General features: G+C 49.4%; 6 protein-coding genes across 14 annotated transcripts; 3 read left to right on the plus strand and 3 right to left on the minus strand.

Annotated features, from left to right (window-relative positions):
- Positions 1-11,979: 11,979 nt before the first annotated feature.
- On the plus strand, positions 11,980-15,243 carry LOC122374971. Its single transcript, XM_043354087.1, has 2 exons — positions 11,980-12,137; positions 12,593-15,243. Exon 2 carries the CDS (start codon positions 12,627-12,629, stop codon positions 14,952-14,954), a length of 2,328 nt encoding a protein of 775 aa, XP_043210022.1. The 5' UTR covers positions 11,980-12,137; positions 12,593-12,626; the 3' UTR covers positions 14,955-15,243.
- Positions 15,244-18,367: 3,124 nt separating this feature from the next.
- LOC122374972 (EIN3-binding F-box protein 1-like) lies at positions 18,368-29,030 on the minus strand. Of its 3 annotated transcripts, none has more exons than XM_043354091.1 (8): positions 29,023-29,030; positions 26,108-26,390; positions 25,186-25,398; positions 23,894-24,047; positions 23,222-23,443; positions 22,622-22,800; positions 21,393-21,606; positions 18,368-19,754 (listed from the first exon to the last, which is right to left on the minus strand). In XM_043354091.1, exons 2-8 carry the CDS (start codon positions 26,379-26,381, stop codon positions 19,415-19,417), a joined length of 1,596 nt encoding a protein of 531 aa, XP_043210026.1. In that variant the 5' UTR covers positions 26,382-26,390; positions 29,023-29,030; the 3' UTR covers positions 18,368-19,414. The 3 variants fall into 3 exon arrangements, with proteins under 3 accessions (XP_043210026.1, XP_043210025.1, XP_043210024.1); XM_043354090.1 differs by having other exon boundaries at positions 28,837-29,025; XM_043354089.1 differs by lacking the exon at positions 29,023-29,030 and adding an exon at positions 28,087-28,664.
- Positions 28,610-37,919, plus strand: LOC122374974 (RNA polymerase II-associated protein 3-like). Of its 3 annotated transcripts, none has more exons than XM_043354093.1 (2): positions 28,610-28,782; positions 36,345-37,919. In XM_043354093.1, the coding sequence occupies exon 2, from the start codon at positions 36,352-36,354 to the stop codon at positions 37,753-37,755; it is 1,404 nt and encodes a 467-aa protein (XP_043210028.1). In that variant the 5' UTR covers positions 28,610-28,782; positions 36,345-36,351; the 3' UTR covers positions 37,756-37,919. The 3 variants fall into 3 exon arrangements, with proteins under 3 accessions (XP_043210028.1, XP_043210029.1, XP_043210030.1); XM_043354094.1 differs by lacking the exon at positions 28,610-28,782 and adding an exon at positions 28,806-28,828; XM_043354095.1 differs by lacking the exon at positions 28,610-28,782 and adding an exon at positions 32,691-32,742.
- LOC122374973 (dynein regulatory complex subunit 4-like) lies at positions 37,899-41,846 on the minus strand. Its single transcript, XM_043354092.1, has 8 exons — positions 41,529-41,846; positions 40,677-40,918; positions 40,244-40,505; positions 39,748-40,008; positions 39,477-39,587; positions 39,164-39,307; positions 38,819-39,028; positions 37,899-38,280 (listed from the first exon to the last, which is right to left on the minus strand). The coding sequence occupies exons 1-8, from the start codon at positions 41,529-41,531 to the stop codon at positions 38,062-38,064; spliced, it is 1,452 nt and encodes a 483-aa protein (XP_043210027.1). The 5' UTR covers positions 41,532-41,846; the 3' UTR covers positions 37,899-38,061.
- Positions 41,847-45,599: 3,753 nt separating this feature from the next.
- On the plus strand, positions 45,600-48,928 carry LOC122374975 (dynein regulatory complex subunit 7-like). Its single transcript, XM_043354096.1, has one exon. The coding sequence runs from the start codon at positions 45,828-45,830 to the stop codon at positions 48,636-48,638; it is 2,811 nt and encodes a 936-aa protein (XP_043210031.1). The 5' UTR covers positions 45,600-45,827; the 3' UTR covers positions 48,639-48,928.
- A 260-nt stretch (positions 48,929-49,188) lies between these two features.
- LOC122374976 (COP9 signalosome complex subunit 8-like) lies at positions 49,189-54,356 on the minus strand. Of its 5 annotated transcripts, none has more exons than XM_043354102.1 (5): positions 54,295-54,356; positions 52,226-52,299; positions 51,607-51,677; positions 50,639-50,817; positions 49,189-50,197 (listed from the first exon to the last, which is right to left on the minus strand). In XM_043354102.1, the coding sequence occupies exons 2-5, from the start codon at positions 52,277-52,279 to the stop codon at positions 49,953-49,955; spliced, it is 549 nt and encodes a 182-aa protein (XP_043210037.1). In that variant the 5' UTR covers positions 52,280-52,299; positions 54,295-54,356; the 3' UTR covers positions 49,189-49,952. The 5 variants fall into 5 exon arrangements, with proteins under 5 accessions (XP_043210037.1, XP_043210034.1, XP_043210035.1 ...); XM_043354099.1 differs by lacking the exon at positions 54,295-54,356 and adding an exon at positions 53,873-53,964; XM_043354100.1 differs by lacking the exon at positions 54,295-54,356 and adding an exon at positions 53,650-53,858.
- Between the last annotated feature and the right edge of the window lie 15,314 nt (positions 54,357-69,670).

The following is a 69,670-nucleotide window of genomic DNA, read 5'->3' on the forward strand; positions in this document are numbered from 1 at the left end:
TCAGGTCAATTTTGCGACCTCCCCATTATAAGTCAATGGGAGAAAATTCAAATGCGCCTCTTTTGGACGAAAGACATTATAAACACTCCCAAACACCGAATTACAAGTGGTTTAGACACACAGAACATGAAAATGGTGTCCGTGACCCTTGTTTATGCCCTGAGGTCATCTTAGGTCACGAATGGTATCTAACAGTTTTTGGCAAATAACTTTTGATAGAGGCATGCTAGAGCGATGAAAACGCCTTAGATGTGTTCAGCTCGACGATACGGATCGACTGATATGCAACATGACCCTTTCCGGTCAGGTCATGACCTTGACCTGAGGTCAAATTTTCAAGTTGACCTTTCAAGGTCAAGTTATAGTTCATTCGATGCGTCTTGACGAGAGGAACACGATGCCGGTAAAAGTAAGCTCGTACAAGGCTTGGGTCAAAAGTTATTGCAGAAAAACTGTTTCCGAAAAAATCGGCTATTTTTGCAGTTTTTGGCCCCTGCAGGCAAAACCGTTGACGTTAGGTCAAATCTGAGGGAATTACTCAGAAAGGGTGTTAATAGGGCTATCGAATGCGCTTTTCCGCGGCGCTGTAGCTCTATTGGTTCTCGAGTTATGCGTTGGCTTCTTGGAAATTTTCGACATTCGACCTGGAAATCGGCGAAATTTTGCCTTCAATGACCTCTGGTGACCTGACCTTTGACCTGACCAAAAAATTGGCCGGAGTGATTTCGTCATTATTTTTGACGCTCTTTCGAACGCCGCCTTCCGCGTATCGCTACGTGGCCCAGGAGCCGAGTTACAAGGGGGGGTGTTCAAACACCCCCCAGCAGGGCGTGGAAATCCAGGACCCCCAGCCGGGCGCGGGTTAAGGGGGGGGGCCAAAATGGCCCCCCCAACGGGGCGCGTTGCTCGGCAGAGCCCAACGGGGCGCGGACTAACACCACCCAAGCCTTCGTGGTCCTCCGCCCCACCCCCTACCCCTGCCTTGACTGATGGATTGGTCGGCTTACTACATACGGATGAAGGGCAAATGGCCCGATCGGACCCGAACGTCTCCCTGATCCAGCTAACCGTCACCTTCGGCAGCAAATACCGTCAGAAATGGACGCATTTGTCAGCGAGCCGGCTGGCGATGACAGGTGGTTATAAGAGCAGAAATGTGAACAGTTCCAATGATATCCCCCGGGGGTTATTTTACCGTTTATATCGCAAAGACTGGTAAACCTCGTATCCAAAAACACCTATCAACAGCCAGTGATTGCATGCGACAGGTAAAAAAGATACCGGAATCCGGCTACGAGCCATACAAATAATAACGCCACCTTAAATGTATTGTCCATGGTCCTGCCATGTTAACCCGCGCCCCGCTGGGGGGGGGGGGCAGAATCTGCCCCTCCCGTTCTTCGCCAATAACTTCTAAACGCGTTACGCCAGCGACGTCAAACTTTCAGTACCTTAGTATACATCAATTTGACACGTTCCCTGAAAATTTGAGCGAAATCCGTCGGAAATTGTTGAGAAATTGACGTTTTAGTGACGTCATGTTCGCCATTTTCGCATCAAAAACGGCAAAATTTCAAACGCCGCTAACATCTTCATTTTTAAAGGAATCAACACGTAACAAAAAAAGGTTATACGTGATTCTACTTTGTCTATCAAATGGCAATCTCGGTTTTTTGAAAATATTGGATTTCTGCCCCATATTTGTTTTCTAAAAAAAACTGAATTTTGGGGAAAATAATTACCTGACCTAATTACCTGTTACCTGTTAGACAGGGGGTGGGGGTGGCAGAATCTGCCCCCCCCCCCAGCAGGGCGCGTATGGCTGAATAGCCCAGCGGGGCGCGTATGGCTGAATAGCCCAGCGGGGCGCGGGTTAATCAGTGACCAGCCTGACGACCACTCTGCTCGTCGGCGATGAAGAATGAGACGCCGTCCAACGCGACAACCGACCTGTGCCGGTGTCACCCTGACATGAAAATAGTTCACCTGTGTCACCCTGACAGTGGACACAATTAGGTAGTGTCAGTCTCACATCCAGCGCAATAAATCGGTGTCAGAACAATTCAGATTACCTGCGTCATTCCTACATAAGACAAGATTTACTTGTATCAGTTTGACACCAGACGCGGTTTGACACCAGACGCGTTTTATTTGTGTCGACCCGCGTCCTTCCTCCGCCCGTCTACACCACAGACTCCGTTCACCGAGACATTAGTGACAGCCTGCGACCGACGCGACGGCGAGCCAGTTTTGGAGCACAGGAGACGGCTGGGAGGGCATTCTGTACTCGGTTGGGAGGGAACACAAGACTCAGCTGGGATAGAACACTAAGTCGGGTAAGTACCGATTGGAACATCGGTGTGGTCTTTTGCGAAGTGACGCGCTGGAATCGAATTGACCTTAAAAAGTGGCGCTCTGCGGTACAATGCAATTGTTCGCCAAATAAAGTTTATAACAAGCTAGTATGCATATTTTTCCTGCCTTTGGTTTCTTTCCTTTTTTGACGGAGCCGGGTTTAAATTGGTTTAAATTAAGCATGCCTGTGAAACATAACCAAATTAATTTGTAGCCGGTATTCAACTAAAGCAGTTACATTTAAGATAGGTGGATGGAAACGTAAAAAGATAGCTCGATAGATAGGGGGAGAGAGAGAGAGAGAGAGAGAGAGAGAGAGAGAGAGAGAGAGAGAGAGAGAGAGAGAGAGAGAGAGAGAGAGAGAGAGAGAGAGAGAGAGAGAGAGAGAGAGAGAGAGAGAGAGAGAGAGAGAGAGAGAGAGAGAGAGAGAGAGAGGAGGGAAGAGAGCGGATTATATTGTTGGGGTTCGGTTCATTCCTATATTTTTTATCATCTGATGGTAACAATTTTAGTTCCCACGGCACGGCACGGGACCCAGCTTTTCACCAAGATAAGTTTCAGGGTGGCGTTTTTATGGCTACCGACATAGCAAAACTAATGAAACCCAGCAGGAGATTGTCGCGCACAATGACATAAGCCGTCCAGAGTTGGTCGTTGGACAATAGTCTGGATGTGGGACGATCGTATTCCTGGTGCGACACATTAGTGGGGTCGTTAAGGTATGATTATGTGCACTGCCGCCTCCAAATGCCTGTCTGCAAAATAAATAAATACTTCAGCGGCCGAGAAGAGTGCCTTATGATGTTAGCGAGTGGGCGTTGAATGATGTAGTCGCATGTCTGCAGTTGCGAATCGACACGTCAACACCGCGCGTCAGTCTCTGGGATCATCAATTTAACGGCGAGCTTATCGTCTGTTCTGACGGTGACGCCGCTGCAGAGGGGACGGGCCGCGTCGGCTGGCCTTGTTCTGCACGGAGTACCGAGCGATCGACTGTTAGCTGGGTGAGGCCGCAGACAGTTTGCATATGCTGCACGCAGGGTAGTGGTCGCTGTGGTTTAGTGGCAGGGGAGAGGAGAGGTCGCCGTCTGGCGCCCGTGACAATAGTGGTCTCCGCTGATCTGATTTCAGAACTTATAGAACAGAACAGAGAGCAGAGCATAGAGAGCAGAGCGGAGCAGAGCAGGCAGAGCGGGGCGTGTTGGCTTTGCGGCGCTAATGGCGCACTGGCGGCGCTGACCGTCTGGGCAGAGTGGGGGCTGAGGTCGCTCTCCTGCTCTCTCCCACGGCCCAGACTGTGCCCCGATCCAGACGGTAGGGCCCGGCCATGACTCAGTGAGCTGCCGCAGCTTCGGCACCTTGTTAGCGAGACGTATGTACGCCCTCCCCGGCAATTAAAACAGATCACTGCGGATCCAATGCGTTCTTATATTGCGTTACTGAGCGTAGCACTGTCCACTGTCCAGTAAGCAGGATTTGAATAGCCATCGAAAGTAAGCGCTGTAAACAATGCCGATATGATATCTATAAAATCTGGTGGCCAATAGTTGCAAACCAAAATAATCATCAAATTCTAAATCTTTTTTATTTCAATTATCATTATGGTTTGCAACTATTGGCCATCAGATTTTATAAATATGTCTAACAATACTGAACAGATGCCGATATCCTCGCCTCGCCACAACTTCATAACGTTGGTCCTAACCATACTTGTAAAAATGTAGCAATAATTTTATTTTAATATCCATATTGCGCATTGGGTCGTAAATCTATTGGACATGTGCAAAATGAAATCACCTAAATCCCTAATGAAGGCAAATTGCTTTACCGAAACCCACCTTTCCAAGCCAGCATATAACATAGAATCCAGAATCTGAACTGAACGTTGATCCAGTAAAACGGTATTTGCTTTTGTAACTATCGAAAGCTGCACACCGTCTTGCAAAGAACGAGAGCCCTTCCGGTCATGTCCAATGTCCATTGTCCAATAACGAGTACCGTCGGTTGGTCCGGGTTTAGGGATGGCCAGACTCAGGTTCCGCCCAGACTCCAGCCCTGCCACGTGGAGGGCACGTTCGCGTTTGGCCGGTCTTTTGATGCCAACTGTTAGCACTGAACAGGTGCGCCAGCTCGGGTAGCACGGGCGGCCGGCCAACCGACCCGATCACTTCCTGAGGCTGTGGAACGACAGATCACCAACTGGCCCGGTCAGTTCCCGGGCCAGGGGAGTGACGTCGGGGTAACTCACCTGACCAGATCAGAGGCCAGGGCAGCCTGACTTCGTTAGATTACTGATACCCTGCCGGCCGGGCTTGACCATTAAACTTTTGTTGTTCGTGCTTCGATGCCAAAAGAAGGGCTCAAATCGTCCGCAGTGGGTGGTCTGGTGATGGTCGCAAAAAGCTTTCTCTTTCCTTTATGTCTCTCCTTCCATTGTTCTGTCATTTCGATTTTCCGCGATATTGATTCTTTTGATCGTAGCTTACGGTTTGCGTCTTTATGCTTATTTCCAAAGCTGTTCGTTATTGTTCGATTTGCCTATCACAGAGCTCTACCCTTATCTCACTTTAGATGCATACACTCGGATGTTATCGCGATGGGACGGATCATGAGATTCCGTGGACTGCAGGCGGAAAATCGCACAACCGATCACCATCCTACTGAGCCTGTCACGTATCACATGACACAAACGTGCGCTCAGAAATACCACCGGACCAGACACACCGGCACATGCCATTGGATCCGACCTCTCACCACCCCTCCCCTCCCCAACGAACGCAGCCCAGCCCCCCCCCCCCTGGTCGGCGATATCGTCCGAACTGCAGGCGCTCGTCCATCAGCAATGGAGCTTGTCGCTAACACTCAGGCAGGTGCTATAAATACGGCAGTGGCGACTGGCGTCGCCTGCAGGCCACCCGATTACTGGGTCAGACGGCGGTCACGCCGCCGCGCCAGTCGCCTCAGTCGTGAGCGCTCCGGACTGGCCGGAATGAGACGCTATTAGCGCGGCGAGTTCATGGCAGACACAGGGAACATGACCTGGCAACTGGGGACTGTCTTCAGTTGGACAGCGTGCCGTGTGAAGGCGCCCAAACACAAGCTGCACCATGGATCACACTGCCAAGGCATGTGGTTTCTCTGATGCAGTGGGAAGGTCATCTATTAAAATCGGCTGTGGTTTGTGGCCGGAGGACTGTACCAGCGCTGTGGTTGGCTCGCTATATCCCAGTGTGAATGCCGGGCGGGGGTCGCACGCGGCGCAACTCACCTTGCGTCGGCGAAGCTGCTGCGATGTTCGGCACTGGCACTTTCACTGTGGTCGCATGCCGCTCGCACGTGGGGGTTGTCTGACGGCGGAGTCGGGCGGCGTCCTCCCGTGGCGGCGGCGCTACTCCGAGTGGCTGGAGGCGCCGACTCCAGCGGCGGCCGCCGGAGCCGTCAGCCCCGCGGCGGGTCAGGACGGGCGGGACACAGGCACAGCCGGCAGAGCTGCCAGCTGCTCCACCGGGCCGTGATGTTTGTGAAAATGCCAGGGGTGTTTTGGCTGGGTATAGAGTATGCCATCGTATCATGAGTTCAGTTCGTCGAGTGACCCTTTCAACACATGCCCCTTAGAGCCCGTTTTCGGCTTATTTGTTTTTATTAGTAGTTGGTACCTAATGTTTGAGATGACGATAGAGATAAAACTAACACAAGCTTGGCTCCTGAGTGGACCACGCAGCGATAAGCGGTAAACGGCGCTCGGAAGGCTTCGAAAATCATGAAATAAGTACTTCAGTTGTTCTTTAGTGTCAGGCCAAAGGTCACGTAAGTACCTAATCAGAGGTCGCAGAGTTTTTAATATTGAATTGGCTAATAGCTGGAATTTTTTTTTAAGAGCTTCCCAAAATATCGAATAAATCACAGAAAACCTAATTAAAACTAATTAAAGCTCTTTTAACCCTATTCCTGGCGGGCTCCGCCGGGACAAGAAACTGGCGGGGGGGGGGGGGCGATTCGGCCCCCTTCAGATCTCGAAAACTACACATCGCAGCGACAAACAGTAAACGGCATCGGATACGCACGGTCAAGATCTACAATTTTTACTCAGGTCATTTTCAGGTCAGGTCAAAGATGACGTCACAGGGGTCGAAAAAGTCAAAATGGCGGCGCTAGATATGGAGAGAGTTTTTCTCGAATAACTTTCGAATTAGTCAAGATAGGAACAAACTAAGGGCATCATCGTGATCCTCTTGTCAATCTGCATCGAATGATATATATGTTGACCTCGAAAGGTCAAGGTCAAAGGTTGACCTCAGGTCACGTGACCTCGAGGTCATCATGTATATCATTCGATGCGTCTTGACGAGCTGAACACAATGAGACCATCCACGCGTCTGTATCTTGTTCCTGTACGGAGTTATTGGCCAAAAACCTTTGGTGACCTTTGATGACGTCACATGACCTCACAGCTGCCCAACAGCAAAACAGACCTCAAGGTAGTGAAGGTTGATCGTATATGAAGTCATGTATGGTATATGGGGCCATTCCGACCCGTTTTAGTGGTAAAAACAGGGAGTTGATTTTTCCCCCATTGACTTATAATGGGGAGGTCGCGAAACTGACCTGACCTTAGGTCACCGATATCAAAATTCCGAGATATACAAATTGCACATACTGGTACCCTAACTAAAGCCTGAAGAGAAGAAATTGATCGGTCAAAAACTCTAGCTCTGGCGTGATTGCAAACTTTTCTAAGGTAGGGTCACCAAACCGCCTCTGGTGACCTGACCTGAGGTCAGATCAACTCAAAATTTTCAGACATGTTGCGTAGAAGCCTTTTAGGAAAAGTCAGAAAATTTGAGCTTCCTAGCTCAACGCGTTTGGGAGAAATAACCAAAAAACCTCAGGGGGGGGGGGGCTCCTGAGGCCCCCCCCGCCAGGAATAGGGTTAAAACCTAATTGTTCAGTCAATTCAATAAGAGCCGTTTTCACTACGGTTACTTGGTACACAATTGGTCACATTAGCTCGATTTGATCAGATAGGTACGGCTTTCATGAGATAAGGCTTTCATAAGATAAGGCTTAGTAGCTTTCGGATTTGGTAGAGCCAGTTGCTAATTATTGCCTCATTAACCCGCGACCTGGTGGGGGGGGGCTATTTTTTGCCCCCCCCCCTCCAGACTTTTCGATATATCTCCAGAACCGCTGTGCCGATCGTCACCAAACTTTCAGTGCCCTCCCGGACATCAATTTTACATATGGTGACCAAAAATTTCTCCAAAGGCTATGATAGGTTGGCCGGAAATGACGTCAGAGTGACGTTATGTTCTGCCGTTTTCGACCCAAAAAAGGGTTTCGCGGGAAGAGCTGTCAGGCCTAAAGCTTTGCAAATACAGAAAAATGATAAGGACATAAAAGCTGTAGAATTGACAGGGCTACAAAACTTTTATCTCGGATTTTTGAAATATTTGGATTTTGACCCCCAAAAATAAAAAAAAATACTTTTTTTAGATATAATGATCGAAAAATCCAAAAAGTTTTTGAATTTCGCAAAAACCGGAACATATGTGATAGACCTTACCGCCTTCCATCCACATACCAAATTTGAGATTGATACCTCTTTTTATGGCGAAGTTATAGCGAAAAAACTTCAAAATTGATGACGTCAAATTTTCAAACTCAATTTTTAGCAAGTCTAGACCCCGTAACGCAAAACAAAGACCACCATTAGACTCCCCGCGACGAGCTGCATCGAATCAATACCCATTTTATGCAAAACTATCAACTTTAAAATTTGACCTTTTTTGGCCTGACCTTGACCTGACCTTAACCTGAACTTCACCAGAAATTGACCTAAGCCGTACCTGATAGTCTTATAACCAACACCATTGAGTTGGAAATGAAAAATTGGCCATAAAACATGCATCACACAACCTTAGTAAAGTTGGGCTCATGTGACCTGACCTGTGACCCTTGGTGACCTGACCTGTGACGTGACCTGGTATTGTCAGTGACCTCTAATAGCAACATATCTACTAGGCAACTGACGCCCTATCGCTGATTCTCGACAAAATGCGTTTTCCTCGGTGTTATAGCGCATTCCCTAGAAGACCCGTGAACGGTGAAACATTTCATCTTTGACCTGACCTGTGACGTCATCGGTGACCCCGAGGTCAATGAAATTTGTTTTCCTTCGACAAATTTGACAGGCCTTTCGAACGCCGTTTGAATTTTGCGGATCCGTCCAGTAGTTTCGGAGATACGAGGGGGGAGGGGCAAAAAATAGCCCCCCCCCCACCAGGTCGCGTTATAAACAGACCCCACCAGGGCGCGGGTTAACCAAATTTTCAGTCGTGGTTTTCGAGTACAAAACATTTAAGTATACGATAGGCGTTATCACAAGTGTATTCGCGGCCATTGGGGCGACGTAAGAAAAGAAGAAACCAACTGGCCCCAAGAACTTTAAATTATCAGTTAGCATGCACCTTTTTCTTGATGTGTAGAGAATTTACCATTATTTGTTACAGAAAATTGCATTTAAAATCTTCCATTTATGCTTTTTTCATCTTTTGCACAATATGTTCTTTTACTAAGCTAGAAACACTAATTAGAAATAGTTCCCGCATCATCAAGAACAATAGGGAAGGCTTGAAGTGAAAAAATAATTTAAACGGTTTGTAATCTATGTGAGGGCACTTCTAAAATTGCCGGTAGAAATATTGAAGGCAAAAGTTCAACTTATTCACAAGACGGATGTCTATAAACCTATTTAACTTGTGACAACTCAGCCGGTATTTCGTCGCCTACAGCCCAGCTTTCCCTAGTGACCGATAGAGGCGCTGCTATCGATGTCCGCCCGTGCCGCCTAACGATTTATGATATGAAGATATTCGTTGTAAAATAGATTTGGTTGTATTTGGAAGTCTGATGCATTTGGCAGGTAACCCGTCGTGAAGACGGCTTTAATGCCAATAGTGGGGCGAACTCATTCATTCATTCATTCATTCATTCATTCATTCATTCATTCATTCATTCATTCATTCATTCATTCATTCATTGACTTTTCTAACAGCTGTAGTCCCTCAAGTGTCTGTTATCTCCTTCGATTAACGTGTCGCCCTATCAGCTGTTAGTGCTCTTAGAAATCCAGCAACGGTCGAATGCATCAATGGTTATTAGAGTTTCTGGCCGTTGGGTACCGATCAGCGGGAACACACAGTTGCTACGCATTGTCTGTAAGGAGTGGACGTTTTTGTGGGCCTGCAGACAGGTGTTCAAACAGTGCTGCCTTCCGATGGGTGGGCACACACTGGACGCGCGCTGCTCGCCGTCCCAGCCCCGAGGTGGCACCAGGACGGCAGCGTTCGACCGGTCGTCAGACAGCGTCCGTCGCTCAGTTGTGTGTGTCCTCTCCTGGCAGTGTCTTCGCCAGAGCAGCGGACGAAGGACCACACAGCTTGTGCTCCAGCATCAGACATTTCAGCCTAAGACATTCAAACTGAACTTTAGTGGGAAAGTGTTTGAAAGAGGAGTGCAAAACCATCTTGCCGTGCTTTGTAGGTGTGACTTGAAAAAATAGCATTGACAACGCACTAGTCCTTTCAATCAGAGAGAACTGATAGTTGGGGGACGAGAGAAGGTCGCAGGCCAGCGATGTGGCACCACGGACGGCTGCTGCGACGCGTTCTGCTCGTCAGCTCCGTGCTGACGCTGGGCGGCCTGCACGTGCCGGACGACAGGCTGCCGGTCGGCTGGCGGGTCGGCCGGCTCGTGCCACTCACCCTCATCACGGCAGCCGTCCTCGCCAACGGCGCCGCCATCGCCCTGTCGAATACCGTTTCCTTCATGCTGCTCTGCGTCGTGTTTGCGTCGGTCATGTGGCACACGCTGGTGGCGCTGGTGCACCTGGTACGACGACGGAGTCAGCTACATCGACTGCTGCGGCGGCTGGATCGTATGGAGGAGGCCACAGCGCTCTGTCGTGACGCCAGCGATCACCGCGCCGTCAAACTGCGCAGCGTCGGCATCACCGCGCTCACTGTCTTCACCGGCGTGGCGTGGTCGTCCGACTTCTTCACCAGCGGCCTCTGGACGCACTCCAACTACCTGTTCCCGGTGTGGCTACCGGTGCGACTGAGTTCGTCGGCCTCATTCTGGGCGGTGATTGGCGTGGAGCTGGTCATCGTGGTGATGTGCTTCACGCTCCAGATCGCGTTCGACCTGCTGCAGGTCGGTCTGATGGACGCCATCGCCCTGTTCCAGGAGCGTCTGACCAGGTACACGCGGCTCTGGCTGACGGAAGAGCGCTCCTCTCGGGGTGATGCCCAGAGCAGAGACGCTACGAAACGGCTAGGAGGGAAAGTTGCCTGGAGTAGAGATTTTATTGAGAGAGGTGAAGATGTTTCAGAAGTCCCAATGAGTTTCGACAACAAACTTAGCACAATATCCGACCCCGCTACTGATACTTTCGACTATGAAGGCGGCAAGACACAAAAGCGTCCGTTAACTACAAGGTTCAAGATGATGAAGATAGGAACTGTTGCTGAGAAAGGTTTGGATAGCCGGATCTCTATGCACTTCAGCAGCCGTGAGTCTCCAAAAGACAACACATCTGAGCCAGCGACATCTAAAGAAGATAACGGTGGCAGTATGCCACGATTGTCTTATTCTGACGACAGCCTAGAAGACGGACTCCGTCACTTGGCCAGCATGTATCGAGCACTTCAGTCGCTGGCTGACGACGCGTCGTCTTTCTGCTCGGTGCCGACCCTGTCTCAGCACGCCAGCGTCACGTTCCAGCTGCTGGTAGGTCTGTACGTCACCATCAACATGTTCGTGTCGGCCTACAGCCGCAGCCTGGTGCTGACGTTCGTCATCTTCCTGGTAACCACGGTGCTGCGTCTGGCGGCCGTGTCAGCCACCGGCAGCGCGCTGGTCGCCAGCGGCCAGAGGCTGTCCCAGGCGCTGGTGGGCGCGCCCTGGCCGCGCCACACCACCGCTGCCGCACGGTTCAGCGTCCAGATGCTGGTGGAACAGACCAGGAAGCCACTAAACTTCGACGGCTATGGCATCTTCGTCATACAGAAGACCACCATGCTGACGATGTTGAGCTTTGTGCTCACCTACTTTGTCATCATGCTGCAGATGAAGGTCTAGACGGTATCGTTAATCCTGTGGTGTGGTTTCGGTTTTGTTGTCAGTGTTTACGCTGCTTAGAAATAAAGTACTTATGATAAAGCAAATGTCAAGATGGCAAATGTCAAGATTACATGCTGTTACTCTTATCAGTCGCTGAAAGTTTTAAAGCGATCGTTCAAGCGATGTAGCTAAAGCGAGCATTGGAACTTTTTCTGAGGTAAGGTTGACGTGATCTTACCTCACTTGGTCACTTGACGTGACCTTATGACCTGACCTCGAACGACCTGGGTCTGATATCTTAACAACGTGTGCAGAAAAGATGTTAATGTGCATCTTTATTGCTAGAAATTGCAAATTTATTATGGCGATAATCATTGATAAAAAAACATCATACACCACACCAATCACAAATGGGTTATAATCGATTTAAAGTGCGCCCATGGTGAAAGTTCTCTAAAGCAAATAAACCGTGCACACTAAACAGATGATTGTAAATCGAATGCCATTCACAAATAACTAAATGTAGCTCAGATGTAGCCTACTTTGAGGCCAAATGCCTACTTATATAATACGACAAAACATTTGCCGATAATCCTAGCTTCCTAGAACAGGAAAATCCGAAGAATAACAAACGTTTTAAGTATCCAAGTCGTCTCCTAAATGTAAGGCATTTAGAGTTTTATGTTGTTTGCTATGGCTACAGTTTGTTTGAATGATAATCTTACTTTGGTAAAATAAGTCAAAAGATAAACGAGAGCTGTCAGTTATGCGAGCGGTGGTCAGGAACAATGCACAATAGCTGTAAATTTGATACGCGAAAGCATAGGGACATCCATTTACATGAGTTATAAAGATCGGTGGGCGCAACTGATAAATCAAGATGCAACTGAATCACTTATCACTTCACACATCAATACGTCATGAGATATTGCGTCCTGGTTTTCTTCGTTACATTTGTCATAAATGCTTTGGATGAGACAGAGCATGGAACATTTTCACAGCAAATCATCAGATATGGAAACAAAAGTAGCGAACCTCAGAAGGCCAACGCCTTTTCCACCAACGTGGAATACAACCGATTCGGCAACTACAGCCGCATTGCTGATTTGCTTCGCAGTCGCGGCTATGACGTGTTCGAGCCCGGAGACTCCATGCCCGTGGTGCTGTTTGGTAAAGATATCGCCGTGTCAGCTTCTCAGATTCTTCCGGAACTTATGGGTCCTACTGAGCGTGGAACTTCTAATATCATACATGCCACATGGAGGAGCAAAAAAGGTGAGACCGTTGTGCATTACTTCTATGACGAGGGAAGCCACCCGAATGTTCAACTTTTTGAACAAGCGGCACGTACTTGGGCCGCGCATACTTGCATCAGTTTTGAAAAGACAGATCAAACGAATTGCTCGGATACAGTATTTTATCCGTCATTCTGCGTCGGAAACTTTAAAGGGTGTTGGTCTTTCGTGGGGAAAAGTGGTTGGGGAGGTGAGAAGACAGGAAAAGGCAAGGCACAACGGCTCTCAGTGGACAACAACTGTGAACTTGACGCCTGTATCCATGAGTTCGGACACGGGCTTGGATTTCAACACCAGCAAAGTCGACCGGATCGAGATGCGTTTTTATCGATCAACTGGGAAAATTTCAAGGTTAGCGGTGGAAGCGGAAAAGGATGGGAGAAATCCTTGAGAAATACATGGATGCAAGGAACCATGTGCAGTGAGCGACAGGTGGCCGATATTCCCACCCCCTTCGACTACCTATCCGTGATGCAGTACGGTTCATTTTCGTTCGTCGATAACGACATTCGAGCGACGTTTGTCACCAAAAACGAACTGTACCAATGGATGCTCGACTACCACAGGGATCGGGGAATGGGACCGTCGCACTACGACTATCTTGTGATAAACACTTCCTATAAATGCATCGACGCTTGGAAGAAGGCTTGTCAAGAAAATAACCAAACTGTACCGAAATGTGAAAATTTTGGGTATCTGACGAAAAGCTGTACCTGCAAGTGTCCCACAGGATATACTGGTCCTACGTGCAAGAATTCCACCGGTCCTATATTTCCCAGACTGGAAAAGGCAGAATGCTTTATCCAGTGGAATTATCCAGGCATTATTGACATGGCTAATATGGATTTCGATTTTAGAAAGCGTTCCTATGCAAATAGGCGATTTAATTACATGCAGTTTTGTACGATAGTTGTCGATACTAAGAGAGAAGATCAGAGGCCCATCATTTGGTTAGACCCAAGCGAGCTGATGGTGAAAAGGCGAAAGTTAATCGACCTACTACATCAGACTGAGTTTGTGACCCACGTCCTTCCACAGTTTTACTTATTTGACTGTCGATTATTTTACAAGCTGTTTTGGACTAGTGACACGAACAATCGCAAACGAACCGAATGTTTCTCATCTATTTTTAACGTCGGATCCAAAGTTACGAAGGAGAAAATGCTGACCTTGCGTTCGAAGCAGCACATACTTTGGATGTACTTCAATGTGGTGTACCAGTGGTCACATCCCGCCACTGAATTTCTGGAGGCAGCAATGAAGCTAAAGCTGCAAGTGAACTTCGAGCCGATTCCTCAGCGAGAGCTGTACCGGGCCGATGATTTCGTCGAGGGCCCAGAAACGACGATGGGCCCGACGGGGCTGCCTCCCACCATCCCGCCGGAGCTGCGCTTCGAGACGACCACGCCAAACATCCTCGGCATACCCCTGCCGATGATCTTCCAGCACGAGGAGAACCCGCGCCTGGTCTTCTTCGGCTGGCTCCTGATCGGCGTCGGTGCTCTGTTCTTCATGTTCTTCCTGGGCGTCTGCGTGAGTGAGCAGCTGCAGCTGCGTGAGATCCTGCGCTCGGCAGACCGTCAGGCGGCGCTGAACGAGAGCCAGCTGCTGGCCAGCGGCTGGGTCATGCTGCGGGGTGTCGATGTCGACAGCGAGGTGAAGCAGGCGCGCGCAGATCGGCGCGCGCGGACCTCACTGGCCGCCGCACTGTTCGAGGACTCTGACTCTGACTCCGACGACGCCGGACGAAAGAAGCGGATGATGCAGGAGAAGGCCAGGAAGGCTCAGGCAAAGAAAGGAAAGAATGCTAAAGGAAAGGGAATAAAGACAAGAGTCCAGCTAATGAAGGAAAGAGCTGCTGCCGAAGATTCATCCAGCAGTTCCGAGGAAGAGCAGCCGGTCAAGAAGGTGACAAAACCAAAACCAAAACCGGTGAAGGACAAAAAGGAACCTGAAAGAAGAAAATCAATATTCACACCGCAGAAGAAAGAGGAAGAAAAGCATGGCAATAAGTTGATGCGGTTGATGGCCTCAAAAGGTAAAGATGACGATGATGATTCCTCATCATACAGTGACTCTCCAGACTGCGCTGATAAGGAAAGAAGGAAGTCACACCTCCCGAACATACATTTGGGGAAAAAGCCTCCAGAGGAGGAGCGGCCAAAGCGGTGGTTTGAGCGGTAGTGTTTGCTATTTTTCTACCCACGGCACCAGAGAGGGTTACGCCACGACCTGTCAGTAACAACTGCTTTTATATGTTATTATTTGACATGGATGAGCTCGCCGGTAAATATAATGCGCGTCGATATGATTAATATGCCGTTGTTGATCCCCCCGAAGATAAATATAATTTCCCTGCACATAAAGAAGGACATGTTGGATTATACTCATCCAGTGACGTAAGGTAAATGCATAGCGCTGCTGTAACTGATTGCGAAATATGTGCTCTGTAATACAACAAAAGCGACACGAATCAACGAATCGACTCTTTAACCCGCGCCGTGCCGGTGCTCCACGACTTCCGCGTCGGGCAGGGGGGGGGGTCTAAATACCCCCGTCTAACTCGACTCCTGGGCCATGTAGCGACATGCAGCAGGGGCCCGGGAACGATTTTCAAGTTGGGGGGGGGGGGCGAGCCTAAAATACCTGACATGATGTATATGAAACAGTGGCGTAGCTAGGGGTCTAAGGGGACACGTCCCCCCCCCTCCATCGGGTTCAAAGGGACCCTCGGGTCCGAGGGGCCCTGCGGCGCCATTTAACCGCTGAGGGCTAACGATTGCCATATTTCGACTTAGAAGGGCCCCATGGGGCTCGTTAGAGTACCTCATGGACCCCAAATAGCCACACTAATATCTCCATAAGGGCCCCACGCCGGCTTCTGAGTGCCTCTTATGACTTTTAAGGGCCCCTCGGTGGATCTCCAAAGGCCCGTTACTGGCCCCTTGAGAGTTCTTACCGGCCTATGAGGGACCACTTCTAGGGGCATTTCCCGCCTGTGATGGTCCCGCACTTATTTTTCTGAGGGCCCCATAACGGCAACTGTGGGGCCCTCATCGGGGCTCCACAGTTGCCGCAGTATGCCACAGTATTTCGACTTAGAAGGGCCCCATGGGGCTCGTTAGAGTACCTCATGGACCCCAAATAGCCACACTAATATCTCCATAAGGGCCCCACGCCGGCTTCTGAGTGCCTCTTATGACTTTTAAGGGCCCCTCGGTGGATCTCCAAAGGCCCGTTACTGGCCTCTTGAGAGTTCTTACCGGCCTATGAGGGGCCACTTCTAGGGGCATTTCCCGCCTGTGATGGTCCCGCACTTATTTTTCTGAGGGCCCCATAACGGCAACTGTGGGGCCCTCATCGGCGCCTATGAGGGCCCACGGCCATATCGGTGTCTCTGAGGGTTTCACGCCCCCAACTCTGAGTGCCTACAGTCTACACCAGTGCCTAAAAGCCCTATATTGGCGGCTCCGAGAACCCAACCAACACCTGCGCATCTAAACGCCATCCACTGGTGACTTTTGAGGGCCCCACACCGGTGGCTCTGAGAGCCCCACCGGCGTCTGACAGTACCATGCCGGTCTCTAAGGACCCCACAGGACTTCTTCTGTCGGCCAAGGGCCCCTTGCCGGTCACTGAGACTCCCTGCCGGCTTGTAGAGAGCTCGCGTCAGCAGCTCGTAAGGTCCCACACCCGTCTCTAACGGCTCCACACCAGCGTCTATGAGGGCCTACAGCAACGCCTGTAAGGACCCTCACCAGCGCCTCTGAGAGAATCACACTAGCACCTCTGAGTGCCCACACCGGCACCTGCATGACGGCCCCACACCAGTGCCTCTAAACTCTTAAGGCCCCTTACCGGCGGCTCTGAGGGCCCTGCGCCGGCGATTTTGAAGGTGCTACCGATAAACGAAGGCACCACACAAGCCCTTATAGTGTCACTGAGCTTTAATCCCATACCGGCCCTCCGAGGGCGCCACGTCAGTGCACTCATTGCCCTACTCCCCTCCCTCACACCCGGAGCGGGTAAACTGTGTTATACCTATAGCAACGATTTTACCACCGTTGTATGCACGTTATGTATTTCTCAAAGTTGACTCAAAATGGTCCATTATAAAATCTGGCCTGTTAAACTTATGGCCAAGGTCAGGCTTAAACCAAAGCGGGATGACAATAGCAGATGTTGTCAAATCGATACTGTACCAATCAGCAGAAACCATTCAGATGGCAAGGAAAATGCCGTGTGTTGATGATTAGATGTATGAAGGAAACAAGAAGGAAAGAAGTCCGGAAAAGGGAGGAAAGATCGTTTCTCGCTGCCTCAATGTTGAGGGGGCGCCGCCCCCTCGGCTCCCAAGTTGGGGGGGCAAGCGCCCCCGCTGCCCCCCCTGTTCCCGGGTCTATGACATGCAGTAAGCGGCATTCATTCGAAAAAGCATAAAAAATAATGCCGGAAACACCTCGCACATTTTTTAGGTCAGGTCAAAGGTCAGGTCACCAGAAGTCATCAAAGGTCCATTTCAACAATGTTGGAAACTGCCAACGATTAACTCGGGAACCAATAGAGCTACAGCGTCGCAGGAAAAGGCATTCGATAGTCATTTTAAAGCCCTTTCTGAATATTGCTCTCAGATTTGAACTCAGGTTGACCAGAGGGCAAAGATTAAAAAAAGCAGTTTTTACGAAAAAAGTTTTCTGTAATAACTTTGACCTAAGACTAGGACTTAGGAGGTCAAATGCAAACATTGACTTGACCTCATCTGCAGGCCAGGAGCCGACCGACCCTACCGGGCTACGTTACATTTCAGTCGTTGCGCCACACCAAGACACACATCGAAACTATCCGTTTTATGGTTCGTTTCAGTTTCGGGTTTACACTAAAGAAAAAATATTAAAAACCAAATATTACGACTTATTGAGTTGCCCTGTTCACTAGGGTTTAAAACCAGTGAACCAGTGAAACCAAACCAGTGGGCAAGGCAGCTCAATGAAGACAACTATTTTGCTTTAAACATTTTTCACCCAGTGTAGCCCGAAACCCGTGTTTTTGGCAAATTGCTAAAAGCTGAGGACATTTAGGTACATTTTCCCATTACCTTTGTCATATTATGGTGAAGCCACAAACCTCATATAACCCAAAGCCACGATTGTACAAAAAAGAAGAAGAAAAAGTAGAAGTGATGGCGCTCATACTCATGCAGTCAAGAAAGTTTCAAGTCTAGGAATTAAGCTGTATGATCGACACGACCGTTAACTTGTTTAGGGTCATGGGTACCTTGACCTGGTGACCTGCGGTCAAAATATCCGTCATTGGTACAAGCATGATCTTACGTAGGACGCGCAAACTTTCGCCGTCTAAATTCGGATGTGGTCAAGTGTTCTTCCCCTCCTTGGTGATCTGTGAAGGTAAACTTTGCATGTGCTGGGGTGGGGCCACAGGACTTTTGCGAGGCGTCCGAGACCAATTTTCACTGTTCCAGCCGTACCCTCAACGCGAGAATCACCCACCCTCTCCCCAATTTAGGCAATCGACTTTCATTCCGTAGCGCTCTCCGCAAAGCGCTGCCCTTGCGCGACCTAAAAGCAAAAAGGAGCAACGAGGAACTGCAGAAACTTTATTTTACGTAACAAAATGTCATAAAACAACTCAACAGATGCTCTTTTGAAGTCTTAATATGCGAGCGTGGCGGTGGGAGACCTCACTGTAAGCACAAAGACTGGTCATAAATGCGCCGCTCTGATATTTCATACAGCGATACGTGCCGGCCGAGGGAGGCCGTTCCGCTCCTGGGCGGGGGACGCCTGTCGCTGAGCTAACTCTCTGATCACACACACGCCGAGCACTCATCACCAGCTGCCCGGCCCGGCCACTGGCGGCGCGTCCCGCGTCAGACAGAGCGCCCGACTGTCCAATCACGGCGCCACAGCGCAACGCACACAATTCACCGCGCCGGGGGACACACAGCCGCCAGCCAGCGCGATTATAATAGACAAAGACTATCTGGATTGACCGTCAACAGAACAAACTCCCGCACCTATATACACGTGCCCACACGCACACAAAAAGGAAAGCCTATGCGCACTCCGGCACATTATGACGAACGTAAATGCATCACACCAATGAGCGCTCCCGACCAGCCACAGATAAAATCGCGTGTGAAGCGCGGAGAGCGTTTCACAAACGCACACCAACGAGAAAACAAACTCTCACACGCCCCGCGTGTTCGGAACATAGCGCATCCACAGATCACCCCGGAGGCGGGGTAGGTCTTACCGTCACAGGACTGACCGCCACACCTACCCACTGTGGCGGTTGGTGGTGGCCGGGGCGCGCCTGCCGCCGGTCTCATAGGACGGCTCGTCTCCGCACTAGGGCGGGCCTGCCCTGTGAGCGGGCGGCGCCCTGACGCGACTGTCCACCCGTGTGGGATACCACGGTAGCCGTGAGCCGTCCTCTCGCGTGTCTGTGTCCGTATATATAGTCCCTGCCGACTCACTCACTCGCGGCGCACTGCTGGCCCGCGCCGCTACATCGCTGGATACCACAGAGCCGAGCCGCTGAGCCCTGGCGGCCTCTGTGGGGTTCCTCCGCGCTGACCCAGAGGCCGCCACAGGAGTCCTTCAGCGCGCGCCGTCTCCGGCCCCTCAGACGGCCCACAGCGCGTTATTCAGCCACAGCCAGTCGATGAACACATCGGCAAAGCGCTCCTCGTCGGGTCCCTCGGACTCCGAGTCGTCACTCCAAGGGTCGTCACGCATCACGTGCGGGTAGTCGAGCGCCGCGGGGCTGCCCTGGCAGAGCACCACGGTGCCGGCGGCGGCCTGGTCGGTGCCGACCAGACCCTCCAGGTCCGTGTTGCCGACAACCAGCGAGAGTCGGCGGGTGGCCGGCAGGGCGCTCACCAGCGAGTCGTACAGGTGGCGCGTGACGCCCTGCACGTGACTGACGTCCAGTGAGGTGAGCGAGCGGCACGAGACGGCCAGTCTGCCGGCGGGGGGCGGGGGGGGGGGGGGGGGGGGCGGTCAGCGGCGGGGCACAGTACCAGAACAGGAGGGCCGTCAAAAACGGGTCACAGTAGCGAAGAGGATGGCGGCGTCATGACAAATAGAATATGGCGTGACGAAAGTGACAAAATAACAAGCTTCGGAGTATTCGCCACGATTATTGGTCTGAATAAGCAGTGGTAAAGGGGACTGTACCTAAGACTTTGCCTTTGTGCATTAGTCTCACACTTCAGTTCATTACATTTTCTGCCAATAATAAATGCAAATAATTGTAGCAGCGTTGTACCTATATCACAAAGAAATTGACATTAAGACATTGCGATATAACCATTGCAAAATATTAAGTGGTAAAAAAGATCATTAGATCTAAAACACAAGCACCTGAACTTTATTCATTTAGGTACACAACAGCTACATTTAGGTACATCAACTTGAGTCGATTAGCGGTAACATCACTTGTAATGAAGGCCCCACAATTAAAAACAAATAAAGTCGGGTGAATTAACGCACAACACTCGAGACCGACAGCTAAAGGTCGTCCATATACAAGGTTATGAATGTGGTATGTGGTAACAATCGCTAACCACGGCTGATTCACTTTCGAGGTGCCGTCCGGCTCTTCTTGGACTAAAAGCAATGAACGACCGTGGCTACCCTCGACACGCTCTTAGGCCACACTAAAAGTGAAGGTAATGTGTAGATCATCCGTCCTATGTACTTCTGCTCAAGACCAGCAGCATATGCGCACTACTGTACACACTACTTTGTCCGGGGTGATGGTCACCCCTAACTGGACGAGGCGAGCTAAACCACTGATACCACCCATGGGGTACAACCTTTCGGGGGTGACTGGTGACAGCCCACCTAGGCTATCGAGCGGTTCCGTCAAGGTAGTCGGTTCAGTCCAATGTCTACACCATACCCTATCATCCCATGGCCCTCCAATGGTCACATTAGACCAAAATAGAATGAATCCAATGAAACAAATGTGTTGATAAAATTACATTCTAATCGAATATTTTTGACAGATGATAAGCTAGGAATGTTTAGTAATTAGTTTTGCTCTACAATTATACAGGATTGCTTAAACTAAAATGCAGTCCTATTGCTCAGTTGGTTGAGCATGACTTCCGGTCCAGAGTCCGGGTTCGATTCGCCCCAGGGCTAAACGTACGAAACCAACCCTTGAGGACGAGACTCCCGTCGCTTGCCAGAACGCAAATGATTACAATGGAAGAACTTCCATGAACTTCCACTTTGGCAAATGAGGCTTTTTGAAGCTGACGACACACCAAAGGACTGAACAGCTGCGCTCTGGACACGAAAGAAGTGTACCGTTGATCTGGGCTCTCAGGAACAGCAGCGGCCAGTCGGACTCAGAGATGACCGCTGGATGTCCTGATAGGACGCCCAGAACGGGCTGCCTGGTGCGGCCAGGCGGCATTTCACTAACCCCCCACCAAATTTACAGACAACAACGAAATGTTTCCAGTGAAACGCTCCACAGTCGGTACTCATCCGCTGAGCTGAAACGCCACCCGAGGACCTCCCGGACACCCTATCAAAGCATACAGCGGCCCCACTACAGTGACTGCCGAGCTGACCCGCCCGTACTCACTCAATGAGTCCCTTCTCGGTGAATGGCGAACGGGCGCTATAGCTGCTGTAGTTCTCTCGCAGTAGCACGGTGGCCAGGCGCGGCGCGCGCGCCAGGCTGCGCAGGACGTCGTCCGAGACCTCGCTCTGATAGCTGAGGTCGAGCCAGTGCAGCTGCGGCAGTCGGTGCAGCAGCTGCAGACCGTAGGAGGGCACGCTGCGGTACGACGCCCCGCCTGAGGGACGCAAACGGAGTGTCAGATGGAGGACGGCACGCTGCGGTACGAGGCCCCGCCTGACGGGACAGAGAGACACATGTAGGGAGCGTTAGTTAGGGGTCCGTCAGACCGTATGACGGCACGCTGCGGTACGACGCGCCGCCTGACGGGACAGAGAGACACATATAGGGAGCGTTAGATAGGGGATCAGTCAGTCTGTAATACAGCATGCTGCGGTACGACGCACCACCTGATGAACACAGATACAGACACATACGGAGAGCGTCAGTGGGATCCGTCAGCCCGTAGAACGGTTGACTGTGGTACGACGCGCCGCCTGACGGACAGGTACGGATACAGAGCGTCAAATGGGGAACCTGTCTCCCGTACGACGGCACGCTGTGGTACGAGGCGCCGCCTGACGGGACAGACGCAGTGTCAGATGGGGACCCGTCAGTGGGATCCGTCAGACCGTAGGACGGCACGCTGTGGTACGAGGCCCTGCCTGACGGGACAGAGAGACACATATAGGGAGCGTTAGATAGGGGTCAGTCAGTCTGCAATACGGCATGCTGAGGTACGACGCACCGCCTGACGGACACAGATACACGGAGCGTCAGATGAGGATCCGTCAGGCCATGGGATGGCACGCTGCAGCACGCGACAGTAAACACATAAACATCAGACGTCAGAGTCAGCAGGACCGAACGGTGGCCTTCGGATTTCAAAATGAGCGACAACATCAAACATCAACAAAAGCAGCACTTTTCTCGACACAATACGCCTTTTCCCCGTTGCCCTCTGAGGCCGGCGTATAGTTAGTCGACTACAGAGTGATGTTCCACTTTTCACAGGCAATTATTTGCCTGGAGTGGTAGGCTGTGCCGCATCACACGGTTTGAGTTCACAAATTATAGCTTTGTCCCAATGCTCACAATCGACACGCTTGATTGCGTGATAAACGACACAACTTAGCGCTCCGGTCAACTGATAGCTTCTGAGGAGTGGAACATCATTCTGTAGTCGACTATACCTCTGAGGTTGAGTCGCTCCAGTTTGGTGCAGAAGGTGGCCAGGGCGCGCAGCGAGTTCTTGTTGACGTTGGCGCACGCGCCGGCCGATAGCGAGGTGAGGTTGGGCAGCAGCTCGAGGAACTCCTCCGGGTGCACCAGGTTACAGCCGGTGATGTCCAGGTGCCGCAGCTGGGGACACCTGCAGCGGGATGGACGTCAGAATACGTCAGTGGAAGAAGGTCTTTAAGCTTAAGTACAGCTCGACACTAAACTATTTCACGCTGATATGAATTGCATAATCACTCCCAGGTCAGCGTAAACTGTGAAGTCGTCAGTCATGGTGAGATGTGGCCAGCCTGTTCGTGCCCAGTGGTTAATCATGGTGAGTAGTCAGCGGCCAGCGGTCAGCAATAAGTTATCACAGGTCGATGGTGAACAATTAAGCCACGATGCAAGGCTCGGTGAAACTGTTCACAAAATGTCATCGTCAAACCTCGCCAAGAGATTCTCATCATGCCCTCCCCTCACTTCACACGCAGGACACCCAACCACAGCAGGTCTGTACTCTCCCCTCCCCTCCCCACAGGCCATCCGCCGTCCCGGCCGCGCCGGCACCCCACCTGGTGGCGATGTGTTTGATGTCGTGCGAGGTGACGCGCGTCTTGCTGAGGCAGAGCTCCTCCAGCTGCGGACACCGGTCGCCCACCAGGCAGAAGTTGTGCTCGCGGATGCGCGGGCAGGAGCGCAGCGTCACCTTGCGCACCGAGGCCGGCAGCAGGCTGAAGCAGTCGCCCGTGACGCCCGTGGAGACCAACTCCAGGGTACGCAGCTCGCCCAGGTACCTGGCGACGGGCGGACAGAAACGCACACGTCACAATCGGCACACGTAGGGCCTGCGCAATCATTGGTCAAGGTAAACTATTTTTCTCAGACTTAAAACTTGAAACGATAATGAAGCCTTTATGAAAAAAACAAATTTATCAGCAGCTTTATGTACTTCAGGCTCACTCAATGGCAAATCAACTCAGTTCTTTCAATGACTGATTATTATTTTCGTATGTATGAAACAGCGCTGACCTGATCAAATCGAAATTAATTTTGCATTACCGTGCTTGATTTGTCATAACATATACATTATACTCACAATACACAAATTAAAAAACAGTTTCAGAAAACCAGCGCAACTATCGGTCCCCGAAGGTCACACCGCTGCGCCAGACAGACGTAGGCCCGGCCAATGGGCGCCTGTTAGGCTTCTCAGTGACAGCCGGCCGGCCGGCCGTCCAACTCACTTGAGAAGCACCTCGAGGTTCTGCTCCTTGAAGTTGAACTGCGGTACGTTGATGCGCTGCAGACGGGGACAGTTGCGGCAGAGGTTCTCCAAAAACCGGAACGACATCCTCAGGCAGCTGATGTCCAGGTCGATAAGGCGTGGGCACAGCTTCCCTGGCGGGGCACAGGGTCCAGAGGGGTCAGACCAGCGGTAACGTACAGCCAACACACGCAGCTTGACAAACACCTTGATTACGGAGCGAGCGAAGCGAGCGGAGTCTTACGTGGAATAACGGAAATTTCTGAGTATGAGCGGCCGGCCGGCCGTGGTTACGATTCTGCGACGCTTATATCTCAGCAACCACTTGACCGATTTACATGCGGTAATTTTTGTAAGGTAGCTTCATTCCTTCTACCAAGTATTGGGCTATTCCCGATGCATGTGGGTGACCCCTTATGCACGTGCCACGTGCAAAACGAAGAGGTGTCACTTTTGACATTGTTGCAATATCTCGGTAACTACTTGGCCGATTGCGCTGAAAGTTGGCATGTAGGTAGGCACCCACTAGGCAATGCATATCCATGTGCCAGAGCTGGGGTGCTGCTGCACGTGCGCACGTGCAGGGGTCGATTCCAGATCTCGAGAACGGCTGGACCGATTGCGCTCAAATTTGGCACATGGTTAGGGACCGGTTAGTAGGGTGCCGTGCACAAGTCAGTTGGGACCCATTTTGCACGTGCGCACGTGCAAGGTACCGCTTCCAGATCTCGAGAACGGCTGGGCCGATTGTGCTCAAATTTGGCACATCGCTAGAGACCGGTTAGTAGGGTGCCGTGCACAAGTCAGCTGGAGGTACCTCGTCGAAATTTCGCACGTGCAAGGCTCACCCTCTCGCTCGCTCCGTTAGTCGCCCCAAAAGGCGTTATACTGGTTTCAGAAATACACACAAAATACAACATCGTCATATTTTTAGTGGTCGCAACAGAGTGCAATTGTTTTTATCGTAATGAAAGTCATTTTAAAACGTGACACTTTTAGAACGTTCTAACAGGCAGAAACTGTCCATCAAACGAAAGTACTGTATGAATATGTCAATGATAACTGTGCATTGTGCGTTTACAATGTCAGTCATCGGTTGCATGTTCAGACTCTTAATGGTGTTGTGTGTTATTCACCAATGATGAATATTCAAAGGTGTCCTTTTCTCCACAACAGACCATCCCCTGTATGCTCCCATTTCCTCGGGCCAGATCACCCGGACCACGTCCCCCAGCGGAGTCGGTCCCGCACCGAGCTCCGGTCTCGTCTCACCGATGCTGAGTATTCCATTCCTGGAGAGCCTCGCGCCGGCAGGTCCCAGTTCCAGCTTCTGCAGGTTGGGCAGCAGCTGCAGCACCAGCTTGAAGCGCTGGTCGGTCAGCGCCGGCCGGCACTGCACGTTCAGCGGCCCGAAGTAGCGGTTCAGGTTGATGTGTCGTACCGAGCGGAGACTGAGCTGGCACAGCTCCCGCCAGCGACGGCACACTGCCGACAAACGGGTCACACGGGTCACAATGCGCCCTGCGGTTACGGGTCACACAAGTCACACAACGGAGACGGATCACACTGTGGACACGGTTCACATAAATATTCAATGCAACACCCGCCCTGATTTGCACCAGGCCGAACTCACCCGCCCTGACCTTCACTCGGCCCCGCTCACTCTTCCGACCAGGGTAAGTACTCGGCCGAACTCACCTGCCCTGACTCGGACGGGCGATAGACTCACCTGCCCTGGCTGGTACCGGGCGATAGACTCACCTGCCCTGACTCGGACGGGCGATAGAATCACCTGCCCTGACTCGGACGGGCGACAGACTCACCTGCCCTGACTCGGACGGGCGACAGACTCACCTGCCCTGACTCGGACAGGCGACAGACTCACCTGCCCTGACTCGGACGGGCGACAGACTCACCTGCCCTGACTCGGACGGGCGACAGACTCACCTGCCCTGACTCGGACGGGCGACAGACTCACCTGCCCTGACTCGGACGGGCGACAGACTCACCTGCCCTGACTCGGACGGGCGACAGACTCACCTGCCCTGACTCGGACGGGCGACAGACTCACCTGCCCTGACTCGGACGGAGGACGGAGCTCACCCGCCCTAACTAGTACCAGGCAGAGCTCACCTGCCCTGACTAGTACCCGGCCGAACTCACCTGCCCTGACTCGGACGGGCGACAGACTCACCTGCCCTGACTCGAACACGCTCGGGCACGTTCAGGTGGGACAGCAGGTAGAGCAGCACCTCCTCCGGCAGTGCGTTGATGTGCGGCGTCACCACGGGCTCTGACGGCGCCACCTGCTGCTGCTGCTGCGGCTGCGCGTGGCGTTCCCGGCGGCGGCGCTCGGCGCTGGTGCGGCGCCGTTTGGCCGGGCCCGGCGTCGCGTCCGCCCGGCCGGCCGGCTCCGTCGGCCGCTGCGTCCTCTTACGCAGCCGCTGCGACCAGTCAGTAGGCTCCATGGCTGCCGTCTGCTGGGCAGGGGGACGAGCTATAGACTTCCTCAAGGACTATTACTGACCGGAGAGGTCATTCTTGCCTATGCCTCTCCGGAAGACTTTTAAAACAAAACTGATAAATATACATGATATCTACCACATAATACATGAGTAAAACATGGATAATACATGGATAAATATACAACCATCAAAATGGAAAGTAAGGGGCATCCAACTTTAACTTTAACCCTGCTAGCAGCAATGACTTGGCTGGTTGTGCTAAAAATAGGTTTCAGAGTGGATGCCAGCCACCAAATTACAATTAATGCATTCTATGAGAAATGGTTAAGATGTGAGCTCACACCTGTGTCCCTCTTCTTGACACTTTCAATGTCCTTGCTTTAATGGTAGATACTACCACAAATTTCAGTGTCATATGGCCTGTTACAGAGCCTACAGTAAAAAAAAAAAAACGACTTGTGGCTCTACTTCTTAGTCTACTTAGGCAGTTTTACATGAGACACTGCAATGATTTCTGGAGATTTCTGGTGATTGATGTATGGGACACAAAGAATGATGATGATCTGCTCTTCAAAATCAAAATATTAAATAACTTGTCAGTTTTATTAAAAAAGCTTTCCAAATTTCTGTAAATGACTCTCCTTGCATTTAAAGAACTGTAGAAAGTCCTGTGTTTAGATTGATAAATATTCCATGTGAACAACCATACTTGTAGAACAGAGCCTCCAGCTAATGTGGACCTCTCAAATGACTGGAGGTTGCTGCTGGTTTCTGGTCACCAGCCAACAGCTGGCTGGTAATTTCTGGTGGTGCTGGAATGCTGACTGGGTAATTCTGGAATCTGGAGCTTACTAGAGCTTTCTCATGTTTTCTGGTGGCACTGGCACAGACTCATGGCAACTACCAACTGCAACATAGCCTATGCCAATTCACTACACAAAGCTGATGAGATCAGAGCCCTGTCTCATAGGATGCATGCTGGTGCTGCTAATGGATACCTACTAGTGCATTAGCACTTTTTGTTTCTATGGAAACATCAACAAGCTCAGATTCTTGCAATGAAATTTGTTGATATTTCAATAGAAATGTAGCAGCTAGTAGCAGCTACTTGCTAGGTGCTAGCTAGCAGCTTAAGTAAATGCTAGCAGCAGCTACCAACATGCTGTGAAACAGGGTCCAGTTAGCTTATCATGATGAGGACCAAGACTCAAGAGCATCTGCTAATGCTTTGAAACCTAACCTGATTTTCAAAGTCAAAGTATGGAAGGAAGGTAATTATACAAAGGCTAAAGCAAAACTTTTGCACATGGAAATCACATCTTGATCTCAGCACCTAACACTGGAATAGGTGCATTACATATTTTCTGCTCCTAGCACACAGCTCAATGCACTGCGCTGCGCCGTGCAAAGGCAAAAACTGCTATGTTCTGCAGGGTCAGACTCTGACCTCACATAGTAGTTTTTGCCTTTGCATGGCAGGTGTTGGGATAAGAAAATATGCCATGTGTTCCAATGTGTGGTAGGTAGGTAGGAACTGAGATGTAATTGGCACACCTGAAAGCTGTTTTCCATGATATCAATATAGGTAGCATATTTATCACATTGGACAAACTTAGGATTAGCAAATACTGAAAGAAGCTGAAGCCTCATATAATGTGTCAATAAAAAAATGATTACTAACAAAGCATTCAATTGAACTCAAACTAACCTGAGGTTATTCTGATTCTGATTTCTCAACAGATGCTGCCAATGGCCGCGAGAAAAGTGAATTTAAGTTTCAGTTCGCATTGGCCAATACACCTGACTTGTCTAGTATTACATCAAATGAATCCAAAGAAATCCGAAAACCTTGCCTTGCCTTGAAATACAGATTTTGCACCCCTGGCACCTTATTCGAGCGTGCCGGAAATGTCCGGAACAAGTTTATTCACCAAAAACAAAACCAGTGTAATTTTCACAACTCTTCATGATTGCCTTCCTTTGATTTTTCCTGTTCAGCAGGGCACAAATGACATATCTGTGACAAGAAGTCCTAGCTAATCAAATGACGTCAAGAACAAATGATAGCTATTTCTTACAATAAATAGGCAAATATTAATCTATTTTTTAATGAAAATTGCCTCAAACGCAAACATTGGCTCAAATTCTCACCCTAAACAGACTCAATCAGCCAAAAAGGGTCAAAATCTTGAGCTGCAATAGCAGAAACAGGAATCAACATGAGCATTCGAGAGCATCGACCTATCGCAAAAGAACAGAGATGCGCCACTTATGTAGCATAGCTCATAAACAATTCTCCGGCAATTTGGAGAAAGATACCTATGTGGTAGTTTTTGCTTGTAGTTAGGAGTACCCTGACTTATTGATCGAATAATTTTTAAAAGAATTTCTTCTGCCTCTTTGGGTAAGCTCTTTGAAGTATGTGCATGCAGTCAGCCGTTCAAACAAAGGTACCTACTGGCTGTGTTAAGATATCAGTCCCACGCACAAGGGGGAAAAGCTCAAATTATTGAGCGCTCAAAATATTGAGCGTGTGACGTCAGAGGCTCCCATAGGCGTAATGCTGAGGGCTCAAAAAATTGAGCCGTTTCAGGAACACGTTTTGCAAAAGCAACTCGCAACACCTAGGGAGAAATGGCAACACCCTAAGAGAATCACTAATGATGCAAAACAGATTAGGCTTTCATATTTTTCACTGCTCAAGCTTCAATGATTGGGGGAACACCAATTTATAGGTCGAAATCTTACGGCATACCAGGATGACTTAAAAAAAAACCAATATTTATGTCGAAATAACAGTTATTTTTTGTCCATTTACGTTTTTTACTAGGGTTCTGTTGGAAAGAGCATTTTTCATACTACCCAAAATGATTGCGATTCAATTTCACATTACCCATATCGGAGAATATTTTTCATTTGGCGGCGCCGTTTGTTTATTTCGTCGCGACGTCTCCGGTCGCGTGGTTGTCGTCGTCCTTGTGTTGAGGGTAAGTTTTTATCGTTTTAGTTGTACTTAGATGTTAAAAGGTACACTGAAAAGTTTGAATATGCTGTGATTTTAAATTTGGAAACACGTAAACGTCAATCAATTCACGTTTTCCTCGACTTGCGTGCAGATAAGTAACTGTCGACGAAAGTGGCGCCATCCGATATGATGTTTTGAAGGAAGGAGACACAACATATTTACGTAAAAATTTTTGTTTTTTAGTGGTCTAAGTGCTTTAAAGAGGCTGTGAATGTTTTCTTCACACAATTTTTCATTAGTTATGATGAGGTAAAAGGTAGTTTCAGTCTTAACTTTCATATAATTGACATTAAAACATATGATAGTCCACTGCTATCAGTGATTGAGTACCTTGATATTTGGCATTTCTTATTAATTTGAATGTATTCTCTATCCATATGTCCTGATAGTAAGTGACAATACTCTGCCAATATGTTTCCATAGTTTTCACATTCATTTTCCAGTCCTTTACATAACATCACAATTTATAATCAACAAAACTCAACTCCTTCATTACTTCACAACACTGACAGCATGACAGACTGACAGTCAACTATTGTGTGGGTGAATGCTGAAACAGGATAGCCACTTTGCTGACTGGCTCGCTCATATGAAATAAGATAAAAATGATCCTTTATATCATTTCCATCTGGAGGATCGGAGTCAACGGAAAAGGAAGGCCACTTTCAAGCCTCAAGGTCTAGGCCGCCAGACGCCAGTCGGCAGTCACCACCAAATTTATAATCGATTAATTCATTATTATACTTCGAGACCCTTAGGTCACTGGATCAGCATCACATTTTCAGTTTCAATATAGTAAAGGTTTTTATTTGTATGATGTGAAATATTTTCCTGAATCAGAATTTAATTATCCCTAGGTACCTGGTAGAGGTTTTTGATTTAATGCTCATTGTTAGTGTGCAGTCAGGATTTTTTGACAGGTCCAGATAGGGAACCCTGAGCAATTTTATAGTGAAGTGGTCTCCTTATAATCACCACACATTTGGTTTATCAAAAGCATTTGCAGAATTCATTCAATGAAGAATTTTATCAATGTTGCACCCATTTCTTAGACGACCTAGGCTGCATCTTTTTTTTAGTTCCTGTTGTATGACATATTTTCCGTTTTGTTCCACTGCATAAAGAAAAAAATCGTTTGAGATCACCAAACAGCTTTTCTTTATCTGGCAGGTCTGCACAACCAAGCGGTCGCTGGCGAGGACGTCGGCCGTCTCTGTGGGTAAGGTCATCTGCTCAGCCTTTGTGGAGATCAGCAAGACGTCACTAAGATGAAGACTTCGCTGGAGCAGAAGCCGCTGACCCGTGTCCGATCGGGCAGGTCATGCTCGACGGCACGAGCCACAACTCGAACGACTCGGTGACATCAACAACATGGTGGAGCAGGTGAATGAGTTTGGCTACGTGTTGTGCGACTGCAAGAAGGGTTGTCTGCGTGTTCTGGCCGGCGGAGCGGCGACGCTGCGCAGTCTGTGCTGGCGGTGAGCAGCTGGCCGTGGTGACCGCGCGCGCCCACATGCGCCGACAACCTGTGCGGCTTCGACGGCCCGGGACAGCCCGATGCCGCCCACTATGCGACGCCGACCGCGCACTGTCCGCACGGCCACATGGAGGTGTGCCCGCGCCTTTTGCCCGCACGCCGCTACCTCGCAGCTGGTCTGCAACCACGCCGTCGCCGCCTGTAGCCCGATAACAAAACGGCTGTCTGATAATGCCGCGTGTTCTTTGTGATGTTGCTACTGTGATCGTTGCTACTGCTGGTCTGAGACTCGATGTTTCCATTCGTCTTTTACATGTTAAGGATTTGATAATGATAAGCTTAGTCCGAGCTTAGGTCGTTTATATCATTTGTTATATGGCATATTTGGGATCAAAGCAGTACGACACTGCCTCCTGCTTTTGTGATGTATGCTGGCAAGACACAGGTTCCGGTCGCAGGTCACCCGGACCCGGTTCCAATGTGGTCGGGCTGGCATGCGATAATGTGATGTTGTTTTGCTCGTCTTTGTGTTCCACACTTGATGATGTTTGTGAATCTAACCCACATTGTATAGTATTTTTGTTTGTTTGCGGCCGATGGCCTTGTAAGTTGTAACCATGGCAATACAGTTTTTCCTGCTATAATTCTCCAATATTCAAGGGTGGATGGATATCTCTGTATTCACGTATTCCCTTCTCCCAGTACAGTCAGAGAATATCAATTACAGTATTCATACGGATTATTCAAGCCTTATATAATTATTTGAGGTGTGCCGAATCCGAAAGACCGATAAAACTACTAGCGGAAAATGTGACATGATGCCATGGGTTTGTGAAAAGTTTAGGTACCACGTAGCATTCAACTTCCTGCATTTCTGTTTCAACTCAGTTTGACGTATTTCAACGAACATAACATCAAAAATGGCAGCCAGTACCGGCTTCACCTGTCACGGAGAACGCTAAAAAAATTGAGTGTAGATGCTGGCCGGCACTCAATTTTTTGAGCGCCAGCTGACTGTCTTCTGTCGTGGCGCTCAATTTATTGAGTATCGCGGTCCCGAACGACAAGTGGCGCTCAAAAAGTTGAGCGTCTTTAGGGCATTTTCTTTCCAAAAACACCGATATAAATTATCACGGCGAGTGTTCGAGAAGAAACCTTGTTGCTCTCTCTTGTCATTGATACCTTATTTGGATACGATATTTGCCGTAGTGTGACGCTAAAGGCATTGTAAAATACCATCGTTTCGCCTATTCCTTCATAATGGGGCCCGCTCAATTTTTTGAGCGCTCAATTTTTTGAGCTTTTCCCCCTTGTGCGTGGGACTGATATAGGTACTCGCCAGTCGCCTTATACCAGTAGGTGGAACTATGGTCATGAGTACCCAAATATAGGAATGTTCCCATTTTTGGGAACGGAGTTCCCAAATATGGGAACGGGCGTTCCCATTTATGAGAACGGAAGGTAATTTTTCGGCCGTTCGCCCACTAAAACTTGAACTCATGAGTGCATCACGTCTCAAAAAAGTGCACGCTAATTTAAGTATCTGCTAAGTCTCTATAAAATTATCTGTAATCTGACAGTTGAACAAGGACATTGACCGTCGAATGGTATTTTTAATGATTTTTTGAAATGACGGAATGGTGAAAACGGTTGTACTACATTTAACATGCAATTTTAAGGAAAATGAAGCGTTTTTTACATTTTGAGGTCAAGTATAATTATTTTTGCCGGGTTATGAAGTTTCATACTAGCGACACCAGATGCTGACATATGCAAGCGAACACGCGGACAGTCCCGAGGTAATATTGTTGACTTTTGGTGTCGGGGCGCACGACCGCGTCCAGTGATTTTACCGAAGAACTGTTGTAAACTCAGTTTCAGTGGTTTAAAATTATTCAGCTGTATTTTATCAGCCCGGAAAGACATATTTTATTTGGATGCTAGCTGTTTAGCGTTGTTTTATAAGGAGCGTCATGAGCGTGGTTTTTGTCTTCCGTGTTCTAAGCATGATCGTTTTGGGGAAATTTCTCTTATATAGATCGCTCTGTGTGGCTTATTTATAATTTATAAGCTGATTTCGATCATTCTTCGTGCCCATCCTCCCAGGCCTTTTGCCACTTACACTCATTAAGAAAGGAAAAAACTATATTTTCATTGGGACTAGGTGTTTTGAGGGTGTAACATATTCAGCGTTCCCATTTTTGGATACTTCCTTGTGCTCGTCAACTATCGGTGATAAACAGACAGGTGCTTGACATGTCTCCACCTTCGGCGCGGACGGTGGATATAGGTATGGGAGACCTTGTTGAACATCGCTGAGCGTTGTGAATTACGTAATCCTGCAGAGGGGGGCGTGCCCGCTGCGAGATCGACTGGAATAAAAGCGCAGAAGACCGGGCGAAACATGCGACGGTCTTGCCGGAAAGGTCATCTGATGATTGTTGCGTTAACAATAATTTGCTGCGTTGGACGTGATGCTTGTTAATGAAAAGAGCCCCTGAAAGGCGTCGGTGAAATCGTTCCCAATTTTGGGTACGCCGTTCCCATAATAAGGAACGCTTGCAGCGCCAGTGTACGAGAGCGTTCCCAAATTTGGGCTCGCGGCCCGGATGATGGACTGCTTTAGAAATAGGGGAACGATTTGAAACTACGATGGGCCTTACAATATCAAACTCTTTCCCAACAATATTGGGACAAATATCAACCGGTTCACGATCGTTTTATATTTTTTTAACGTCATTTAACGGTTCTTTTTCTTGTTTTAAATAATGCCTGCATGGCGTTCCCATATTTGGGTTTATCGTTCCCAAACATGGGAACGAAAATGCGTTCCCGAAAATGGGTACGCTTGACCATAGTTCCGCCTACTGATACGGCCTTGCAGTCGCCAGCAAGTCACGTTGGTCGACCGGTCCCAGGATGAGGACTTCGAATCAGAATCGTACATAGAAATAAAAGAATAGTAGGTCTTCATTACGTAGACATCTCTAATTTTATGTGCTTGAAACAGCATGATTCAATGGAGGGTATCCCGTATCAGTTTCCCTTGGTTTGAGCACATTCAGCTAATTGAAACGAACTGCAAAACTTGGCATCAATTGTGCTCGAGTCGAGCCTAAACTGGTCACACTGCCCACCTGTCCCAGTTCAGACATTAGTTAATTCCTATAATATAGACATCATTCTGACAATAGACATCATTTGCGCCGCTCCGATCATATAACACCGCATCTGACCGACATGAACTGGCCCGCAGTAGAGCAGCTCATCACGGAGAGAGACGTCGCCATGTTGTACCGTACTCTGTCCAGCTCCCACGCACCAGACTCACTCCGCGATCAGATCGCATACAGAGCAGTGATCTCCGAAAGAGAAACTCGCGCGTCGCTAGCTGGCGCTCTTCAGCTGCCTCGTGTACATACGGAGCTTGCTAGGCGGTCTTTCCCATATAGAGCTGTTTCAACATGGAACAAGGTGCATGCTGTGGACAGGGAGGCCAGGACATAATTTTATCGGTAGGCGCTAATGGTATTTTCGCGTCAGGACAATGTCGTACAACTTCAATTTTATTCACTTTATCATATCTCTACATCTTTAAAGTGTAACTGCTGTGTGTTTTTATGTTCTTACTGTAACTTGACACTTGACCCGAAAAGCCGTGGACATGCGGAGGTCATACGAAATAAATGATGATGATGATGATGATTCTATAGAGAAACTCGTGTTTAGTAACAATACTGTGTCATTACATAATTTTTGCAGTAATTGTGTAGATGAAGTACTAAGGCAGGTACCAACTAAGCCACCCACCTGGAGACAGCCTGTTTGGGTGGGTTTAACCGGCATTCCAGTGAATCGCCAACTAAGGCCACAGTGCTTGCCAGGCTGGGATGAGGAACTGGCAGGCTGGGATGATTGACGGCAAGCTGAGGTGCGGGACTGGTGGGCTGGGACAGTGGGACGGGTAACTGGTGGGCTGGGATGGGTTACTTGCTCTGGAAACAGCAGGCTGAGGGTGAGGAGCTGTGGCCTGGAACTGGTGGGCAAAACTGTTACTCAAAGGCCAGCGGCGTTTGATTATTATGGATGGCGCTGATAAACACCGGAAAGCTTGTTTCGCTATACCGCTACCTCAATGAAGACCAGACATATATAACCCTCGCTGGCACAGGAGGGGGCCACCCCCCTGTGCTGTGTGCTGGTGCAACCCCCCTAAGGTTTTTCGCAAATAACTTTCATAGCGATTGATTGCGACGAAACTTTCAGTACCCTCACGTTCATCAATTTAACACCTACCCTGAAAATTTAATGACCCTGACCCAAATGACCTTTGACCTTTGACCTATTTCCTGAGACCATGTTTGGCCGGAATCGCGATTCGGCGTATGTCGCCTCGCATTAGCCGCGCGTTTGCAGTCTTTTCGTGGTTTCAAGCGTTCAAATATGTGATTTGATGCTGCTCCCATGCGTTAGGGTGGGTGTTAAGGTCACCTGAAGGTCAGGTCAGGTCATTGACCTTTGATGACCTCGGTCCATTTTTTTCGAGTTTTTTCATGTTTTAGGCTAGTTTTTGGAGCTGATTTCGAATTAAGCAACCATTTGAACATTTACGAAATAGTTTTGGTGCCTTCTTAACATGTTACAAAGTTGTCAGAGCCAGAGGCGGTTGACACGTACTACGAATACCTGGCAGGACCCCTACCTACTGGTTGAACTGACCTGACCTGACCCAACATGGCCTAAATGCATAAAGACATCATCTGTGATCTAAACTAACATGATATTCGTGATCAATACCCCGAAAAACTCCACAGCAGCAACGCTTAACGACGTTCTACCAGGTCCCGATTTTCCCGACTTTTGGGTCATTGACCTGACCTGGAAGGTCAACCGATGACCTAGGACCTTAAAATCAGGTATCATCGGCTTCCTCCGCCGATGACCACTGTAGTCCGGGCGCCCAAAAACCCCCATCGGCTTCCTCTCGTCACGGGCAACACGCTCGTTCTTTTCCGCGAAGCTCTAGCTCGATCAGGGGCCAGACGCGATGGGGGGGGGGGGGGTCGTACCAACCCTTGTGCCGTCGAAGCACGCAAAATAGCCTGTGCCGGCGAGGGATCATAATTTTTAGACTAACACGCTCGGACAAACAAAGGTAACTAGTTCAAGGGCAGGCTGGATGAACACTGGAGAAGCCTGAAGTATGACATTCCATACCCATAAGAGCCCAGACTGTCCTAGTCCTGGAGCTAGATGAGAACGGGATCTCCAGGCCAAGTGGCCTTTTCCCTCCCGATCACTGTGAAGGTAAGGTAAGGTAATGTAAGGATTGGAGCGGACCTGATGGTAACGGAGTGACGAACCGCCAATGTAACAGACGTCACTTGGTCGGGGTCCGGAGAAGCTGAGGGCAGTAACGGGTGTGCTAGCACGCTTTATTCTTATTGTCTTTCTTCTTTTTCAGTTACGCCATGGATCCAATTAAACTACAGCAAGATCTCAGAAACAACCAGGAGGATGTACAGAGCTACATGCGCGACCTCCGAAACTGGACTGATCAGATAAAGAAGAAGGATAAGGAACTTACATCTCAATCTAAGCGGGCCCAGCCGACAGAGAGCTCACAATCTAAAGGCTCTGGTGACTCAAAGAGGCCTAAGGCACCGTCACCCACCGAGGGAGACGGAAAGAAACGAACCGTGAGAGTAGAGAATGAACCGTCGGAGGAGGTGCTCAGACTTAAAGAAGCGGGGAACGAATGCCTGAAGAACAAGGAATATGAAAAGGCGATCACGCACTATTCCACTGCCATGAAGCTGGATCCCAACTACCACGTTCTTCCTGCCAATCGTGGCATGGCCTATTTGAAGCTGAACTCTTTTGAAAAGGCAGAGGAAGACTGCGGGAAAGCAGTTGCGCTTGACCCCGGATATATCAAAGGCTACCTCAGGAGAGGGACAGCTCGTTTGGAGCTGGGGAAGCTCCAGTTGGCAAAAGAAGACTACCAGAAGGTTCTAAAGCTGGAGCCACACAACCCTCAGGCCAAAAGAAGCATGGAGCGGATCAAACTGGAAGAGGACAAGCAGGCGCGACTTAAAACAACTAAAAGGAAAAGTGATCTCCCCACCTCCAGTGATCCGAGTAGCAAAACGTCCAGACCACTCGATCAAACCCCACCAGTCAAAGAAAAGCCTGCGCACTTGCGATCTAAAACCCAACTGAAGAAAATACACATCGAGCAGGTGGGGAACGACGCCGAGCTTGAGAACTACATCAATGGCTCCTGCAATGTTAATTCTGAAGCTGCTTCTGAAACTGGTGGTGAAGAAGCGGGGCAGTCACCATCTGTCAATGGCGACGTGACGCAAAATGGGACCGCTGAACCGAGTGAGCCAGAGGAAAAGCAATGTCCTGCGCCAGAGGAGCCGAGTGCAGAGGCGTCCTTGCCAAAGGTGGACCAGGCGCCGGAGCCAGACCCGAAGGAAGCCCCTCCTCCCGAGGTCGTGGCTACACCGGCCATGGCCGTGCCGGCGGCGCCCAGGTCCTCGTACGAGTTCGTCCGCGACTGGAAACTGCTGAGGACGCACGGCGAGTTGCGGAGTCAGTACCTGCGGCAGATCCCGCCCGGCGACTACGCGAGCATCTTCAAACAGGCGCTGGAGGAGAGCACTCTGGTGGAGATCCTGCGGGTGGCCGAGACGCTGCCGGCCGCAGAGATCGGCTCCCACCTGCGCGGCCTGAGTCAAGTGCGGCGGGTGGACGTGCTCGTCATGTTCATGAGCTCCCAGGACAGGAAGCTGCTCCAGGGCCTGGTGAGCAGGTGTGAGGAGGACGGTCAGGATATGAGCGATGTGAAAAAGCGGGTCGGCGTGTAGGTCGTATTTGTAGCCGATCTGAATTCAGTCGATGGCTTCTCCATCTGTCGTTCGCGAGTTGTTTTTGCGTTCTGGAGTCCCGCTGTTGCCAAGAGCTGTGATCATTATATCCGTGCATACGAGTAACCTAGAACGTTGGTCAATACAGTCGTTTTTTTTATTTAGTCATCGACTTTTACTTCAAAGACACTGACATTTCACCAACGCGTGCACGTATCAACACAATTTTCTATTGGCGTCTGGAAGCGCTCACTGCGACATGCGCGCATTGCCCAGTTTCACATAATATCTCGTGTGATGTCGTTTTCACTTGTTGTGGCCGCCCGACACGAGGCCTGCCGGCCCGCGGCCCAGCTTCTTGCCCTGGCAGGGCCGCAGCGGCTCGAAGCCGATGTTGTCTCGCGGCACCCCGTACTCCTCGAGCCGAGCTGCGTACGTGGCCACAGTGTCGGCGTGCGTCTTACACATCCGCGCCAGCTCGTACTGCATGTCCTTGATGGCGTTATTTTTGGCGTCCAGCATCTCCTGCAACAGCAAAATAATGTGCTGGCGCGACACAATGGATATGCACCGACACATGGGGATAGGAATGCACGCATGGGTTAGAAGTGAAGCACATGGATAGGAACAACAGTCAGTACAAAAGTAGCTGGGAAAGGGTTCTCTACCCTATGCATTCTTGATCGAGTGTGTACGGCTGTACGCCATAGAAAAAGGGCGGCCCGCTCACATCAAGGTATTCTACGAAATTAAGCATTGAAGTTCACTTGTCGCACGAAAATGAAGCTCAAGTGTCATCTTCCCGTGTATGAGCTTTGAGTTTTTTTCATGAACTACCTAATGCTATGCTGAAAGGTCACATAACTATCCATCGCCTCGCATCGCGTTCAGATTTATCGAGATCAGAAAAAGGCCGCCGGAGGGTAGCAGTATCACTCGCATCACTTCGCTCATACAAAGAACGTTTCCCATTTCTCAGTAGAATTGTGAATGCGACGACTAAATGACCGGTGCAGGCAGCGTGTCGTGAATCTCTACCATCTCTGTTACTGTGATCGCTCACCTCCAGTTTTCTGTTGACAATGCCCAGAGCATTGGGGTCGAGGTTGGACGCGGCCAGCACTTCGTTTAGCTGAGCCTCCTTCTTCTCCAGGCTGTCGGCCAGCGTGGACAGCTTTCGCTCCAGCAGTAGACTCTTCATGCTCGCTTTCTGTTGGACTTCAGTGATCGCCGCCACGAACCTCTCGTAGATCTCGTCTCGTTCCTTCTGAACCTGTTGAAATGTAAGGATTTTTATCGATTGATGCTCCAGATTTAAGGAAAGGTAAAGCAAATGAAACGTTTGAAGGTTCATAAGCTCATCGGAAGCGTAAAGGCCTACTTAATTGATAGAATATCCTCTACGAACCTGATCGAAGCGCTGCTCGAGCACCTCGTGCTCCCATGTGAGCGCGTCGTGGTTCTTGGTCAGAAGGGAGAGCCGGGCCTTGGTCTGCTGTAAACTCTGCTTGTCCTTGGTGTAGTGAGCCATGCCTTTCTCCAGCTCGGCGACCTGGATCATAGACACGGATCAAAATCAACGGCTCAATAACATGACTACTCTTACGGATCATCGTAACACATTGACCGGTCATTGTCAGCTTAACTTTTAGATGCAACGAACGCTTTATTAGCTTTTGATAAATCTGGTGAATATTTAAGATGTGGTAGAAGTGACTCACCCTCTCCTTTGCTTTCTGAAGGGGCTGCACCAAGTTTTTGTTCTCCCTCATTACTTCGTGCATGTGTTTGTCAGTTCTCTCTTCTTTCGTTTTCAGGTCTTCCACTTGTTCCTGCACAAAAAGGCCACGGAAGGTCATCATGTATCGATTTCCCTATGCCCTTGGGTCGTTTGTTTTATTTGACGTTTTAGAGGTTGCTTTGTGATTATAATTCGTCGATGAAGTCTAGTTCGGTATAATCGGAAAAGTCAGACCATCGCCAGCTGCATACCTTCAGGGTGTTGATCAGCGCCAAGTTGTTGAGCGTTATGTCGTTGTAATAGTTTTTCATTTCGCCGAACGCCTTCTCGTGGTTGCTGATCAGCTGGTTGATCTGAGTGTTTTTCCGCTCCTCGAGCTCATGCAGCTCGGTCCGGCGCTGCAGTTCGAGCTCCATGCGCTGGGTGCGCTGGCGCTTCTCGTACTTGGCTTCCATCTCCCTCAGTCGCTGCTCAAAGTCGTTCAGTTGCTTGCTCAGTTGGTCGGTATATTTCTGCAACGTAACGCAGAGAATTGGTGAATAGCCCCGCCTAAGATAGGTACGTTTTACAATTACGTTTAGTTTTTACGCGTAACATTATGCATTGATAGGTATCGGATTTGAAGTAAGCGAGCAGAAAGGCATCTTTTATGTCGTAATCAATAAAATGACGATCAACCGAGTTGTCTGTAGGACACTTATCAAACAGCTGCGTTCTTCAGGCTGGTCTTATTGGACTGTTACCCACCAGTTTCAGGTCTCTGATGAGCTGTTGTTCGGCGATGGTGCGCTCCCGTATCAGTTTGTCCAGGTTATGTTTGTCCTTGTTGAGCTCATTCTCGCTGACCAGGTGCTCGTCCTCCGCCTGTTTGAGGTCCTCGTGGTACTCAGCCTTCAGCTCGGTCAGGTTCGTCTGGTGCTCGTACAGCAGATGTTTGATCTTCTGTTTGTAGATGCTGATCTCTGTCCGGTGGGCCACCTCGGCTTCTTCTATCTCGCGAGCGTTGTTTCTGAAAACAGTACAATATCGTAAACGGTACAAAAAGTGCGTACTAATCGTAACAACTATCGATCTGTTGCATACCACTGAATTTTGTAACGTCTATAATGTGTTTATATCGGAAATTTAATCGGATCGCTCCCGGGGAATCCGTATCAGTAGAGACATGAGCTGCACTAACCTGATTTCTGCCCTGGCGTCATCCAGCTGCTGCCTGGCGATCTCCCAGAAGGTGTTGATCTTGTCGCGCTCCAGCTGGAAGTAGTTGCGCTCCTCGCGCTCCCGGTTGAGCTCCTCCCTGAGTCGCTCCAGGTGCGCCTCCACCTGCTCCCTGGTCATGTCGGCCACGGCGACGCCATCGATGATGGCCGGACCCTTGGCCGACCCCTTCCCCTTCTTCTTGCCTCCTTTCTTTTTCGGTGCCTGAAACACATAGGTGCCGATAAATTGGCGGGACAGCCAGTATTATCCATGACTTTTTTTGCCATCTTTTTTCTCTGATTTATTTTTCAATCGCCCGATGGATCTGCGATTTCGTTAGGCAGAAGACAGCACTGCCAAGTGCTGTCGTATCCTAGGAAAACGCTTTTTTATCATTTTCCCGTCGTTTCATAACATTTTCCTGTACAATCATTTACGAAACGTTTATTCAACAAAGTGGAGTTTATGGAGCCTACCAACAATTTTACCTCATCCCTATCCCCATCCTCATGTAACGAGAGAAGCTAGATCCCTTTCTCCCCTTCTCTATTCCACCACAGTAGCATAGCAGAGATGGGAATAGGTAGGTAGGTATAGGTAATACCTAGGCAATAGGCATGGTAGTAGTAGGTACTGCATTGGTGAGGTGATCACTGGACATCGGTGTTAATGGCTCTAAGGTGAATTAGAATTGAGAATAATCCTGGATATGTCTTTGATTTTACTTGTAGCAAATTAACATTACACAATTTTGATGGGTGCTTGTAAATATTCGCTACAAATAAATGCATTGAATATGAGAACCGAACTAACAACATGGGTCGGCACTTACCATGATCGGTTATCCACGGATCTGTTCGAATAAATACTTCAAAAATATAGCTTCTTGATCTTGTCACATATTTACTATATAAAATATTGACACATTTTCTCATACACGCTAAATAAATATCGGTGTGCACAATGCATATAACTAGATTTGCCTCGGGCGTTTTGCCGCAGGCATTCCCAAACGCTGCCAAACGCCAAGCCAAACGAGCCAAACGCCAAGCCCTGGTTTGTGTACAATGGTTGTCATAGCAACACAGCTGACTGCCGGCCCCACCGCTGCCAGCTGGACGGAATGACAGGGGCGGCTGCCGCGCCCTGCTCGCAGGCGCTGTCGGGTCGACGAACTTCGTTTTATCGATAAACAACGTGATTATCTGCCAAACGCAACTCCCACAGTACGTAATCCTGCAAAGGATGAGGTGACTTTTTTAATGTTTGCGTTACTGCTGGACATTGGTATAATGAACCACAATAGGTACCACATGGCAAAAAAAGTGAAAACATCGATGGGTAGCCACTAGCCACGACCTAACCATTCCATTAGTTAGAAAAATATGCTGATTTTATATTACCTTAATTAATTTTATGGATGGCCCCAGACAAATGACTAAGTAATTGAGCCTCGGGAATGGAGTGGCGCACATTTCAGTAGTTATCAATCCTTTCGACAGATCACTCACTCCCAAATGTGCTCAAGATTACCAGCATACTGTGCCGCAGGACAGTCACACAGTATCGACAGGTGTCGAGAGTGTCGAGAGTGTCGACAGGTGTATCGGACATACAGCGCCGGCGCCTGTTGCATGCTGTGCCGCAGGGCTCAGTAGTTTCGATTCTTCTCAACAGATGGCTTTCACGCGGGGCGCCTGCGGCATGCTGTGCCGCATGACTCCAAGTAGTTGCCTTTCTTACCAACAGATGGCTTTCACTCGCGGAGCCTGCGGCATGCTGTGCCGCATGGCCCAAAGTAGTTCCCATCTTTACCAACAGATGGCCTTGACGCGCGGCGCCTGCTCCATGCTGTGCCGCATGGCGCACAGTTCAGTAGTTTCAGTTCCTCTCAACAGATGGCTTTCAGACGCGGCGCCTGAAGCATGCTGTACCGCAGGGCAGGGCTAGCGGCTCAGTAGTTTCGATTTCTCTCAAAAGATGGCTCTCACACTCGGCGCCTGCAGCATGCTGTGCCGCACGACTCACGGCCCAGTAGTTTCAATTCCTACCAACAGATGGCTCTCACACGCGGCGCCTGCAGCATGCTGTGCCGCACGATCGCTCGGCATTTCGGCGGAGCGACGCGACGAAGCGGCCCACTGGCGGATCCAGGCTTGCGTTTTGGGGGGGGCCAACTCATGCTGGAGCCAAACCTAGGGTACCCCCAAATCCTGTTTTCTCATCGGATTTAGGCCACTTATTTTTCGTCACAGCCCCGACACTATGATTTTTTTTTTTAACTAGAAAGAAAAATATATAAATGGTAGCCCACCCGACCCATGCCTTTGTATTACTTTGTAAGCACTTACCATTGCTTTTGTCGACCAGTTAACCCGCTTCGAGTCAGTGCTTGGGTCCCTTTGCGGGCCGGGAGGTGGTAAAACACCCCCTGTCTAACTCGGCTCCTAGGCCACGCACTGATTGAACTATGTTTCATTAGGTACCGTTTGTGGGAGGGGGCAAACGGGCCACTTTAGACCTCTGGGAAGGTGGCATGGCCCTAAATGCCCCCTCCCTGGATCCGCCAGTGTAAGAGACCATTGGAGCTGCAGTTGGGTACCTCAGACGTCAGGGTACGCCCTCAGATGTATAGGACTCGCATGGAGACCTCTTATGCTATAGTGGACTGAAAGGACCCAAAGGAGCCTGTCAAGGGCTCCCGGAGATAGACGTGGGCCCTCAGGAGCCCGCCAGAGCCCCCAATAAGGGATAAGTGAGGCATACCAAGTGCCTGCAATTGCATATTGCATAAGCCATAACGCCTTTACAAATCAATATATTATGTATCAGTGGCAGATCCAAGGGGGGCCACATGGGTCATGACCCCCCTTGGTGCCCGGAGGCACCACAGGCGTGTCAGGGGCACCACCGGCCTAGCAGGGGCACCACCAGCCCGCCAGGGGCACCACAGGCCTAGCAAGTAGCAAGGGCACCACGGGCCTGTGAGGGGCCCCACAGGCTTGTCAGGGGCACCCCAGGTCTGTCAGGGACACCAGAGACCTGCCAGGGGCGCCGCCGGCCTCGCAGGGGCACCATGGGCCTGTCAAAGGGGCACCAGAGACCTAGTAGGGATACCACAGGCCTTACAGGGGCACCACCGGCCTTACAGGGGCACCTTGGGCCTGTCAGGGGCATCACAGTCCTGTCAGGGCCCAGGGGCACCAGCGGCCTAGCAGGGGCACCACAGGCCTGCCAGGGGTACCACCGGTCTAGCAGGGGCACCACCGGCCTCGCAGGGGCACCATGGGCTTGTCAGGGGCCCCACCGGCCTCGCAGTGGCACCACCGGCCTCGCAGGGGCACCACCGGCCTCGCAGGCATCACGGCATCACGCAGGCCGCAGGGGCACCTTGGGCCTGTCGGGGGCATCACGGGCCTGTTGGGGGCACTTAAGGCTTGTCAGGGGCACCACAGTCCTGTCAGGTCCCAGGGGCATCAGCAGCCTAGCAGGGGCACCCTAGGCCCGCCAGAGGCTCCACAGGCCTGCCAGGGTCCAGGGGCACCACAGGCCTAGCAAGGGCACCACGGGCCTGTCAGGGGCACCTCAGGCTCCCGTGCTACCCCCCCCCCGGATCCGCCAGTGATGCCACACCACGCGAAACACCGCCAACTACCAGCTGCCGCGCCATAAACACGTGCCAACAACAGTCTTTTTGAAGGTCGACTCCGCTCGCGCAACTTTTGACTGACCCTCACTGCTACCATATTGCTTCCATATTATGCTGTGGAAACTTTACTTCACCAAGTGGCTAAAAACCTCCATCAAGGTATATTTTCTTAGAAATTTTCTGACGTTTTGGGGGGGGCCAAACAGGCCACTTTAGGCCTTTGGGGGGGGGCCATGGCCCCCGTGGCCCCCCCCTGGATCCGCCAGTGAAGCGGCCGAGGAACTTGGAGGCCGTAAGGATTATGACCGGGTATCGTAAGTGGGGAGACCTCAAGCGATATAGTAAATAGTAATCTTGGCTTCAAAGACCATGGGTGCAGTTATGTCGCCGAAAGCAAGTATGCTGGTTGATGAAATCTCTTGTTCTCGAAATCCAGCTCCAGTTGCTCTATTTTCAGGTGAGGTAAGTATAGGTCTGTTGAAGGGCTTACATCAGCTTCGAGCAGTCTTTTGGATCTCTACGCCATCGTCTACTCGTACCTTTGAGTTTGTTATATTTTGGCCCCAGCCCCCAAAATCGTCAGGGGACAGGGGTTAATCAAAATTGGTGAGTAGCGAAACAATTAACAAGCCTTTAGGTATTATTTTTAACTTCAAAACTTTTTAACATTGTTCGCAGAGCTATGTCGATCTTTGGTAGGTACCTACATTGGAAGTTCAATGCCAGAGACGGTTTGTTGCTAGAACAAGGCTTCTTAGAAAATATAATCCTGATAAATGTTGAACACTTATTATCCATCGATTGAGGGAGACGTTCACCGCCCCTTCCCCCCTCCCGGGCCCTACGGTACCCTACCTAAGTCGAAACCTGATTGTGTGGTCGGCGTGGAACTCCGTGCGTTCTTCTGTACCACGTATACATTGTTCGTGAAATTGTCGTCTGATTTTGTTTAGGTAAACAATTTTTAGAACTCCTTACAACCGATTCAATGATGTCAATTCAGACCGTTTTTGCTCAAAGTACTAACACTCTGTCCCGTCTAGGCGGTATTTTATTCAATGATTCTTCTAATTAGATATGCAAATATTAGACGTAACGATGCGAAACGAACTGGATAAGAAAGCTATCTCAAATTCGCAAAATTAGGATTGTGGTCTGTAGAGCTCATAGATAAACATTGCTATTGCTATTGGCATGACACTTATAAGCAAACAAATATTCCACCTCTTATCGTAACATCCGAACAACAGCGGTCATTGGCGAGACGCCACGTGCCGTTTGATCAATAAAACAGCATCGATTTAGCAGCGCAACCGGCGCAGCCCAGAGCCCAAAGAAGAGCCTTCAGTACGCAGTGTCGTAAACGGAAGATACTTTCAGAAGTCGCTGTTGGGGTGAACTGGACTAACGAGTAACGAGAACAAGTTTTATTTCGCAAACCACTGGAAATCATAGTCGCTGAATAAGAAGCCGGACAAGAACATGAGCGATGGTGGCGCGGAGGCACACACTGTCGCCGAGTCCGAGGAGCCTGCCACTGCCGACCACACCGATGGTGAAGCTCCGGCTCCGCAGGAAAACGGCGAGCACAATGGACCAGCAGAGAGCGAGGGGCCAAAGGAAGATAGCGAACATCCCGCTGGAGAAGATGAATACGGTGTTGTGCCGGACGTCCAAAGCAACTTGTCGGACAAGTCTGACCAAGAGTCGCACGACGATGTGCTCAGCGAAGGAGAAGAAGCCGCTGCTGGTGAGCGCGATTCGGCGAGGAAAGAGAGCATAAGAGACCGCCTGAGACGCGAGGGTCGTGAGCGTGCGAGGAGTGAGAACTACCAGTCAGAGACGCAGCTGGCGGAGTTAGACTCGACTGCATTGATTAAAAAGCCGCCGAGCGTTTCGGACATTCACATTCTTGCCAGAGATGACTATCCTGAGAGCTACACTTCAGATACGCCGAAGGAGACGAAACTCTTTCAGCATACGCAGCGATTTCTCGCGCAGTACACTCATCTGTATCCTGATCGCAAGCCGCCATTCCTCAACCCGCTCAACGACTGTCGAATGCCGAAGTGTGCGAGCACTTTTATTCGACCATCCCTGCTGCCGTACCTCGACTGCTATGACTGGCAGGGCTGCGCAAGTTTCGTCGCCGACCATCTCGACTATCGACCCCTGAAACAGCCGACAGAGACGCCCGAGGGGATGATGTCTCCGGCCACCGTGCTGCGCTATCAGACGGCCAACTGCTTCGAGATGAGCACGGTGCTGTGCTCGCTGCTGGCCGGCGCTGGGTACCGCGCCTACGTTGTGTCCGGCTACGCAGTGCGAGCAGTCTGTCTCCGCGACACGACTCGCGTCGTCTGCCCGGACATGATGCATAAGGACGAAGACGACTCGACTGTAGAGTCTGCACCAGAGAACAGGTACCAGCTGAAGCCGCAGAAAGAACTGGCCAGCAAGTATGAGCAGATGATGGAGGAGCGAGTGCGGGAAGCCGCGAGGAAAATGGAAAGGGAGAAGCTGCAGCGCGAACTGGAGGAGACAAACGAGAGGGAGAAGGAGCCGCCCGATCCTCTGTTTGGCATGCGCGTGCACGCCTGGGTGCTGGTGCTACCAGGCGAGCGGGACGTCACTGAGCCGTTCTTCATCGAATCCACCACAGGCATGGGGAAGGGAATACGGTGCGGCGACTACCTGGGCATCGAATCCCTCTGGAACCAGACTAACTACTGGATCAACCTGCAGTACTGCATCAACGGTGTGCGCGACCTCGAGTACGACCTATTCAACCCGGCGCACTGGGAGTTCCTGCTGCTACGCGACGCGCTGCGCACCCCACATCCTGACGAGCTGGAGACCGACCTGGAGGAGGCCGTGCTAGACGCCGACCGGCTCATGGAGATGCCGCTGTCCTGGGTGGAGCGTCTGCAGGTCTCTAAGGAGCGGTACGACGAACGTTTTCCGTGTGGCCGAAAGGTGATGCGCTTCTACCGTTCGAGGCTGGAGCAGTTCTCGCCGTACACGATGAAGGACGGCCTCGTTCGCCGGCTGACCGTCTACTCCGACTTCAGCTGCGATACGGTGGAAACGATAACGGAGTCGTATCTGCACCGCGCTGACCGGCTCATCAGCCGCAAAATCACGCCGGCGACTGGCTGGATAGAAGACAAATTCCAGCGAGGCCGGGACGATGCACTTCAGGAGCATCAGTACGCGGTGCTGGGCCACAACCCTGAGGACAGGCGAGTGATGCGCTACTTCCCGAAGACGCGTACAGACTGCCTGATCGCACGCACCGTTGGTGAAGGTGGCTTCATTGAGGAGGACTTCCAAGACCGCGACGACAAGCTATATCGCCGTGTCACCGAAGTCGGCGCCATCCAGAAGAAGTTCGGCCCCGCCGGCACCACGCGGAAGCCGCTAGTGAGCATCACTGAGCGGATGCACAGGAATCCCCGCGGCGACGGAGACGACGGCGTCAGCGAGAGAACGTTCGACCTGGCGGACGCCAAGATCAGTGTCGTGTTCCACGCGCGCAGAGGCCGAGTGACCGCGGAGCGACGCGAGTTCGCCAAACCCCACCCGGACGACAAGGCACGGCTGGTACCGATCCTTGAGGAGGCCGCCGCCTCCGGGTACAGCGCCGATGTCGACGAGCTCCCGCCGCGTATGCTCGACCTCTACTACATGATGAAGGCGCAGATGGACGACGAGGAGCGCGCGGTGGCCGCCGTCCGCGAGGCCGAGGACGAGATAGTCGAGCTGCTGAACGCCCGCACCCAGGAGGAGGCGGCGCTCGACCTGGAGAAGGCGCTGTTCGATAGTGACCTCGTGCCGCAAATTCGCAGCGACCGCAAAGACCTGGAGGCGTTCATCGCAGCCCAGTCCACACGCCTCGTTGAAAAGGACAAAGATCCTCTGGGGCCGTTCTTGGCCAGGCTCAACATACCCGAGTCCGAAATGAGCACACCGGTGCGTTTCAAGCTGCGTGATGAGTGCATGCAGGCGTTCCGCCAGAGGCTGGTCGACAAGGCGAACCGTCTGCAGAAACAGTTCGAGGAGGAGACTGAGGCGCTGCAAGACCGACAGCACTGGTACCAGCAGAACTACGTCGGTCTGACGGAGGAGGAGGAGCAGGAGTACCTGAGGTTCTGCCACGACACCATGTTCCGGCTGCACGTGCTGGAGCTGCTGCTGGAGAGACACAAACAGATGGCGCCGGTCAAACACCAGACCCTGGAGAGGCGGCTCAGAAGCGACCCCCGCATCACAGGCCAGAACGCAGACGGATGAGAGACGTCCCTGCAGGGAATTCGGCGTGAACTACCCCAAGTAGAGCGGCAGCAGCAGCAGCAGCAGTAACGACAATGTGGGCTCCAATGTGTGAACAGTCAACTTGTCACGAAAATGAATAGGACAGGGTAACAGCGAATGGCTCTTTGTATCGGGAGCCTCTTGTCATACTTTTGTGAGTAGCGCACCGAAAAAGACAGGCGTAACGCTGAACACGTCTTTTCTGTCTGAGGAACATCGTGTCTTCCTTAATGAAATGATCTGCAATATATATGATCGGCAAAAGCTTACCTTTTCTTTTAGTTACCTATCCTTGCAACGATCGTGATGTGACGACTTCCTGCCTTATCAACAAATAACAATTAACTTATTAAATGTGTTCGATCGATTTGTTAGTTCACACAGTCGCAAAGGCCGGGCAGTACCATTTCATGCTCACCAAGTCAAGCTTACAAAACATGGCGATAGTAGTTGAAAATTCGTGCTAAGCCGTTATGAATTCTAAAGTTAACACTCTATTCCAGTTAGGTGACAAACCGATTCAATCAGCTTCACTGAAGCATGTTATGTATTTGTTGACCATTTACCGTCATGTCTGGGATCGTTCACCCCACAAAAAATAATAATCCGACATAACTGAGCAATCGAGAACAGAATGACGTGTGCAGCAATTAATGGAACACATTTAGTGCGGCTCGTACTCGATGTTTTAGCAAGATCGGATTAAACAAATGAAAAAAAAAACATTCCACGCAAATGACGTTCTTGGGTGCAAATTCACATTCCAGATCTACGACGCAGCAAACCGATAGGAAGCGAGCAGGGTACACCAGTGCGATCATAAACGACAAATGTCTCAGAGCTGCTGTTCAACGACAAACCCAATACCTATAGCGTCTCGAACAGTTCCCTGCGTAGTGATGCAAAAAAAAAGAGCTCGTCTGGAGCCATATACCACACCAGTCACTGAAATCGCCGCAGTGTACTCGTTCATGGTTCGTTTTGTCTACCACGTGCTCATGTCTGATGTCTGCTGCGTATGCCTGCTGTCTATCACTGTCTACGACTCATACAAAACACGCAACGTGACACATAGCAACGCGAGAACCTCAAGTACGAATAAAAAAGTCGAGAGTGCAAACATTCCAAATATTCCCAAATACTTACACGCCGTTCACATGACAATTCGAAATATGTAACACAACATTATCACGTGTCCTTGTGTTCCACGACGCTCAACGCACATTTCCCACTTCACAGGCCTTTCCTCTCTCGTTCACACACACCACGAGGTTCATTTTTGTCCGCGACCCATCAGTTCTCCAAGAAGGAGACATACTGCGTGAGCACAGCGAGCGTCTTCTCACAGTTGGTAGCGCCGTGGATGACGGGCGGGGCCGGCTTCGGACCGACCACCGCGCCGTCTACGCTCCAGCCGCGCTCGCGAGCCACGGCCGCCACCTGGTCGGCGGACACGCCGGCGAACGCCGCCAGGTCAGTCAGCGTAATGGAGGTGTAGGCTCGCGAGACGAGCGTCAGCACCCGCTCGCGGATCACGCCTGGGGAGAGCGGGTACAGACGGCTGTCAGTTCAGTGTGAATTTATGGACGTGTGATTATTACGCGAGGCGCGATATGCCACGTTCTATATTAGCAGCGTGTCCCCTGTATAAGTTGTTTTCCACTTGCGTCCTGCATACAAGATACAAGTAAGAATGGCTTCAACAAATTAGAAGCGAAGCAAATCAGCAAATCACTTATGTTATATAAAGACCAAACTCACCTAAGAAATGTTTTTTTTTTGTTACCACTTTGACCAGAAATAAGTAACATGTTCCCGAGGTTGTATTGTGTACTCTGTGCATCTTATCAGCTTCCTAACAATGACACGAAAAAACACGCCACGTAGGACAAACAGAGTCGGATATTGTCATCGGACATGAGAGCCACAGAAATCTGAAGCGTAACCGTAAAACCAACTAAAGCTGGTACCTATCATACCTTCCAGCTCGCTGACAGCTTTCTGCAGATAGTCTGGCCATTCTCCTCGCAATACCGAATACGTGGCGGGGAAGTCTTTGGTCCAGAGTTTCTGTCCAACCGACCAGAGTCGGCCCAGGGGACCATCTGTTTCTTTGGCTGACGCCGGGGCCCGCTTCCAGAGAAACTTGGCACTGCATCTGTAGGCGGCACCGACATTGTGACCACGCAGCGAGCAGACACAAAATCAACAATCAGCAGGGCCGGTCGTAGCACCAAGGAAGTGCAGCACAGGCTACACAGGCTGCAGCACAGGCTAGGTGTGTACATGTACAATGTGCAATAAGTTGGGAAAGGCTCACGCTGCTTTCTAATTACATCCATCTTTTGCTAAACCGTATCCCTACATGATTATTTTCACGTTAAGCATTAACGTGACGTGAAGAATTAACACGTAAGCATTCCGATGTCATAGTGCTTATCCTACACCGCATTGATAGAAATTGTGACATTACTATAGAACAACAGATCGGACATTGTCATACCTACCTACGTCCTACATCTTAATATGACTGAGGGTACAATTCATACATACCTACCACACAAAACAATTATGCCAATAAACGGTAAAGGACTCATCATAATCGTTCAAGACGAAGGCCATGCACTAAAATGGCTGTACTGGCTAAAATGGCTAAATGTATGTATGTATGTATGTATGGCTAATGTAAATGTATGTATGGCTAAATGTAAACTAAAATGGCTGTAATGTGAAAAGTAGATGCTAGAAAACTGGCTCCCACACAAACAATCATTCTATACCCTGGCTTAGTGCTTAGTATCCCACGCTCCCTCTCGTCTGCATATGCTCGAGTCATTGAAGACCCAAGATGAAGACTCGATACAAGACAATGAAATGGACGCAAGAATAGGCCTAATCTAATGACAGTCCATTAATCTAAACTTAAACTTAAACTTTAAATACTTACAGGTCATTTTCTAGGAGATAGCAGGCCATCAGTTTGGAATACACTTCTGAGGGTGCCACTCCATCTGGAGCCTGAAAAAAACAATTGTTCAGCTTTTATAGGTTGTCAATTCTTATCATCCTTCACTTCATTTCTTTGATCAACAAGCCACCATCTGATACCTAGCATTATTTTACTATGTAGAAAGCATTGTCCATGGAGAGTAACAATGTTCAAACTCAGTGATGGCCTTGTGGACAAGGCGACGACTGATGACCCAGAGGCCGTGAGTTCGAGGCCCTAAGGAAGCAGCCTGTTGGAACCGCCTTGCTTTTCTGGCCAGCTGGCAACTGGCGAGAGGGGGCCATGCTAGACCTTGGGTAAACCCAGGAGCATCATGATGCCATGGTGCTACCTACGAAATATTGAAATATTGAAGTTCGAAATATTGCCCATTTATTCCCTTGAGTGAGTAGCCTTCCTTTCAAAGATGTCCACCAATTAAGTTGCCTGAGTTTAGAAGAATTGATCACAATGAAACACGATCAATCAAAATGTTGCTTTGCCAAAATACTATTCACCAATAAAATGGCACAGGTCATAACAATAACTTAGTTATTTCTTAAGGCGGTTCACTTACACTCAGCTCTTCTTTTTCCAACTCCTTCCTCGTGCTTTCAAGGTCAGCAAGCATGATCAGCTCAGTGCATTTATCTGTAAAAAATAAGCTTATTTCAGTAAAGTTAAAGACAACGGGACATCATGTGACACCACATAAAGCAGCAGGAACATAAGATTTTATGCACTTCCTGCAAGGTCCCATATTACTCATTACATGTTAGCAATGTTCACCTTGCATGACATCTTCTGTATGCATGCATGTCGTCTTCATTTTTGGCAAGATTATTCACAGAAAAATGAGCCTGTGGCCCTGTACCTTGGGGGCGGGGCATTTGATAGACTTGACCTCAGAGGTCACCAATTAACCATAAAATTGGGAACCAGGCGTTGCGTCCAAAAATGGCGCAAACTCTCGTTTTTCGTTTTTGCTCAGATCTTTAGCTTAATTAAGGGCAAGACAGTGATGGGGGTTCCATTAACCCCCCACAACCCTCAGCACTGATCTGGGTTGCATGTGGAAAACCAATAGATCCAGCAAGGGTGAAGACCTAATGACTGAAAGCCACCAACATGAAATAATTATTCCAGCTTAGTAAGTACTGAATAAGCTAGTAAATTTAGGCCATAGGCATAGTCATTGAGTGTTTTCCCACCCAACTCAGATATGTTCTTAGTTCCTACTTTTTCCTGCTTCAATTAAGGCAGTCTGGAAGCAAGAGATCAGCATTTCCTTTTTACACTTTCAGTCTGAGCCTTTTGAATTGACTCAGACTCAGAACCTTATTGACGTGTTCCACTTGAGTGTGTCTTTTAAAGTCTCTTACAATAGAGTAAAAATGGGCCTGGCTTTCATTAGGTTCAATATGGTATCCATGCACAGTGCACACAGTGCACAGTGCTCCTAACACACCCTGGGCATCAGCCCCCCTTACCAACATCAACCAGTACCAATGAAACATGGATAAACACTGGAACTTGGAAGCACCTCATTTTCCTGACCCCTGACCAAAATAAGTCAAAGTCTGTCAGAATGGACGTCATACTCATTAATCATAGATAAGGATCTTTCAATTTTCAGGTCAAGCAGCTTTGAATTCTAGAGGGGTACCTAGTGTTTCATAGCACTGTGATGCATTGGCATGGGTACTCTCTTAGCAAACGTCACACGAGCTGCCATATCTATGTCTCACGTGCGCCACAATGGTCTTTTCAAGGTTAAATATATAACAAAACATAATCTAACCTGACCTAACCTTACCTAAACCTAACCTACCAACCTACAACCTACAACCTAACCTACCAACCTACAACCTCCCTTTCTGGATATGGCAGCTCGGGTGACGTCTGCTAAGATAATACCTTGGCATGCAGCAGGTTGGGTTTCTATGGAAATTGGACAATCAACAATGAAGCGTCCAGCCAAATTCATCTCAAACGCCGCACCAATAAAGTAGAAAGCTGCAGCCCACTCAGTGCCCAGTCTGCAAAACGTGGCAGCCAGCTCGACGAGGTGTTTGGGGCAGCCGGAATCCTGCCCCAAATGGGGCAGTTGACTTCCGGGCAGCCCGATTTCTGCCCCAAATGGGGCATCTAATCGGGGCAGGTTAGATTATGCCCTAAATGAACTACCTATATATGGCATAAAAAACACATATTAATACATTACCCGTGCAAATGCCGAAGTCGGTCGCGGTTGAAACTCTAAACAATTTTTTTACGAAAGGATCTGCTCATTGATCAAGGTTATATATAAAGCAGCTAGTGCTCCGGTTAAAATAAAATGATGATAAACCCCTCGTTCGATGTCTCTCGGACGACGCAGATTCTACGTCGTCCGACCAATCACGTTCCATAACCGCAGCCGAGCCCCCGCTGACCTTGAACGGGATTGGCCGGACGACGTAGAATCTTCGTCGTCCGAGAGACATCGAACACGGGGGCAGTTAGGGTGCAAAACTGCCTCATGTTGCCATGGCAACAGCGAATCAATCTGGAGCGAGGGGCGCATTTTGTTTTTGCAACAAAAGATAGGCGCTACCCGGACAATGCCCCAGCCCGCAATGCATAATTGAAAAACTGAAATTACACCTTGTCTCGAGTCTCGACGGTGATCAGCTAGCTTGATGGCTTGGTTCCAAGTGTGCCGAGCCGAGTGTGCTAGTCATGTAACGGAAGTTAGCCCACATTCAGCCCACATTCGGCCCAGCCCAGATTGGGGCTGCCAAATCTAGGGAAAAATCTAGAAATCTAGGGAAAAATCTAAAAGCCGTTTTACGCCTAAACGGCTGGACAAAACTGAAAAATAAGACCACCATTTGAAAGATCTCTTCACCCCGGACCCAATGATATGGTTAAATACCGGATCAATTTAACCAAAAGCATGATTTAACCAGGATGAAAATTTTCGGTCAATGGGGCGGCCCCTACGATTTTCTTCAAAATCGGCATGGTGATACTACAGGCCGAGATGATCAATCTGGCTGAAGAAACCCCTATGGGCATTGAAATCTATGGGGTAAAAACGCCCTTGGAAAGATTTACCCACGCATTTCTGGCAAGACTATCGCACGCATCCCCCCAATATGGGTATCATATGAAAGCCCATGAAAACCCAAACAAAATGGTGGGGTAAAATTTACCCATTACCCCATCCAGGGTAAAGTTTACCCAAGATGAAAATTTTCGGTCAATGGGGCGGCCCCTACGATTTTCTTCAAAATCGGCATGGTGATACTACAGGCCCAGATGACCAATCTGGCTGAAGAAACCCCTATGGGCATTGAAATCTATGGGGTAAAAACGCCCTTGGAAAGTTTTACCCACGCATTTCTGGCAAGACTATCGCACGCATCCCCCCAATATGGGTATCATATGAAAGCCCATGAAAACCCAAACAAAATGGTGGGGTAAAATTTACCCATTACCCCATCCAGGGTAAAGTTTACCCAAGATGAAAATTTTCGGTCAATGGGGCGGCCCCTACGATTTTCTTCAAAATCGGCATGGTGATACTACAGGCCCAGATGACCAATCTGGCTGAAGAAACCCCTATGGGCATTGAAATCTATGGGGTAAAAACGCCCTTGGAAAGTTTTACCCACGCATTTCTGGCAAGACTATCGCACGCATCCCCCCAATATGGGTATCATATGAAAGCCCATGAAAACCCAAACAAAATGGTGGGGTAAAATTTACCCATTATCCCATCCAGGGTAAAGTTTACCCAAGATGAAAATTTTCGGTCAATGGGGCGGCCCCTACGATTTTCTTCAAAATCGGCATGGTGATACTACAGGCCCAGATGATCAATCTGGCTGAAGAAACCCCTATGGGCATTGAAATCTATGGGGTAAAAACGCCCTTGGAAAGTTTTACCCACGCATTTCTGGCAAGACTATCGCACGCATCCCCCAATATGGGTATCATATGAAAGCCCATGAAAACCCAAACAAAATGGTGGGGTAAAATTTACCCATTACCCAATCCAGGGTAAAGTTTACCCAAGATGAAAATTTTTGGCCAATGGGGCGGCCCGTACGATTTTCTTCAAAATTGGCATGGTGATACTACAGGCCCAGATGACCAATCTGGCTGAAGAAACCCCTATGGGCATTGAAATCTATGGGGTAAAAACGCCCTTGGAAAGTTTTACCCACGCATTTCTGGCAAGACTATCGCACGCATCCCCCCAATATGGGTATCATATGAAAGCCCATGAAAACCCAAACAAAATGGTGGGGTGAAATTTACCCATTACCCCATCCAGGGTAAAGTTTACCCAAGATGAAAATTTTCGGTCAATGGGGCGGCCCCTACGATTTTCTTCAAAATCGGCATGGTGATACTACAGGCCCAGATGATCAATCTGGCTGAAAAAACCCCTATGGGCATTGAAATCTATGGGGTAAAAACGCCCTTGGAAAGTTTTACCCACGCATTTCTGGCAAGACTATCGCACGCATCCCCCCAATATGGGTATCATATGAAAGCCCATGAAAACCCAAACAAAATGGTGGGGTAAAATTTACCCATTACCCCATCCAGGGTAAAGTTTACCCAAGATGAAAATTTTCGGTCAATGGGGCGGCCCCTACGATTTTCTTCAAAATCGGCATGGTGATACTACAGGCCCAGATGACCAATCTGGCTGAAGAAACCCCTATGGGCATTGAAATCTATGGGGTAAAAACGCCCTTGGAAAGTTTTACCCACGCATTTCTGGCAAGACTATCGCACGCATCCCCCCAATATGGGTATCATATGAAAGCCCATGAAAACCCAAACAAAATGGTGGGGTAAAATTTACCCATTACCCCATCCAGGGTAAAGTTTACCCAAGATGAAAATTTTCGGTCAATGGGGCGGCCCCTACGATTTTCTTCAAAATCGGCATGGTGATACTACAGGCCCAGATGATCAATCTGGCTGAAGAAACCCCTATGGGCATTGAAATCTATGGGGTAAAAACGCCCTTGGAAAGTTTTACCCACGCATTTCTGGCAAGACTATCGCACGCATCCCCCCAATATGGGTATCATATGAAAGCCCATGAAAACCCAAACAAAATGGTGGGGTAAAATTTACCCATTACCCAATCCAGGGTTAAGTTTACCCAAGATGAAAATTTTTGGCCAATGGGGCGGCCCGTACGATTTTCTTCAAAATTGGCATGGTGATACTACAGGCCCAGATGACCAATCTGGCTAAAGAAACCCTATGGGCATTGAAATCTATGGGGTAAAAACGCCCTTGGAAAGTTTTACCCACGCATTTCTGGAAAGACTATCGCACGCATCCCCCCAATATGGGTATCATATGAAAGCCCATGAAAACCCAAACAAAATAGTGGGGTAAAATTTACCCATTACCCCATCCAGGGTAAAGTTTCCCCAAGATGAAAATTTTCGGTCAAAGGGGCGGCCCCTACGATTTTCTTCAAAATCGGCATAGTGATACTACAGGCCCAGGTGACCAATCTGGCTGAAGAAACCCCTATGGGCATTGAAATCTATGGGGTAAAAACGCCCTTGGAAAGTTTTACCCGCGCATTTCTGGCAAGTGTATGGCACGCATCCCCCCAATATGGGTATCATATGAAAGCCCATGAAAACCCAAACAAAATCGTGGGGTAAAATTTACCCATTACCCGATCTAGGGTAAAGTTTACCCAAGATGAAAATTTTCGGTCAATGGGGCGGCCCCTACGATTTTCTTCAAAATCGGCATGGTGATACCACAGGCCCAGATGACCAATCTGGCTGAAGAAACCCCTATGGGCATTGAAATCTATGGGGTAAAAACGCCCTTGGAAAGTTTTACCCACGCATTTCTGGAAAGACTATCGCATGCATCCCCCCAATATGGGTATCATGTGAAAGCCCATGAAAACCCAAACCAAATGGTGGGGTAAAATTTACCCATTAACCCATCCAGGGTAAAGTTTACCCAAGATGAAAATTTTCGGTCAATGGGGCGGCCCCTACGATTTTCTTCAAAATCGGCATAGTGATACTACAGGCCCAGATGACCAATCTGGCTGAAGAAACCCCAATGGGCATTGAAATTTATGGGGTAAAAACGCCCTTGGAAAGTTTTACCCACGCATTTCTGGCAAGACTATCGCACGCATCCCCCCAATATGGGTATCATATGAAAGCCCATGAAAACCCAAACAAAATGGTGGGGTAAAATTTACCCATTACCCAATCCAGGGTAAAGTTTACCCAAGATGAAAATTTTTGGCCAATGGGGCGGCCCGTACGATTTTCTTCAAAATTGGCATGGTGATACTACAGGCCCAGATGACCAATCTGGCTGAAGAAACCCCTATGGGCATTGAAATCTATGGGGTAAAAACGCCCTTGGAAAGTTTTACCCACGCATTTCTGGAAAGACTATCGCACGCATCCCCCCAATATGGGTATCATATGAAAGCCCATGAAAACCCAAACAAAATGGTGGGGTGAAATTTACCCATTACCCCATCCAGGGTAAAGTTTACCCAAGATGAAAATTTTCGGTCAATGGTGCGGCCCCTACGATTTTCTTCAAAATCGGCATGGTGATACTACAGGCCCAGATGATCAATCTGGCTGAAAAAACCCCTATGGGCATTGAAATCTATGGGGTAAAAACGCCCTTGGAAAGTTTTACCCACGCATTTCTGGCAAGACTATCGCACGCATCCCCCCAATATGGGTATCATATGAAAGCCCATGAAAACCCAAACAAAATGGTGGGGTAAAATTTACCCATTACCCCATCCAGGGTAAAGTTTACCCAAGATGAAAATTTTCGGTCAATGGGGCGGCCCCTACGATTTTCTTCAAAATCGGCATGGTGATACTACAGGCCCAGATGACCAATCTGGCTGAAGAAACCCCTATGGCCATTGAAATCTATGGGGTAAAAACGCCCTTGGAAAGTTTTACCCACGCATTTCTGGCAAGACTATCGCACGCATCCCCCCAATATGGGTATCATATGAAAGCCCATGAAAACCCAAACAAAATGGTGGGGTAAAATTTACCCATTACCCCATCCAGGGTAAAGTTTACCCAAGATGAAAATTTTCGGTCAATGGGGCGGCCCCTACGATTTTCTTCAAAATCGGCATGGTGATACTACAGGCCCAGATGATCAATCTGGCTGAAGAAACCCCTATGGGCATTGAAATCTATGGGGTAAAAACGCCCTTGGAAAGTTTTACCCACGCATTTCTGGCAAGACTATCGCACGCATCCCCCCAATATGGGTATCATATGAAAGCCCATGAAAACCCAAACAAAATGGTGGGGTAAAATTTACCCATTACCCAATCCAGGGTAAAGTTTACCCAAGATGAAAATTTTTGGCCAATGGGGCGGCCCGTACGATTTTCTTCAAAATTGGCATGGTGATACTACAGGCCCAGATGACCAATCTGGCTGAAGAAACCCTATGGGCATTGAAATCTATGGGGTAAAAACGCCCTTGGAAAGTTTTACCCACGCATTTCTGGAAAGACTATCGCACGCATCCCCCCAATATGGGTATCATATGAAAGCCCATGAAAACCCAAACAAAATAGTGGGGTAAAATTTACCCATTACCCCATCCAGGGTAAAGTTTACCCAAGATGAAAATTTTCGGTCAATGGTGCGGCCCCTACGATTTTCCTCAAAATCGGCATGGTGATACTACAGGCCCAGATGATCAATCTGGCTGAAAAAACGCTATGGGCATTGAAATCTATGGGGTAAAAACGCCCTTGGAAAGTTTTACCCACGCATTTCTGGCAAGACTATCGCACGCATCCCCCCAATATGGGTATCATATGAAAGCCCATGAAAACCCAAACAAAATGGTGGGGTAAAATTTAGCCATTACCCCATCCAGGGTAAAGTTTACCCAAGATGAAAATTTTCGGTCAATGGGGCGGCCCGTACGATTTTCTTCAAAATTGGCATGGTGATACTACAGGCCCAGATGACCAATCTGGCTGAAGAAACCCCTATGGGCATTGAAATCTATGGGGTAAAAACGCCCTTGGAAAGTTTTACCCACGCATTTCTGGCAAGACTATAGCACGCATCCCCCCAATATGGGTATCATATGAAAGCCCATGAAAACCCAAACAAAATGGTGGGGTAAAATTTACCCATTACCCCATCCACGGTAAAGTTTACCCAAGATGAAAATGTTCGGTCAATGGGGCGGCCCCTACGATTTTCTTCAAAATCGGCATGGTGGTACTCAAGGTTTTCATGGTACTTGGGTTTTCATGGGCTTTCATATGATACCCATATTGGGGGGATGCGTGCGATAGTCTTGCCAGAAATGCGTGGGTAAAACTTTCCAAGGGCGTTTTTACCCCATAGATTTCAATGCCCATAGGGGTTTCTTCAGCCAGATTGGTCACCTGGGCCTGTAGTATCACCATGCCGATTTTGAAGAAAATCGTAGGGGCCGCCCCATTGACCGAAAATTTTCATCTTGGGTAAACTTTACCCTGGATGGGGTAATGGGTAAATTTTACCCCACCATTTTGTTTGGGTTTTCATTGGCTTTCATATGATACCCATATTGGGGGGATGCGTGCGATAGTCTTGCCAGAAATGCGTGGGTAAAACTTTCCAAGGGAGTTTTTACCCCATAGATTTCAATGCCCATAGGGGTTTCTTCAGCCAGATTAGTCATCTGGGCCTGTAGTATCACCATGCCGATTTTGAAGAAAATCGTAGGGGCCGCTCCATTGACCGAAAATTTTCATCTTGGGTAAACTTTACCCTGGATGGGGTAATGGGTAAATTTTACCCCGCCATTTTGTTTGCGTTTTCATGGGCTTTCATATGATACCCATATTGGGGGGATGCGTGCGATTGTCTTGCCAGAAATGCGTGGGTAAAACTTTCCAAGGGCGTTTTTACCCCATAGATTTCAATGCCCATTGGGGTTTCTTCAGCCAGATTGGTCATCTGGGCCTGTAGTATCACTATGCCGATTTTGAAGAAAATCGTAGGGGCCGCCCCATTGACCGAAAATTTTCATCTTGGGTAAACTTTACCCTGGATGGGTTAATGGGTAAATTTTACCCCACCATTTGGTTTGGGTTTTCATGGGCTTTCATATGATACCCATATTGGGGGGATGCATGCGATAGTCTTTCCAGAAATGCGTGGGTAAAACTTTCCAAGGGCGTTTTTACCCCATAGATTTCAATGCCCATAGGGGTTTCTTCAGCCAGATTGGTCATCTGGGCCTGTAGTATCACCATGCCGATTTTGAAGAAAATCGTAGGGGCCGCCCCATTGACCGAAAATTTTCATCTTGGGTAAACTTTACCCTAGATCGGGTAATGGGTAAATTTTACCCCACGATTTTGTTTGGGTTTTCATGGGCTTTCATATGATACCCATATTGGGGGGATGCGTGCCATACACTTGCCAGAAATGCGCGGGTAAAACTTTCCAAGGGCGTTTTTACCCCATAGATTTCAATGCCCATAGGGGTTTCTTCAGCCAGATTGGTCCTCTGGGCCTGTAGTATCACCATGCCGATTTTGAAGAAAATCGTAGGGGCCGCCCCATTGACCGAAAAATTTCATCCTGGGTAAACTTTACCCTGGATGGGGTAATGGGTAAATTTTACCCCACCATTTTGTTTGGGTTTTCATGGGCTTTCATATGATTCCCATATTGGGGGGATGCGTGCGATAGTCTTGCCAGAAATGCGTGGGTAAAACTTTCCAAGGGCGTTTTTACCCCATAGATTTCAATGCCCATAGGGGTTTCTTCAGCCAGATTAGTCATCTGGGCCTGTAGTATCACCATGCCGATTTTGAAGAAAATCGTAGGGGCCGCCCCATTGACCGAAAATTTTCATCTTGGGTAAACTTTACCCTGGATGGGGTAATGGGTAAATTTTACCCCACCATTTTGTTTGGGTTTTCATTGGCTTTCATATGATACCCATATTGGGGGGATGCGTGCGATAGTCTTGCCAGAAATGCGTGGGTAAAACTTTCCAAGGGCGCTTTTACCCCATAGATTTCAATGCCCATAGGGTTTTCTTCAGCCAGATTAGTCATCTGTGCCTGTAGTATCACCATGCCGATTTTGAAGAAAATCGTAGGGGCCGCCCCATTGACCGAAAATTTTCATCTTGGGTAAACTTTACCCTGGATGGGGTAATGGGTAAATTTTACCCCGCCATTTTGTTTGGGTTTTCATGGGCTTTCATATGATACCCATATTGGGGAGATGCGTGCGATAGTCTTGCCAGAAATGCGTGGGTAAAACTTTCCAAGGGCGTTTTTACCCCATAGATTTCAATGCCCATAGGGGTTTCTTCAGCCAGATTGGTCACCTGGGCCTGTAGTATCACTATGCCGATTTTGAAGAAAATCGTAGGGGCCGCCCCATTGACCGAAAATTTTCATCTTGGGGAAACTTTACTCTGGATGGGGTAATGGGTAAATTTTACCCCACCATTTGGTTTGGGTTTTCATGGGCTTTCATATGATACCCATATTGGGGGGATGCGTGCGATAGTCTTTCCAGAAATGCGTGGGTAAAACTTTCCAAGGGCGTTTTTACCCCATAGATTTCAATGCCCATAGGGGTTTCTTCAGCCAGATTGGTCATCTGGGCCTTTAGTATCACTATGCCGATTTTGAAGAAAATCGTAGGGGCCGCCCCATTGACCGAAAATTTTCATCTTGGGTAAACTTTACCCTGGATGGGGTAATGGGTATATTTTACCCCACCATTTTGTTTGGGTTTTTATGGGCTTTCATATGATACCCATATTGGGGGGATGCGTGCGATAGTCTTGCCAGAAATGCGTGGGTAAAACTTTCCAAGGGCGTTTTTACCCCATAGATTTCAATGCCCATAGGGGTTTCTTCAGCCAGATTGGTCACCTGGGCCTGTAGTATCACCATGCCGATTTTCAAGAAAATCGTAGGGGCCGCCCCATTGACCGAAAATTTTCATCCTGGTTAAATCATGCTTTTGGTTAAATTGATCCGGTATTTAACCATATCATTAGGTCTGGGGTGAAGAGATCTTTCAAATGGTGGTCTTATTTTTCAGTTTGGTCCAGCCGTTTAGGCGTAAAACGGTTTTTAGATTTTTCCCTAGATTTCTAGATTTTTCCCTAGATTTGGTAGCCCCAATCTGGGCTGGGCCGAATGTGGGCTGAATGTGGGCTAACTTCCGTTACATTGTGCTAGTCTCGTAATCTGTAGGTCGCCGGTCGCGTGTTCGCGGCATCATTTGGCCGGACGGCAACTATGTGAGGGTTATACGGCACATTTATGAGTGTTCGATTAGGCTAGGTATGGTTTGGTTTGATTTGATTTGATTCGATTTGGTTAGGCTAGAAAGGAGTTAGCTCCGGGAGCACATTTTCTTGGTTGCTAATACGAAACACGGCGCGTAAAACATTCATAGTCCTGATGAAGGGATGTAACGGAAGTTAGCAGGGATTCAGCAGGGGTTCAGCAGGGATTCAGCAGGGATCGACGGCCCCTACGATTTCGCTGAATTTTGGTGGAGAGGTGCAGAATGGTGTCCTCTATCGAAAATCCTAGTGCCAAAATGCGGGGAATCCATCAGGGGGGCCACAAATCCCAAAAAACAGTATGCCCTCAGGGCACAATCGACGAACTTTGAAAACCCTACTTCTAGCCGTCAAAACAGCTAAAAATGCACGTCATTCGAAAGAGGACAAAATTTTACGTGCAACGGTACCAAATTTAGGGGGCTAGCGCCCCCCTGAACCGAACAAAACAGCTTCAAATATATGGGCCCGGGAGTATGCCCTCGGGGCATAAATAAACGTTTTCAACAATTTCAGGCCTATAACATCGACAAAATCCAGCAATATGCACACCATTGGAAAGAGCGTAATTTCCCAAACAAAAAACCCAAGTAACATTTTTCGATGGGGCCCACCTGGGGCCCACGGGACCCAATTGAAATTTGGGGCCCAATGGGGCGGCCCCTACGATTTTCTTCAAAATTTGCACAGACACTCTCCTGGGCCCCCTCTTCAATCTGGCTGAAGAAACCTACCGGGGAATCCAAAGGAAGGGGCCCAAAGAGGGCCCCAAAGAGGCCCTTTCTAAGTATTGCCCCTAATTTCGCGACCAACCCCGGCAATATGCACATCATTGGAAAGAGCGTAAATTCCCAAACAAAAAACCCAAGTAACATTTTTCGGTGGGGCCCACCTGGGGCCCACGGGACCCAATTGAAATTTGGGGCCCAATGGGGCGGCCCCTACGATTTTCTTCAAAATTTGCACAGACACTCTCCTGGGCCCCCTCTTCAATCTGGCTGAAGAAACCTACCGGGGAATCCAAAGGAAGGGGCCCAAAGAGGGCCCCAAAGAGGCCCTTTCTAAGTATTGCCCCTAATTTCGCGACCAACCCCGGCAATATGCACATCATTGGAAAGAGCGTAATTTCCCAAACAAAAAACCCAAGTAACATTTTTCGATGGGGCCCACCTGGGGCCCACGTGACCCAATTGAAATTCGGGGCCCAATGGGGCGGCCCCTACGATTTTCTTCAAAATTTGCACAGACACTCTCCTGGGCCCCCTCTTCAATCTGGCTGAAGAAACCTACCGGGGAATCCAAATAAAGGGGCCCAAAGAGGGCCCCAAAGAGGCCCTTTCTAAGTATTACCCCTAATTTCGCGACCAACCCCGGCAATATGCACATCATTGGAAAGAGCGTAATTTCCCAAACAAAAAACCCAAGTAATATTTTTCGATGGGGCCCACCTGGGGCCCACGGGACCCAATTGAAATTTGGGGCCCAATGGGGCGGCCCCTACGATTTTCTTCAAAATATGCACAGACACTCTCCTGGGCCCCCTCTTCAATCTGGCTGAAGAAACCTACCGGGGAATCCAAAGGAAGGGGCCCAAAGAGGCCCTTTCTAAGTATTGCCCCTAATTTCGCGACCAACCCCGGCAATATGCACATCATTGGAAAGAGCGTAATTTCCCAAACAAAAAACCCAAGTAACATTTTTCGATGGGGCCCACCTGGGGCCCACGGGACCCAATTGAAATTTGGGGCCCAATAGGGCGGCCCCTACGATTTTCTTCAAAATTTGCACAGACACTCTCCTGGGCCCCTCTTCAATCTGGCTGAAGAAACCTACCGGGGAATCCAAAGGAAGGGGCCCAAAGAGGGCCCCAAAGAGGCCCTTTCTAAGTATTGCTCCTAATTTCGCGACCAACCCCGGCAATATGCACATCATTGGAAAGAGCGTAATTTCCCAAACAAAAAACCCAAGTAACATTTTTCGATGGGGCCCACCTGGGGCCCACGTGACCCAATTGAAATTTGGGGCCCAATGGGGCGGCCCCTACGATTTTCTTCAAAATTTGCACAGACACTCTCCTGGGCCCCCTCTTCAATCTGGCTGAAGAAACCTACCGGGGAATCCAAAGGAAGGGGCCCAAAGAGGGCCCCAAAGAGGCCCTTTCTAAGTATTGCCCCTAATTTCGCGACCAACCCCGGCAATATGCACACCATTGGAAAGAGCGTAATTTCCCAAAAAAAAAAGGTAACATTTTTCGATGGGGCCCACCTGGGGCCCACGGGACCAAATTGAAATTTGGGGCCCAATGGGGCGGCCCCTACGATTTTCTTCAAAATTTGCACAGACACTCTCCTGGGCCCCCTCTTCAATCTGGCTGAAGAAACCTACCGGGGAATCCAAAGGAAGGGGCCCAAAGAGGGCCCCAAAGAGGCCCTTTCTAAGTATTGCCCCTAATTTCGCGACCAACCCCGGCAATATGCACATCATTGGAAAGAGCGTAATTTCCCAAACAAAAAACCCAAGTAACATTTTTCGATGGGGCCCACCTGGGGCCCACGTGACCCAATTGAAATTCGGGGCCCAATGGGGCGGCCCCTACGATTTTCTTCAAAATTTGCACAGACACTCTCCTGGGCCCCCTCTTCAATCTGGCTGAAGAAACCTACCGGGGAATCCAAATAAGGGGCCCAAAGAGGGCCCCAAAGAGGCCCTTTCTAAGTATTACCCCTAATTTCGCGACCAACCCCGGCAATATGCACATCATTGGAAAGAGCGTAATTTCCCAAACAAAAAACCCAAGTAATATTTTTCGATGGGGCCCACCTGGGGCCCACGGGACCCAATTGAAATTTGGGGCCCAATGGGGCGGCCCCTACGATTTTCTTCAAAATATGCACAGACACTCTCCTGGGCCCCCTCTTCAATCTGGCTGAAGAAACCTACCGGGGAATCCAAAGGAAGGGGCCCAAAGAGGCCCTTTCTAAGTATTGCCCCTAATTTCGCGACCAACCCCGGCAATATGCACATCATTGGAAAGAGCGTAATTTCCCAAACAAAAAACCCAAGTAATATTTTTCGATGGGGCCCACCTGGGGCCCACGGGACCCAATTGAAATTTGGGGCCCAATAGGGCGGCCCCTACGATTTTCTTCAAAATTTGCACAGACACTCTCCTGGGCCCCTCTTCAATCTGGCTGAAGAAACCTACCGGGGAATCCAAAGGAAGGGGCCCAAAGAGGGCCCCAAAGAGGCCCTTTCTAAGTATTGCTCCTAATTTCGCGACCAACCCCGGCAATATGCACATCATTGGAAAGAGCGTAATTTCCCAAACAAAAAACCCAAGTAACATTTTTCGATGGGGCCCACCTGGGGCCCACGTGACCCAATTGAAATTTGGGGCCCAATGGGGCGGCCCCTACGATTTTCTTCAAAATTTGCACAGACACTCTCCTGGGCCCCCTCTTCAATCTGGCTGAAGAAACCTACCGGGGAATCCAAAGGAAGGGGCCCAAAGAGGGCCCCAAAGAGGCCCTTTCTAAGTATTGCCCCTAATTTCGCGACCAACCCCGGCAATATGCACACCATTGGAAAGAGCGTAATTTCCCAAACAAAAAAAACCAAGTAACATTTTTCGATGGGGCCCACCTGGGGCCCACGGGACCAAATTGAAATTTGGGGCCCAATGGGGCGGCCCCTACGATTTTCTTCAAAATTTGCACAGACACTCTCCTGGGCCCCCTCTTCAATCTGGCTGAAGAAACCTACCGGGGAATCCAAAGGAAGGGGCCCAAAGAGGGCCCCAAAGAGGCCCTTTCTAAGTATTGCCCCTAATTTCGCGACCAATCCCGGCAATATGCCCATCATTAGAAAGAGCGTAATTTCCCAAACAAAGAACCCAAGTAACATTTTTCGATGGGGCCCACCTGGGGCCCACGGGACCCAATTGAAATTTGGGGCCCAATGGGGCGGCCCTACGATTTTCTTCAAAATTTGCACACACTCTCCTGGGCCCCCTCTTCAATCTGGCTGAAGAAACCTACCGGGGAATCCAAAGGAAGGGGCCCAAAGAGGGCCCCAAAGAGGCCTTTCTAAGTATTGCCCCTAATTTCGCGACCAACCCCGGCAATATGCACATCATTGGAAAGAGCGTAATTTCCCAAACAAAAAACCGAAGTAACATTTTTAGATGGGGCCCACCTGGGGCCCACAGGACCCAATTGAAATTTGGGGCCCAATGGGGCGGCCCCTACGATTTTCTTCAAAATTTGCACAGACACTCTCCTGGGTTCCCCTCTTCAATCTGGCTGAAGAAACCTACCGGGGAATCCAAAGGAAGGGGCCCAAATAGGGCCCCAAAGAGGCCCCTTCTAAGTATTGCCCCTAATTTCGCGACCAACCCCGGCAATATGCGCATCATTGGAAAGAGCGTAATTTCCCAAACAAAAAACCCAAGTAACATTTTTCGATGGGGCCCACCTGGGGCCCACGGGACCCAATTGAAATTTGGGGCCCAAATGGGGCGGCCCCTACGATTTTCTTCAAAATTTGCACAGACACTCTCCTGGGCCCCCTCTTCAATCTGGCTGAAGAAACCTACCGGGGAATCCAAAGGAAGGGGCCCAAAGAGGGCCCCAAAGAGGCCTTTTCTAAGTATTGCCCCTAATTTCGCGACCAACCTCGGCAATATGCACATCATTGGAAAGAGCGTAATTTCCCAAACAAAAAACCCAAGCATACATTTTTCGATGGGGCCCACCTGGGGCCCACAGGGACCCAATTGAAATTTGGGCCCAATGGGGCGGCCCCTACGATTTTCTTCAAAATTTGCACAGACACTCTCCTGGGCCCCCTCTTCAATCTGGCTGAAGAAACCTACCGGGGAATCCAAAGGAAGGGGCCCAAATAGGGCCCCAAAGAGGCCCTTTCTAAGTATTGCCCCTAATTTCGCGACCAACCTCGGCAATATGCACATCATTGGAAAGAGCGTAATTTCCCAAACAAAAAACCCAAGTAACATTTTTCGATGGGGCCCACCTGGGGCCCACGGGACCCAATTGAAATTTGGGGCCCAATGGGGCGGCCCCTACGATTTTCTTCAAAATTTGCACAGACACTCTCCTGGGCCCCCTCTTCAATCTGGCTGAAGAAACCTACCGGGGAATCCAAAGGCAGGGGCCCAAAGAGGGCCCCAAAGACGCCCTTTCCAAGTATTGCCCCTAATTTCGCGACCAACCCCGGAAATATGCACATCATTGGAAAGAGCGTAATTTCCCAAACAAAAAACCCAAGTAACATTTTTCGATGGGGCCCACCTGGGGCCCACGGGACCCAATTGAAATTTGGGGCCCAATGGGGCGGCCCCTACGATTTTCTTCAAAATTTGCACAGACACTCTCCTGGGCCCCCTCTTCAATCTGGCTGAAGAAACCTACCGGGGAATCCAAAGGAAGGGGCCTAAAGAGGCCCCAAAGAGGCCCTTTCTAAGTATTGCCCCTAATTTCGCGACCAACCCCGGCAATATGCACATCATTGGAAAGAGCGTAATTTCCCAAACAAAAAACCCAAGTAACATTTTTCGATGGGGCCCACCTGGGGCCCACGGGACCCAATTGAAATTTGGGGCCCAATTGGGTGGCCCCTACGATTTTCTTCAAAATTTGCACAGACACTCTCCTGGGCCCCCTCTTCAATCTGGCTGAAGAAACCTACCGGGGAATCCAAAGAAGGGGCCCAAAGAGGGCCCCAAAGTGGCCCTTTCTAAGTATTGCCCCTAATTTCGCGACCAACCCCGGCAATATGCAAATCATTGGAAAGAGCGTAATTTCCCAAACAAAAAACACAAGTAACATTTTTCGATGGGGCCCACCTGGGGCCCACGGGACCCAATTGAAATTTGGGGCCCAATAGGGCGGCCCCTACGATTTTCTTCAAAATTTGCACAGACACTCTCCTGGGCCCCCTCTTCAATCTGGCTGAAGAAACCTACCGGGGAATCCAAAGGAAGGGGCCCAAAGAGGGCCCCAAAGAGGCCGTTTCTAAGTATTGCCCCTAATTTCGCGACCAACCCCGGCAATATGCACATCATTGGAAAGAGCGTAATTTCCCAAACAAAAAACCCAAGTAACATTTTTCGATGGGGCCCACCTGGGGCCCACGGGACCCAATTGAAATTTGGGGCCCAATGGGGCGGCCCCTACGATTTTCTTCAAAATTTGCACAGACACTCTCCTGGGCCCCCTCTTCAATCTGGCTGAAGAAACCTACCGGGGAATCCAAAGGAAGGGGCCCAAATAGGGCCCCAAAAAGGCCCTTTCTAAGTATTGCCCCTAATTTCGCGACCAACCCCGGCAATATGCACATCATTGGAAAGAGCGTAATTTCCCAAACAAAAAACCCAAGTAACATTTTTCGATGGGGCCCACCTGTGGCCCACGGGACCCAATTGAAATTTGGGGCCCAATGGGGCGGCCCCTACGATTTTCTTCAAAATTTGCACAGACACTCTCCTGGGCCCCCTCTTCAATCTGGCTGAAGAAACCTACCGGGGAATCCAAAGGAAGGGGCCCAAAGGGGCCCCAAAGAGGCCCTTTCTAAGTACTGCCCCCTAATTTCGCGACCAACCCCGGCAATATGCACATCATTG

The sequence above is a fragment of the Amphibalanus amphitrite genome, unplaced genomic scaffold (genome assembly GCF_019059575.1).
Source record: "Amphibalanus amphitrite isolate SeventyFive unplaced genomic scaffold, NRLGWU_Aamphi_draft 001749F_arrow, whole genome shotgun sequence".
NCBI classification, from domain to species: domain Eukaryota; kingdom Metazoa; phylum Arthropoda; class Thecostraca; order Balanomorpha; family Balanidae; genus Amphibalanus; species Amphibalanus amphitrite.

Excerpts from the sequence above, each read along its gene's own strand:
- LOC122374973 (XM_043354092.1), bottom strand. Across the intron at positions 40,506-40,676 it reads GACGCCAGGGCAGAAATCAG|AAACAACGCTCGCGAGATAG; the intron begins GTTAGTGCAGCT and ends TACTGTTTTCAG. Across the intron at positions 39,029-39,163 it reads TCGAGCAGCGCTTCGATCAG|GTTCAGAAGGAACGAGACGA; the intron begins GTTCGTAGAGGA and ends ACATTTCAACAG.
- LOC122374976 (XM_043354098.1), bottom strand. The coding sequence starts at position 52,477 with ATGAAGACGACATGCATGCATACAGAAGATGTCATGCAAG. Across the intron at positions 51,678-52,225 it reads TGGAAAAAGAAGAGCTGAGT|GCTCCAGATGGAGTGGCACC; the intron begins GTAAGTGAACCG and ends TGTTTTTTTCAG. Across the intron at positions 50,198-50,638 it reads AGCTGTCAGCGAGCTGGAAG|GCGTGATCCGCGAGCGGGTG; the intron begins GTATGATAGGTA and ends CGCTCTCCCCAG.
- LOC122374971 (XM_043354087.1), top strand. The coding sequence starts at position 12,627 with ATGCCCGTGGTGCTGTTTGGTAAAGATATCGCCGTGTCAGCTTCTCAG.
- LOC122374974 (XM_043354093.1), top strand. The coding sequence starts at position 36,352 with ATGGATCCAATTAAACTACAGCAAGATCTCAGAAACAACCAGGAGGAT.
- LOC122374972 (XM_043354091.1), bottom strand. The coding sequence starts at position 26,381 with ATGGAGCCTACTGACTGGTCGCAGCGGCTGCGTAAGAGGACGCAGCGG. Across the intron at positions 25,399-26,107 it reads GCGTGTTCGAGTCAGGGCAG|TGTGCCGTCGCTGGCGGGAG; the intron begins GTGAGTCTGTCG and ends GTTTGTCGGCAG. Across the intron at positions 19,755-21,392 it reads ACCGAGAAGGGACTCATTGA|ACTGGCCGTCTCGTGCCGCT; the intron begins GTGAGTACGGGC and ends CCCCGCCGGCAG.
- LOC122374975 (XM_043354096.1), top strand. The coding sequence starts at position 45,828 with ATGAGCGATGGTGGCGCGGAGGCACACACTGTCGCCGAGTCCGAGGAG.